At 29.0% G+C, this 72,089-nt stretch overlaps 2 protein-coding genes and 1 long non-coding RNA gene across 3 annotated transcripts; 1 reads left to right on the top strand and 2 right to left on the bottom strand.

Annotated features, from left to right (window-relative positions):
- Positions 1-33,452: 33,452 nt before the first annotated feature.
- LOC112637318 (uncharacterized protein K02A2.6-like) lies at positions 33,453-35,452 on the bottom strand. Its single transcript, XM_025406759.1, has 3 exons — positions 34,633-35,452; positions 33,917-34,450; positions 33,453-33,697 (listed from the first exon to the last, which is right to left on the bottom strand). Exons 1-3 carry the CDS (start codon positions 35,450-35,452, stop codon positions 33,453-33,455), a joined length of 1,599 nt encoding a protein of 532 aa, XP_025262544.1.
- Positions 35,449-37,043, bottom strand: LOC112637317 (uncharacterized protein K02A2.6-like). The gene is made up of 4 exons (XM_025406757.1): positions 36,968-37,043; positions 36,143-36,568; positions 35,718-36,092; positions 35,449-35,645 (listed from the first exon to the last, which is right to left on the bottom strand). Exons 1-4 carry the CDS (start codon positions 37,041-37,043, stop codon positions 35,449-35,451), a joined length of 1,074 nt encoding a protein of 357 aa, XP_025262542.1.
- Positions 37,044-57,230: 20,187 nt separating this feature from the next.
- LOC112637328 lies at positions 57,231-57,855 on the top strand. Its single transcript, XR_003122500.1, has 3 exons — positions 57,231-57,344; positions 57,442-57,562; positions 57,665-57,855. It is a non-coding gene; the product is annotated as an uncharacterized LOC112637328 (long non-coding RNA).
- The last annotated feature ends 14,234 nt before the right edge of the window (positions 57,856-72,089 follow it).

Below are 72,089 nucleotides of genomic sequence, written 5' to 3'. Positions count from 1 at the left end.
TGCCTACTTCAAATTCGTGTAATATAATTTTGGATATTTAAGATAGCGGATCCAAAATGGCGGACCAAAATTCAAAATTTAAATGATTTGAAGGAAAATCGATACCCGGGGGTTTTCGTGGTCGCTGATCACGAATCTGAAGTCAAAATTCTGAAATTCAAAATGGCTGACCCAATATGCCCGACTGAAATGCAAAATTTCACATAATTTCGATGAAAATCGGTATTCCGGGGTTTTCGAGGGCGCTGATTACGAATCTTAGATCAAAATTCTGGAAGTAATTAAAAATCGAAAATAAATTCGAAGTTACGAAATTTTTACTTGGGGTACTTGGGCGCGCATTATTGACGTAAAAGTAAATGTTCGTAATTGTGTATACCGCTGACGTTAGCATCATCCAACATGTATCCCGCGGAGGTCGCACAGTCGGATTTACATGTCTTCGGGGTGCTTTGATCAGATGGTTCCCCTTGCCGTCACCTCTGTGTGTGTGTGTGTGTGTGTGTGTGTGTGTGTGTATGCGCGTGCGTGTGTGCGTGCGTGTGTGGGTGGGGGGGGGATGCGCGCGAGCTCGCTTTGGTAAGTTATTAAATTCTCCTTGCATGATGTTTTTCATGTTTGATAATAAATACAAATGACCTTCAAATCGTGCAATTGTGTTTATTTCAAATTTTTTCATAACATGCGAGTATTTAAACACACTTTACGTACATTAATTTAGTATTTTTTTCTATATGCGGTAAAGTTAACTACTATTTATTAACTGAAGTACAAATAGTACAATCAACAATACTAATAGGGGATATATCTAACTGAAAAAAGTAGTTCTTTTTGTTATACTTTCCACTCAACTATCCAACGGTAGTTGAATTTGCCATGTAGGTTTTTTTCCGGTGTTGGTTCAAAAAATTATACAGACTTTAAAGTATAGGAATAAATTGTGATTTGATTGCTATTTTTTTCACGTATTTTTTACCAACATTGTAAGGAACATTTATCAATAAAAATAATTAAAACATCACATGGAGAACACAGTTAAAATGGGATTTGTTTATAAAAAATGTTTTAAAAAATGACTTGCATAAAAGTTTTTTTTTATTTTTATTAGATCACCTGAAAGAACAATCATTCTGTTAAAAATAAAGTATAATTTGCAAATCACCCATATAGAAAAAAATACTAAATTAATGTACGTATTTGCAAATAACTGTCATATTTTTACTTACATTTTATCCCGTTAAAAAAGTAAACCGAAGTTGTGTCTCTTTACATATTTCAGTTTATCTGTGTTCTTTTTTAAAAAATAAAGTATAAGGTACATGTTGGATGATGCTAACGTCAGCGGTATACACAATTACGAACATTTACTTTTACGTCAATAATGCGCGCCCAAGTACCCCAAGTAAAAATTTCGTAACTTCGAATTTATTTTCGATTTTTTAATTACTTCCAGAATTTTGATCTAAGATTCGTAATCAGCGCCCTCGAAAACCCCGGAATACCGATTTTCATCGAAATTATGTGAAATTTTGCATTTCAGTCGGGCATATTGGGTCAGCCATTTTGAATTTCAGAATTTTGACTTCAGATTCGTGATCAGCGACCACGAAAACCCCCGGGTATCGATTTTCCTTCAAATCATTTAAATTTTGAATTTTGGTCCGCCATTTTGGATCCGCTATCTTAAATATTCAAAATTATATTACACGAATTTGAAGTAGGCAAACGAAGAAACAATTTTGACGACAAAAATAATCTTTGAACATACGCTACAATACTTTTTTCGCACGCAATAGGAAGAAAATAAAATAGTTTTTCGGTATTTTGGAGTTTGGACGCGCCGCCATTTTGAATTTTCAAAAAGGCCACACGGCAAATAAAAGTAGACATGTTTAGGTAAATTTTCAACCCTGAAAAATATTTTTTGGAGCAACTCAATTCTGGAGAGCATGGGGTCTCGGGTTCACAAAGAATGCCCCATATATATATATATATATATATATAATATTAAATACATTTAAATTTTAATATTTATGCGTTTAGCGAAAGAAATTGTCAAAAGATGCAATATTTCACGTATTATATTATATATATGCGACAATAAATTATTGATTGAAAAATTTCTTTTCTCAACACTTTAACAATAATTTATTAACTTGATAATTTATTGCATGTAAATTATATATAAGAAAATATATAAAATTGAAATATAAATAAATTTTTTAATGCTTTTTTGTAAAAGTTTACAGTTATTTTAATTACATTAGATAAACTACATTATTAATTATAAGTTCTACCATACATAAAATTATCAAACTAATTGTAAATATTAATTATTTGCCCATCGTACTGCTTCTTTGTGATAGAAATTTAGAAATTGTTTGAAGAAGTTCGATATAGTCGATAATACATTGCTAAACATCGGAACAATGACAGATTATCACAAGCTGTACAAAAAAACAATATATCTCATCATAGGATGGCTGCTAAAAATTACAATAATAAGCTTTGGATCAGCATACTGGATGAAACATGAGTTTAACTATAGTATTTTAACATCTTTGTGTGCTCTCTTTGTGCGAAATTATTGCTCTTACATTAACGAAATCAATGATTTGATTATTGCAAGTATTTTTGGGTTTGTATATCTTTTGACGTTGGTATATCTTTATACAAAAATTTTTTTAATATAATCATTTCTAAATTTATAAAACTGTATTATAATGCATAAAAATGTAATTTTTCTTTAAAATTTTTTAATATATCTATATATTAATTAATATATAATTAATATATTACAATACATTTATTAATTTTATTTTTTATTTTTAGATATATAGGATTAAAATTTGAACAAGTTAACCAACATTTATTGAATTTAACAAGAGATAACAACCATGAAATAAAGCGAGCTTGGAAAAATTCCACTCAGCAACGGGTCCCACAAACGGGTTCCATTACTTTAAGTAATGAATGGTTGATATGGATCGTAAAGTAAGAAAGTAAATTCATTAATCGTAGTTATTGAGCTTTGAGCAGTAAAATTTAATATTATGTTTGTCTGTAGACATCTTCATTTGGAATTACGTAAAATATCTCATGAGATAGATTCAATATTTGGAGCACAGATGACTTTTAAAATGGGATGTAATTTCTTTTGGTTAGCGCTGGATTTACGTGAACTTTTCAGTGTGATACTGATCAACAATTATATCAAATCTAACAAAATATTATTTATTATTTTAATCCTAATCTTGGTTTGCAATAACATCTTGAAAATTTTCTTCATTAATTATGTATGTGAAGTAGTCTGCACTAAGGTATTAATTCTGTATTTAAATGTAATTATAATACATGAACTTTTTTTGACAATTATCTAATTATTAATAATATCAAATTTTATATATGATCTTTTTGAATTAAAAGCATCAAATTTTATTCCGATTTTAGGCAAATGCAACAGGAAATTTAATAAACAAAATATCTTATTCTACTTTTAATATTGAAATTCGGGAAAATGTAAGTTTTAATATTAACTTATTCAATATTATTAAAATAAACCATGATTTAATTTTAAAATAAAAATAAAAATTTGTAAATATATACATTATAAAGTTTATTAAAAGTTTTTTATATTAATATAGATATCACAGCTTCTATTGCAAATAACTCAAGCGCCAGTCAGATTCTATGGAATTGGACTTTTTCAGTATGGTTACAAATTTCTTTATGGGGTACGTTGTGAAATGTTTATTATGAGCACAATTATTTATTATAAATTATTAATTTTTTAAAAAAAGAAAATAAATATTAAAATTTATATTTTAAAATTAATATTAATAAAATTAATATTTTTCAGTTAACTTCATCGATTACGACCGTTGTAGTGTTATTAATACAGGCATGCATAAATAAGCTAACATTTAATAAAAATGATGACTAATAAATTGTAATAATACAATGTTGTATAAATGATTTCAAGAAACATTGACACAAATAATACTTAGAATGTAATGTATAAAATAATGCTTTTTCTTCTAAATATTTTCTAGAACTGGAAAAATTTATTTGAATGTTGTTAAAAGATATTATGTGATAAAGGATAAATTTCACATGTTCGTACACACACACACACACGCATAAACACACATATTTTTTTCTCTAGTGTTTTCTTCAAATTATTTTTATAAAAATGTTAAAATTTTTCATATATTTTATCAAGATACAACTTTTCTTGTACTGTGATGAAAAGTATCTATTTAATAATATTTTTAAGCACATGTAATATATAATGCAAATTCTTATACTAAATAAATATGAAAAATTTTAATAAATAATCAACATTATTAATAAACATTGTATTATTGTACATATACAATTACAAATAATTAAATCCATAAATATTAAAAAAATACTGTTTTTTACCGTTACAATTTATCGTCTGTCATGATTGTCATAGTTATATTAATACTCAGATTGATAAAAATATGTTAAATAAGTTGTAAATAATATAATACGTTAAAACCTAAATGGACATTGCCCCCCCCCCCCCTAAAATAAGTTATATGTAATACAAATTTTTTTAAATAAGTGACATTTATATATTCTATTAAATTGAAATATTTATCATTTTTTAAAGAAACATTGCAAATAAAAATCACAACTTTTTTCACTTTATATAGATATCAGATACATCTTTATCTTATTCGTTGTCGTAAGAATTATTCTTTGCATAAAATTAATTTTATGTATAAAGTCAATATGATAGAATATTTGATAGAATAATCAAAATGTAATATAAAGGAAAGCACCGATTTTCGATTATTTATAAATGTATATTTTAGAAAGTTTTTTAGAAAGTAAAGTAAAGTAAAGTTTTTAGAAAGTAAAGTAAAGTTAGTTTATAAATGTATATTTATATATGTATATTTTAGAAGCTATATATATATATATATATATATATTTTAGAAGCTATATATATATATATATATATATATATATATATATAGCTTCTAAAATATTATTATATGTTAAAAACAAATTAGTTATTGATTGAAACAGACATTTATTTACTCATTTTTTATTTGATAACCTTTATTTGATAACCTTTTCAACATATATCATAGTATTTTATAGAGAGATAAGAAATAAAGAGATAAAAAGAAAAAGTATATTAAGAACAATATTCATATGTCTGTTATGTATATGTAATGAATATAATTATATTTTTACATATTCTATCTAAAAAGAAAACACATCATTATCCGAATTGTTTAAATATATCGTATATAGAACAGATCGATTATATTTCAATAACTGTAAGTGCCCTAGTTGAAATTATAAAAATTATAATCATATGATGAAGCTAGCACTCAATCCGCAAATAAAATGCATTTCAAAATCGAAACAGTATACATAATAACTAAAAGCATTCAAACAATTTTAACATCGCTCTTGATAATCAGTTATGTATTCGGTCTAACAATAAGTATTATTGAATTTCTTGTAGGTTGCCCAAGAATATGGTTCAATCTCTTGTATATGCTGCTATTTTGGTCAATTTATTTTTTCTTATTTAAATCTATCTCTAATAATATCTTACTTTAGTAATAAATTATAATACCGAATACCATATATGCATTGGATTAGACATTTTGATAACATTACTGTCAATTGTATTCAGATTGTATCATGATAAAGTACGTATAATAAAACATTATTAATTAATTGCATATTAATAATGAACAATTTTATTAGGTGTGTGAATTAATTCGGTCCGTTTTTTTCTTCCAAAAAAAGACTTTAGTGCGAAAAAATATGAAAAAGTACACTAGTCAAAGTATTTGCCATTATCGTTTGCTATTATTTTATAAAAAGTACTTTATATATATTTTCTATAATATACTTTATAGTATATATATTTTTTATATTTTCTATTTATATTTTAATCTTATCATTAGTTTTTCAATTAATATTATTTAAGATCACCCTTATGTCGCTATTTAATAATATTTTTAAGTATATATAATGATAATATATAGTGCAAATTCTCGTATTAAGAAATAAAAATGAGAAATGTCAGTACATAATCAGCCTCATTAATATTTATATCATAAATGTAGAGGAAGGTGACATATTTATTTATTATAATTTCTATTTCGATATGTCACGGTAAAAACTAATAACAGTAGTATATTGTAGTAGTTGATATTCTAATATCTCCGAGTACCTCAATTGAAATTACAGAAATCCACTATCATTACTTATCAGTACGATGCAACTAGCACAAAAACACATCTGGTTGACAAAGGAAATGCAGTTCTAACGGTGTGCACAATGATCAACAACATTCGAATTGCATTAATAATCTGTTACACCGCTTTTAATAATCTGTTTTGTGTGCGGTTTAAGAATTATCGAGTTTCCTACAAATCATTCAAAACCGTAGTTCAGTTTTATGTATATGTTGCTATTATGGTCGGTTTACTTTCTTCTCTTCAATTATATCATGATATCTTACATTATTTATATATATATATATATATATATATATATATACCATGTATTCTATTTGCTTTTATCTGAATTTTTTTATAATATTCATGTCAATTGCTTTTGGCATATATCACGATAAGGTAAGAAAATCTTACAATAATACAAGCACTTAGTGATTTTGATTGTATTTAAAAATAGTATAGAGCTTTAGTCGAAAATAGTAATTATTTAAAATAATAATGATATTTTTAATAATTTTTAAATAATTTTTTAATCATTTTTTTATAAATTTAAAATTTTTTTATAATTTCTTACATTATATGTCTCATGTATGAAAAGTTATCATAAGAGTATAAAATATGCTGTACATTAATATGTTATAAATTATTAGGAAAATTTCTTTTTTATTATATATTTACATATTACATATTTAAAAAAAGAGAATAATATTTATACTTTATTAAAATTCTCGGATAAGCTTTAATTATTTTTTTTTCACTACGTATTGCTTCTTTTTACATCAGAAATTTAAAAATTGTCTGAAAAAACTTACTATTGTGGATGATACATTGAAGAAACTTGGAACAATCAATTATCACAAACTGCGTATGAGGACAGTTTGACTCGTTTTAGAATGGTTTGCGACAATCATATTACTAACTTTTCTAGAGACTATATGGTTGGAAAATGAATATAATTATAATAAAGCAAAAGCTATTTATATAAGTTCAATAATAAATTACTGCAACCATATTAATCTTATTAACAATTTAATAATTAAAATTATTAATTAATTAATAATTAAAATTTTATCATTATCCTTAGGTAGATATATCTTTTTTCTTCTTGTTTTATTAATATATTTAGAAAAAAATTAATCTATAATAGATTCAAAACAACTTTTAAATTTTAATGGAAATATACTTTGTATATAAGTACAAAGATATTTTTAAAACATCTCACTTTAATAATCTTTTAAACTTAATATAATATAATGTACATAATATAATAATATATATTTGCAAATAATAATTTAAATATCTAATATACAAACACATTAGTCTTTTCTATATTTAGGTATGTAGGATTAAAGTTTGATCAAGTTAATCAATATCTTCTAGACTTGACAATAGATAATAAACGCAGAATAAAACGAACTTGGGAAAATCATGTCGCTTTCACATAAACATAAATTTCTAAAAACTCGAAATAGCAAATGGATGATATGGATTATAATGTAAGAGAATATATGTATATCTATTAATATATTGCAGTTTAGTTTTAAGTTAAGTATACTTTTAAGTTAAGTATATTGCAGTTTAATATTAAGTTTAATATTACGTTTATATAGGCAGATTTATTTAGAGTTATGTAAAATATGTCATGAGATAGATATTCGGAATAATAACAATGTCAACGGGATGTTACTGTTGTTGGTTAGCGGAATGTCTTCGTGAAATTGTTTACATGATACTCGTCAACGATTATATGAATGACAGAATACAGTATCATATTTTAAATTTATCTTGGTTTTTCATTTTCTTCTTCAAACTTCTATTCATGAATTTCATAGGTGAGAGCGTTAGTGTCAAGGTATTAAATTATATTAATTACATGTGTGTTTGTGTTTAAAATGTACTTGTTGAGAAATTTTATTTTAATACATATTTAAATATTACATAATATTTTAAGTTTTACGCGGTTAAATTTATAAAATAAATTTTAATTTTACCTTTACATTAATTTTAGGCAAATGCAACGGGAGTTTTAATAAAAATGAAATTTTATGAAATTTCATATTTCACTTGTGACGTTCAAATCCATGAAAATGTAATTTTAAAATATATATTTACTGAACATTTTATTAAAACAGATGTTAATTTAAATTAAAAGTAAAAACAAAAAACCGAGAACGTATATATATATATATACATATATATATATATATATATATGTGTATACATATATATATATATATATATATGTATATATTAAATAATTTAGTATATTAATATAGATTTCGCAAGTGGCTCAAGCACCAGTTAAATTCTACGGGATTGGTCTTTTTCAATTTGGCTACAAATTCCTATACAAGGTAATAAAACCATATATAAATATTTATTATATAAACATTTATTTAAAATAAATGTATGAAATATAAAGACTGTTTTATTCTAGTTCTCCAAATATATTGCAACCGTTCTAATCATATTAGCATAAGATTATGCAAATAAGTAAGAGTTCTCAAAAAATCATGCCTAATATAATGATTGAAAGTCCTTCAAATAAATATAGACAAATTTTTCAAATCGTAACATGATTTGTTTAATTCTACATTAATGCCGCAAATTAATATTTATCAAGAGACACGATAGTGTCTCGCGCCAAGTTCATGCGAAGCATTGCGCGGCACTCCGTGTATCTATACGCGAGTCGGACAGTTGAGAGTAACTTAGATTATCGGATTTCAATAACGGCTAAACGGATCGAATTCTTACTAGCCTTAATCGATAGAGCGAGTTTGAATTGTATAAAGAAAGTATCTTTATTTTTGCACTGCGTGATCTATTAACGGAGATATCATAATGCAAAGTCGAAATATGAAAATTTTCAATTAAGAAACGTCTTTATCATCATGGTCGTCATCAACGCACGTGTACACAATACATAGAAAGAGAAAACGTCCTTTTCCTACTCTCGACAGAAGATTGCGCTAGCGACGCTTTTCGATATTAATGACATGTATCATATGTGTCATTAGTGACATGTATCATTAATCGCATTTTGAGTAGTGATAAAGTGCAAGTTATAAATAATAAATAATTAAATTATTAATTAAAAATTGGCAAGAACCAGTACGGTATGATAATTGGAGCAAGTTAATAAATATATATATATCTATTTTACAAGCTAAATATAAATATATATAATATATTAATTATATATATATATATATATATATATATATATATATATATAATGTATATTATACCCCAAAAACTTACCTTTTTAAAAAAAGGTAAAAAAAGGGCGCCAAGTTCATGCACTAATTGTATCCAATTGTCATATTGTCTACAAAAATAGTGATATAAAAAAATTGCGCCAACTAAGAATAAAAATTTGTACAAGATAAATACAAAAAAAATTTTAATTAAATAAACTTGGCGCTGGCAATAAAATTGGCATATATTTCAATTAAATATATGTTTAACAGCAAATATAATTGTTGGACATTTATTATTAATTTTTTTAAGATCTTCTGGATTTGAAAATTTAGACTTTTAAGCTGAACAATATATTAATAAAATTGGCAGCGCCAAGTTTTTTTAATTAAAATTTTTTTTACTATTTATCTTGTACAAATTTTTATTCTTAGTTGGCGCAATTTTTTTATATCACTATTCTTGTAGACAATATGACAGTTGGATACAATTAGTGCATGAACTTGGTGCCCTTTTTTTACCTTTTTTTAAAAAGGTAAGTTTTTGGGGATTATCATTTTCACAGGAATTGTTTTAAATTTAAAAAATATTAATTCTTGTACTCTCTACTCTTATGTCTCTATATTATTGTTTCTCCTGTATAACTTTTTGCTTTTCTGCGTAAAAATTAGTTTCTGCATGGCACAAATATAATTTTATATATTAAAATTTTAATGAAAAATATTATTTTACACACACACACACACACACACACATATGTATATATATATATACAGGATGTTCTAGACCACACCTCTTTTTTTCAAAAACTAAATATTTTCGAGAAAAACGTTTTCGACAAAAATTGTATGGTTTTGAGGAGAACATGGTGTCATTGGTTTGACCTTGGATGGCATCGTTAAGGTCAGGTCAAGAATACCTTTAATTCTTTAAATGGAACCACCTATTTTTATTGCATATTCTTATAGCTTATGTCGAGAGCTTTCCAAAACACTATAATAAAGTATTTTTTTATTGAGTATTTTTGGATTTATGAAGCTTAAAATAATATCTTAATTTTACATAAACTATAAAATATCTAGTAAATATTTATTTTTCGATTATCTCACCTTAATACTTTTATGTACAAAATAATGAGAGGAATCAATTGGTGTAAAAAAACACATAATTGTTCCGAAGAAAAAATATGTTGGTGTTAATCTTTAAATTTAGTTGTTTTGCAATCCGCGCTTTGTGACATGGCGCTACTATCACTTACTTTCAGTTAGAGTTAATGTGTTCGCATGAGTCTCTCCAAAAAGGCTTGCCTATAAGTTACACCACGTTCTGTTAACCGTTCTTAATAAATCTGCTTTTAAGAATCTATTCATATCTTATTTTATTGAAAAGTCCTAACAAAATATGTAATTTGCAATTAACAATTACATATTTTTTCTTAAAAACAACTTTGTGTTTTCTTCCATTTTCTTTCCTCTTGCAATCACATTTAATATTCAATCATATATATTCAATTACATTTATTATTCAATCAACATATAATATCAGAATTGATACGGATTAAAATTATAATAAAATATAATATCTCATTATCTCTGTTCTTAATTGTATAATAATATCAAGTAAAATCATATAAATAAAAATAAAAAAATTAAAATGTCCAAACAATATTTACGATCTAAATGTATGTATTTTGCTTGAAAATATGTGATATATCCAATCGTTTCTCTTTCTATTTTCTTGCAGCATGTAAAATTCAGTACATCGATTGTTTCATTATGGAAAAATATAATGAAAGATCCTATCATTACGTGCAATTTCAGTGCAATTGTTGGCAAAGAAAGTACAATTGTTGGCAAAGGAAGTACAATTCGAAGTCGCATGCTTACATTATGAGTATTCGAAAAATTTTATCACCATTGTTAATAATCAGTTATGTATGCGGTTCAAGACTGATAGAGTTTCCTGTTTCGAGTATCTCAAGACAATGGTTCAATGTTCTATACCTGTTCGTATTGTGGTCTTTATATAATTGTGCTTATATATATATAAGTAATACCTTTTACAATTCATTATTCCATCTTATATCATATTTGGTTTGGAACAAATATATTTATAGCGTATTTATCAATTATCATCGGAATATATCATGACAAGGTAAGAAACTTAACAAAGAAAAATATTAAAACAACCTAAATATTCATAATCATTGATTGTAAAATAAAATATTATTTATACTTTTTTTCTATAATATTTATGCTAAAAAATTGGTAATATTATTTCACATAAATATATAAAATTTAAAATATCATAAATTGATATATATCATAAATTATTAAGTATCAAATTTTCATTTTTACACGTATATACAATAACACATATTTGATATAATGTCAATTATATATACATACACTCCTCTTAATATCTTTTATTATGACATTTATTGATACACACACATATATAGATATATATATATCAGTAAATATCATAATATAAGATATTATGTACATATATATATATATATATATATATATATATATATATACAGGGTGTCCCTAAATTCGCGCCCACGGAGTACAAGGCGTGATACTTTAAGCTAAAAGAAATAACTTTTTCCTTTAGCAAAATTGCGTGCGATAAGTAGTTTTTGAAGGAGAGCAGGTTGAAGTAAACCAATAGGCGTTCTGGTGTAAGTGGCGCTCAGGGCCGGCGCGCGCGCTTCGCTCACTTGTATCAAATTCTTGACTAGTATTTACAAGTAATGTTAAAACATTAATGCTTTGTTATAATTAGTTTACTATGAATTTATTTTTATCTTAGTTATGATTTTATTTTAATTATACATATAATTAGTTAGATTATACTTAAGACTCAAATAATAAGAATCAACTTGAATACTGAACCGTGATCTTTTTCCATATTGTATTCTTTAAAAAGTGAATAATTAACAAAATAAATATTGCTTTTATTTCTTACGTAATAAAAGATAAAAGAATGTCTGATTTCGTAGATCTATCTGAAAATAGAGACAAATGTAAATAGTAATGTGCTTTGCGAGCTAAACGCGTTTCTATTCTTCTAAATTTTTTTCTTTTTTCATCATTTTCTTACATTTTGGAAAATTTTCTACATTTTGAGTCTTAAGTATAACTAATTATATGTATAATTAAAATAAAATCATAACTAAGATAAAAATAAATTCATAGTAAACTAATTATAACAAAGCATTAATGTTTTAACATTACTTGTAAATACTAGTCAAGAATTTGATACAAGTGAGCGAAGCGCGCGCGCCGGCCCTGAGCGCCACTTACACCAGAACGCCTATTGGTTTACTTCAACCTGCTCTCCTTCAAAAACTACTTATCGCACGCAATTTTGCTAAAGGAAAAAGTTATTTCTTTTAGCCTAAAGTATCACACCTTGTACTCCGTGGGCGCGAATTTAGGGACACCCTGTATATATGTATGTATATATATATATATATATATATATACATACGTGTGCATATATCAATTATATATATTTCTTAAAAGATAAGATACGAAAGAAATAAATATAAAATGTTACAAAAATAATATAATATATATATTCATGTATTACATCATACATTACATCTTTTATAAGATTAAATGATTAAATTACTAGACATAAAATTTGTCAATATGTTTCGATACAATTCGATATTATGAATATAAAGAACTAATTTACTACATATTATTTTCTTATGTATCAGGCATTTAGAAATTGTATAAAGAATCTCACCATTGTGGACGATACATTGGAAAAATTAGGAACAATAACAGATTACAATTTACATATGAGAACAATATGGTTTATTTTAGGATGGTTTATTATAGTTATATTAAAAATTGGTTTGGAATTTCTACGTTTAAGAAGCATAAATAACATTACGCAAATTGTATATGTTCAGTTTATACGTATATTTCTAACTAATATTAACGTTATCAACGATTTAACCATAATGAGTACGCTTTGGTTAGTATTGTTGTATAAATACAGAAAAATATTTGTTTATATCTATTAATTGTCTACTAATATTTTCAATTTTTAGGTACGTAGGAGTAAAATTTGATCAAATCAATAAATATTTCGAGAAATTAGCAAATATAAATAAATGTAGAATGAAGCCAGCTTGGGAACATCCCGTATTACTGTTCCATCAATTTAGATATACAAAAGCTCCAAAAAGTACACGTATAATATGGATTTTAATGTAAGAGGATTAGTATCGATTTGATTAATTATACCTGTGCTTCGCACGATAAATTAATATAACGTTTGCATAGACATCTTCATTTGGAGTTACGTAAAATATCTCGGAAAATTGATTTAATATTTGGAACACAAATGACTATCGAAATGGGATGTCATTTCGCTTTCATAGCATGTGGCTTTCAAACTGTTTTTGATGCGATATTCATGGTCGACTCTAATAATAATAATATACACTCTATCACTCTAATACTAGTATTGCTTTTCTTACATATCTACAGACTTTTTCTCATAAATTATGAATGTGAAAGAGTTATCATCAAGGTATGAACCTTAGAAAAGAAATTTTTACTTGAAATTTATTTTTAATAATTATTTGATTTATTAAATATAACAAATTTAATGTTAAAAAAGTAACTATTTTACTTAAAAAAGTAATTATTTTTATTTTATATATTCAAATTTTAGGCAAATGCAACAGGAAAGTTTATAAGTAATTTATCATATTCTAGTTTTGATATTGATATTCGTGAAAATGTAAGTTTTAACATTTAATTTATTAATTTTTGTTATTGAAATATAAACTTTTATTAAATTTTAAATTTATAAAAAGATTGTATACATTAAATGCTCCATTGTATTAATTTTACAGATTCTACAATTTTTATTTATGACTCAATTACCATTCAGATTCTGCGGACTCGGGCTCTTCCAGTTTGGCTTCAAATTTCTTCAAAAAGTACTTTATAAAGACATAATTATCCATTATAAAAATAACTAAATCTGTGATGAATATAAAAAAACTATCGTTCTTTCCTTTTTTTAGGTTATTATGTCTGTTGTTACCGTTTTAGTTATATTACTACAATCATACACAAATAAATAAATACATTTAGAAAATTAAGGAGATAAGATGCAAAAACAATATGTTTAACTCTATCGGCACATAATATTCAACACATGTAATATGTAATATCTTACATAAGATATACTAATATTTATATTTCATATAATATTCTGTGTGTGAAAACTTACATGATCATAAGATGTTACATAATCTGAATATATTTCTGACAATTATACGAAGCATAATTTTGCATAAGAAATCATTTTCTTTCGGCTATTATACGTTTTTCGATCATATTGTATATATGTAATCTCTCTCTCTCTCTCTCTCTCTCTCTCTCTCTCTCTCTCTCTCTCTCTCTCTCTCTCTCTCTCTCTCTCTCTCTCTCTCTCTCTCTCTCTCTCTCTCTCTCTCTCTCTCTCTCTCTCTCTCTCTCTCTCTCTCTCTCTCTCTCTCTCTCTCTCCCTCTCTCTCTCTCTCTCTCTCTCTCTCTGAGTCGCGAACGGAGTAGACGTGTGCGAATGTGCTCTTCATATTTTGCTAATTTTTATTGAAAAGTATCAGTTTTTTACTGCTGAAACTTGTGTCATATATGTAGTGCAGGGCGCAGTGCTCGGAGGAGTATTATCTTCTAGTAAAATCAATTGTTTGATAACTAATAATTGAAATCTCTTTATCGAAATTTTTGTCGGAAATTGGAAAGTAAGTGACTGTGCCGGGCTGACTCAGCTTTTTTGGGGTCGACACACCGTGACGACATTGTTGCTGTGGCAACGACGTTTGTGTGTTGATGTTGTTCTTTTAAATTTTTTAAAGTCGATAAAGAAGAATTTAAATTATCGCACGAGGATGAGCAAATATGGATGTAACACGGACTGACAAGCAAATGATATGTAAGCAATGTAGAAAGGAGATAAAAACGCAGTTTATAAAATGTATACCTTGTGAGAAAGTATTTCATCCAAGCTGTCATAAATTACATAAAGTATATAATTCGGCAAATGAACTGGTTACCTGTACTGGTAAATACGAGATACTCACTATAAAATTTAATAATACTGGAGAAGAGAGTTCGGTGAAGCAACGCAAATCATCGAATGTAGAAGAAGGACCTAACATGGAGTCAAAGATAGATTGGTTGGTGAGAAAAATTAGGGATGAAATGATTAGTAAAAATGATATAAAGAATATAATTACAAGTATAGTTAGAGATGAATTAGAAGGCTTCAAGAAAGAAATGGAGGAAATGAAGAAAATGTGGAATATTATGTCAACTGGAGATGCCTCGCGTAGTTATAGCGAAGCAGTTAAAGAGGAAAAAAAGGAAAATGTTATTATAATAAAACCAAAGGAGCAACAAGAGAGTGAGAAGACAAAAAAAGTGGTAAAGGAGAACATCGATATCAAGAATATGTCAATAGGTGTGTCTAAGCTGAGAAAAGGAGGTAGAGGAGCAGTTATTTTGGGATGTGAAAGCAAGCAGGAATTGAAACAATTAAAATCAAATGTTGTGAGTAAATTAGGTGATAAATATCAAATAATAGAGCCAAAAGGTGCACAGCCGAAGTTAAAAATTTTAAATTTGGAGGAAGAAGAAATAAACTGTAACGAGGATCAAATAGTAGATATGATAATAAAACAGAATCATTTGGATGAAGAAAGAAGAGGATTACATATTAAAATTTTGAAAAAGATAATTAGAGGAAGACAAAGTGGAAACAGTAATTCGGCCAGAGCCAAGAAGGAGTATGGTATGCTGATAGTTGAAGTGGATACGGCAACGCATGAGAAAATGTTAAAAAAGGAAAAAATAAATATTGGATGGAGGAAATGTCATGTTGTTAATTATATTAACGTGAAGAGATGCTACAATTGTTGGGGATTTTATCACATTGCAAAGAACTGTACACGGCCGATAACATGCTCGAAATGTGCAGGCGATCATAAGGATAGTGATTGTAAAACTAAGAAAGAAAGGTGTATAAATTGTATATATAAGAATAAAACTTATAACTTAAAAATAAATGAAGAACACAGGGCTCTGAGTAGAGAATGCCCGACATTCAAAAAAGTGCTAGAAGAAGAAAAAAAGAAAGTCGGATGGGAAAATGATGATTAGCAATTAAAGAATAGTAATGCAGAAATAATGTATACAAATGCGCAAAGTTTGGTGGAACATAAGGATGAGATCTTCCATCAAATAATGAAGAAAAGAAATCCGGCAGTAGTTGCGTTATCGGAGACGAGAGTGGATGCCAACATAGAAGATTTTGAGATAAATATTAGAGGCTACAATCAAGTGAGATGTGATGCTGAAAATAGGTATACCGGAGGAGTAGTTGTTTACATTAGAAATGACATTAAATTTGAAACTGTAATGGTAAAGAACGTCATAGGAAATTGTTGGTGTGTTGTGATAGGTCTGTTTGAAAAATGGTACAAAGGTACAATTGTAATATTATACCATTCACCTAGTGCACCTGATGGAATTTTTATAAAGTTTATTGAGGACTTAATTGAAGATTTGGTAATAAAAGAAAAGTGTATAGTAATAGGAGACTTTAACATAGATTTAAGGTTAGATACGTTTTATTCAAATAAGTTAAAAAATGTTATGTCATGTCTAGGTATGAAACAATGTGTTAATCAACCAACAAGGGTGACAATTAATAGTTGTACTCTTATAGATTTAGTTTTTGCGAACTTGAATTTGAGTGAGTGTGTAACTGTAGTAGAAAACCCGAAAATTACGGATCATTCATGGATAAGAATTGAATTTAAGACAAGGCAAGATGAAAATTGTTATAAAGAATTTAGGGGAAGAGCATACAAAAGAATGAATATAGAGAATTTTATTAGTGAATTGCAACGGAGCGTGGTTAATAATTGCGAACTAGACATAAATGAAAGGGCCAGTAGTTTTGTTAAAAATATAGTGGCGGCGTTAGATGTTGTTGCACCCGAAAGAACATTTCAAATGCCAAAGGCATGGGAAGGGAAAATATGGTTTACGGATGACATAGAAAGGGCATCAATTGCTAGAGATAGGGCATACGGGAAAGCAGTTTATACGGGTTTAAAACAGGATTGGCAGCAATATAAGATTGAAAGAAATGTAGTTGTTAAACTTATAAAGTATAAGAAGAAACAATATTATGAAAATATGATTGATGCCAATAAGACAGATTCGAAAAGAATGTGGAAGACATTGAAAGAAGTATTGAAAGGAGAAGTGTTGGATGTAAAAGTTATTGATAGGTTAGATTTCGAGGGTGTTATTACAAATGAGGGAATAAATATAGAGGACAATTTTAATGAGTATTATATTAATAGTATCGTTAATATTATAAATAGTATTAAAAAAGTAGATGATCAAAGAAGTACTAGGAGAACAATGCATACTTGTGAGAATATAGAAGTATTAGAATATTTTAATCCTATTAATGCGAATGAATTGGAAACGGTCGTGATGAATCTTCCGGTTAAAAAAGGGACAGAGGAAGGAATAAGTGTGGATGTGTTGAAAATTGCTTTTTGTGCAATCAAAGATGAATTTACAGAAGTAATAAATAAGTCGCTAATGATAGGTGAATGTCCGAACAGCTGGAAGACATCCACGATAGTTCCAATTCCAAAAATTAAAAAACCTATAAAAGCTAGTGATTATAGACCAATTAACGTTTTGCCAATATATGAGAAGGTATTAGAATTAGTGGTCAAAGATCAAATAGGAAGATATTTAGAGGCAAATGAAGTGTTGACGGAACATCAATCTGGATTTAGAAAATCACATTCATGTGAAACGGCAATACAGGGAATAATAGATGAATGGAAAGTAGAAATTGATGAAGGAAAAATAGTAGGGGTCATATCTATGGATTTAAAAAGAGCATTTGAGACTGTTGATAGAAACAAATTATTAGAAAAATTGTACCAAATAGGGATAAGGGGTAAGGTGTGGCATTGGTTAGAGTCATATCTAAAGAATAGAACACAGAAAGTTAGATTTAATAGTAACTATTCCAAAGTGATGGCAATAGACCATGGTGTTCCGCAGGGATCGGTATTAGGGCCGTTACTTTTTGTGTTGTATATTAATGATATAACTGAAGTATGTCCAATAGGAAGTAATGTAAAATTGTTTGCGGATGATACGATGATTTATGTAACAGGAGAATGTAGTGAGGAAATTAATAAAAAGATGAATGATGTATTTCATAAAATAGAAAACTGGATGAGCCTAAATAAACTAAAATTAAATGTAGAGAAAACAAAGTATATGATAGTTAGAAGTAATAGAAAGGAAGTTAAAGGGCAAATAAAAATAGTATGCATGAATGGTGAAGTGTTAAAACGAGTGGAAGTAATAAAATACTTAGGCATAATGATTGATAGTAGGCTCACTTTTGTTGAACATTGCGATTATATGTTGAAAAAGATAGGTAAGAAAACTAGCTTTTTGAACAGAATGGGTCAATATTTAACACCGTATAGTAGACAAATAGTATATAAGACAATTATCGCACCGCATTTTGAGTATTGTGCAACAGTGATTGTGGGCATGGGCGAGACGCAAATTAATAAATTGCAAGTGGCACAGAATAGAGCTATGCGAGTGATTTTGCAATGTAAAAGAAATACCAGGGTGGAACATATGCTGCAAGCCTTGCAATATATGTCAATAAGACAGAGGATATATTATAATACATGCATATTTATATTTAAGATATTAAAAGGTTATCTACCACGTATGTTAAGAAATAGGCTAGATTTAGTAGGAGAGAATTATCAGAGGGAAACTAGACAAAAGGGTAACATAGTTGTACAATTGCGTAAAACTTGTCAAGCGCAGAGGAGTGCTTTTTATAAAGGCACTAAAATGTACAATGACTTACCTGCAGAGGTAAAGCAATGTGAAAGACTAAATAGTTTCAAGAGAATGTTAAAAGATTATGTTACACAAATGGTTCCAAAATTGTAATGTTATTTGTATAGTTATTTGTATAATAGTAGCCGAGAAGGCTAAATAAAGTGTAATCAATCAATCAATCTCTCTCTCTCTCTCTCTCTCTCTCTCTCTCTCTCTCTCTCTCTCTCTCTCTCTCTACAAAAATTAATTATCGGCTATATTGTGTTTTTTATTTTTATTCTATGTATGTTCTACGAAAATTAATGTCATCTTGATTCACTATTATTACGTCTTAGCTTACTTTTCTGGAACTTTGTATTCTCCATCATAAAAATTATTTATTGAATACAAATACTTTTATGTATCAAATTTTATTGAAAATTATTATTTTGATTATTGTGTTAAAAAAAAAAAAAAAAAAAATATATATATATATATATATATATATATATATATATATATATATAATTCACAATTTAGTATATTAAAGAAGCAATTTGATTCTTATGGGCTGAAATTTAAAAAAAATTAATTTAGAAAGTTAGTGAGATGAAAGTTTCTCAGCTAGATGAATTAGTGACAACGCCTGAGCTTTCAGGAATCATTCTGACATCAAACAAGAAGGTTTGCCAACGGCTTCAAATCAAGCAGATTTAATGATTCAGTAAATTGGTTTTTCCTTTTATGAACATCATCTTATGTATAACGGAACAAACTCTCTGGATAAAGCATTGCTGGAAAGTGAGTTTCCTAACGTGGTGTAAATATATGAATCACATAATACTCTACTACACAAATATATACTACACATATATCAATCTATCTTTTATATAACAATACTTTTTTATAAATAATGAGAGCACAAATTTTCGGAAAAGCACATTTTAACACTAGCTTTAAAAAACCAAAGATGATAACAATTATTTGCATTTATATTGTAAAAAATTAGCAAATATTGATTTAAATCTAATGATCTAAATCTCGAGATGTCAATAATAAATCACTGAAAGAATTTCTTTAATATTTTAATATTTTAATTTCTTTAATATTTTGATTGCTAATTATCATCGACTAAAATAAAAACTTTTAAAAATTTCTCTAGAAATTAAATACAATTAAAAAAGAAAAAATACTTTTCGCACTTAAAAAGGAACAAATCGGATGTTTGTAAAACAAAAAAGAAGGAAGATTCGCATTTCGAATTCATACGTGTGCTTCGTAGATCGTACTTTCTGACACGCGCATTGATCCTATATAATGAGAGAACATTCATGAGATAGATCGCGAAGATAAAAATGCTATAAAAATAAAAAAACTCAAGTAAATAATATAAGAAGGAAAATGAGAGCAAAAAGCAGTTTTGCAAATAATTTTTGTTAATAATTGCCGAAGATAAATTCAAAAAAGAATTAACAAAGATGTTTTTACGAAAATATTTTCTCTCTCTGTCTTCTGCGCTTGGATCTCAATCACCCATTTTCCTTCTTGTTTGTAATATGATAAATTATTCGTATAAAATTGGTATGTTTGCTAAACATAACACGTGCATTCAATTTATAATTAGTATATGATAATGACATTCATAAAATGATTGTGCACTTTTAAGACATCGATGATTAGGCGTACAAACAAATGCAGTATCATCTCCAGTATCATCTGTTAATATAATATAATATTAACGTAATAATATAATACGTATAATATTAACGTATAATATTAACGTATTTAATTTGTTTACTTGTAACAATTGTAATAATATATTTAATTAGTAATGTCTTATCGATAAAATAATAATATTTGAAGGCATACCCGTAAATTCATAAATTATAAACATTAACATGTGATTCAAATTAAATACAATACATATTTAAAAACTATTAAAAAACATATCTAAAAACTATTCGTTAGAAATTTTGTAACTTTTTTGTACAAACTTACAGTTATTTCCTTTTCACTTGACTTCTTTTTACTGTCACATAAATTTGAATGTTTTATATGTCATTTGTAGAGTCACTTTATGTGTCACTTACGAGAAATTATTTAAAAAATTATTAATTATTAAATTATTACCAAGAAATTCCTAACATAAGCTATTTTATTATATTTTATTATATGTCAAACTGAAAAAATTACTGAAAAAAAGAGTTAGTTTAATCGAAAACGAAATCAACGATAATGATGATGAATATATCAAGATTTTTATAATAAAATGCTATAAGAGAATAAAATGTCCATACTTTCTTTCTCTTTCGTTTTTATTTAGTTTATATCTGTTTCTTTTTTACTTTTCCTTCATCATGTCAAAAGTTTAATTTCTGAGCACATAAGTATCATTAAAATGTCTGAAACTATCTGTTATATTATACTATATGTTTGTATATCTATCCAATAGATTTACCCAATTGTCTTTTCATTTTTATTACGTGATCATTTGATCGTATTTGCATTATCGTTGGTCATGGCACACTTTAAAACCTAAATTCATGCACATTTCTATAATAGAAAAGATAAATATTCATATTGCAATAAACTTGCACTATGAATATGTTAACTATGCATTATGTTAATTATAAGTGTTGTGTATTTGTTGTGTTTCGGAGTGCAAATTGTTGTGTTAGTTCGTAGTTTACGAATAATGTTTAACGTTGTGTCTTGATATTATGTCTTGATTCCATGAACAGTCTGAAGTAGTAGAAGATTCGAGCACGACGTTGAGCTCCGTACACGTCGGCCACACCTATGCTTCTCCGACGATCCGTCTCTCGGTCGGCCTTTTAAAGCTTTTTCTTCCTGTGGTGCCGTATGCAAGGTCGTGTCATGTGCATCATCGTGTCACGTCGTGATTCTATTGTTCCGAGCATTCCGATCCGGGTGATGCAGTCGATGCAGTCATGTATGATTCACGCTCACCGGAATGAAGTAGCGCAATATACCCAACATTCCTCCCTTGCTTAAGAATGCTGTCCTCGGTAGGGGCGAGTTCCTCCCACTGCCTTGTAATTTGGTCGAATTTGATGCGAAAGATGTTCAGAACGACGAGCCGCTGCTACTGGAGGTTGTGTGGCCCTGGAAGGATTTTCAGAACGACGAGCAGATGCTACTGGAAGTCGTATGGTCCCGTTGTTTGAGAGGTTCTGCCTCCTCTCTTTCTCCTAGCGAAGTGTGAAGTACTGGATCTGATTGAATCCGTGCTGATTCTGTCCCAGAGGGTAGTAGATCTTCGCTAATCGTATTGGATTTCTTTTCCTGTCTCTTTGGACGATTCCATATTTGATTGAAATATCTAGTAATGAATCCTCCTTCAAAGCTGACGCGAGCGAGTGGATTTCCCTATCAGCCTAACAATTTTACCAGGAATGCGCTGTCCATTGGAGAGTTGAAGTTTGTTCAAGTACGTTGAGTTTAGTACCGATTAACCTATAAATGAACGTGGCCTTGGCGCCGTGATGAGCGTCGAATTGCTGTTTCATTTGTTTCTGCTGAGAAGTAAGATTTAGATTAGATTTTTCGGTTGCAGTAAAAATATCTAATGGAGTTCTAAGCTTACGTCCAAAGAATTCTGCCGGAGATTTATAATCTAGTGCCGCGTCACTGGATGTGTAGTTGTATGCGTAAACAAACTTGTTTAATTCCGTTTTCTAACTGTGAACTTTGACTTGTGTCGATAGAACTTTTCAATGTTCTGATCATTCTCTCGGCTTGACCATTTAATTGTGGATGCCCAGGAGGGGTACGCAGGTGAAGAATTCGAAATTCGACGCAGAGTTGCGCGAATTCTACTGAAGTGAATTGAGTACCGTTATCTGAAACTAGTACTTCAGGTGATCCATATTGACTAAAGAGTCTTCGCAGATATCGACATGTTGCTGCCGTTATTGTTGAGAACCATCCTGCTTCTACGAATTTGGAGTAGCTGTCGACAATGACGAGTACCCATTGTCCATGTATCGGGCCTGCGAAATCAATGTGAAGGCGTAAACCATAATTTCTCTGGATTTGGCCATGGATGTAATGGTTCTTTTACTGAGTTGCTGTGCGATTGCAATGATTACATTCTTTTACGTATTTCTCGATATCATCATGCATCGCTGGCCAATAAAAATAACGTCGAGCAAGCTGTATCATCCGGCGGATACCTGGATATGCAATGTGTAGTTGCTTCAGTACAGTAGATTGTAGACGTTTAGGAATTATTAGTTTCTCATCTAAAACTAATGTATTATCAACTATGGCTAAGTAATCGCGACGACGATAATATGACATTAACTCCTTGTCAGTTACGTCCGATTTGAGCCATCCGTTTGTAGACGATCTATAACCTCAGCGAGAATTCCATCGCTGAATGTTGCACTTTGGCGCCCTTGTCGAGCCGTTGAAGGTAAGAACTGTACTGATTTGTTGACAATCTGTTGTAGCTCTGTATCTGTTTCCTGTAGCGCAGCTACAACTTCTTCGAGGTCGGCGTCTATTACATCTTGTTTTACATCCTGTATTAACTTTGAAAGAGCGTCCGCTTGACCAAATTTTTCGGAGTTGACATATTCTATGTCAAAGTCGTACCCAATTAGTCGAAGAGCCCATCGTTTCAAATGATTTGCTGTGCGTGTATCTAGACCTTTTGTATTCGACGTTTTAAACAGGACTAGAAGTGGACGATGGTCCGTTTGTAGCACGAAGTGACGACCATATACGAATTTTCGAAAACGTTCAACAGCAGTGACTAATGCTAAAGCTTTTTTTTCGATTTGACTGTAATTCTGTTGAGTCTTTGTCAATGCTTTTGACATGTGAAAGACTGCTTTTACCCTGGCCGTCTGGGGCGCGCTGTAACAAAACGCCACCAATTCCGATCGAACTAGCGTCTACTGCAACGATCAGAGTTTGTCTGGGATCGTAATGCGCTAGTAGAAGTGGTCCAGTAAGAATATTTTTAATATCCTCAAACGTTTTCTTCATTTTTTGCTGTCCACACAAAGGGTACATCTTTCTTGATCAAAGCTTTGAATGGTGCTTTGAGTCGATGCAAATTTGGTACAAATTTCCCGTAGTAATTAATCAGACCTAAAAAACGAACGTATCTCTTTTGTATTCGTCGAAGCTCGCATTGTTTGAATAGGTCGAAGACGTGCTGGGTCAGGCCTCAATACCTTTAGCTGAAACAATAAATCCAAGGTATTTAACTATTGAAGTATGAAATTTACATTTTTCCTTTTAGAGTCAAAAACCCCATTCTTGCAAGCGGTTTAGCAACGGCGTGTAAACGCGTATCGTGCTCTGTGCGTTCCTGACCATAAATCAGAATATCATCAAGATAGACGAGTACGCCTGGAATACCTGTAAGTGCCTGTTCCAGCGTACGTTGGAAAATTGCAGGAGCTGGTTTTAATCCAAAAACCAACCGATTGTAAGCAAATAAACCTCGATGAATATTTATTGTAGTTAGCTTCTTACTTTCCTCATCCAGTCTTAGATGGAAATAAGCATCAGATAAATCTAGTTGTGAGAAGATAGAACTTCCTCGAAGTTTTGCTATAAGTTCCTCTATCTCTGGGATTGGATAATCCTCCGCGTCAAGTGCGTCATTTAATCCTGTAGAGTAGTCTGCACAAATACGTATTATATACAAATAAATATTTTCCCATTTGATTTGCGTGCAACTACTATGAGCGCCGCCCATTCCGAAAAGTCGACTGGCGTTAAAATTCCATTTTTAACGAGTCTATCCAGTTCCTCATTGACTGGTTCTTCTAATGCAAGTGCGATCGGACGTCGTGGAATATGTTTCGGTTTCGCATCTGGTTTAAGCCGTAGATGAACTGTCATCTTGGTGCATTCTCCTGTGGAACTACTAAAAAGTTCTGTGAATTGTTTTATGAAATGAATTTACCGTAATCGTATTCATCGTTTGCAGATTTCCGACGACTCCTGTATCGTAGGTAATTAAGCCAAGCTCATCTATTGCTTGAGAGCTGAGTAGTGCAGTTTCTGGACGATCAAGTACGATGACTTGTGCTTTTATCATACAGTCTTTGTAGCCAAGTGAGGCGTTAAAAAATCCTATGGTATGCATTGGATGTCCTGAAACATTCACACATGAAGTAGTAAGAGGTTGGAGTTTTGTACGACCGATTCGTGTCCAAGTTTCTCTCCCGATCGTAGTTACGTCCGCTCCTGTATCCAGCTGCATTTTCAATGGCTTGTTATTGATAGTAATATGTGCGAATTTGCGATATCGATGTCCTGTGCCTAGAACACCTTGTAATGTGACAGTATTTATTTTATTTCGTTACTTTGATAAGCAAACTCTAGCAATGTGTCTCGTTTTCTTGCAGATTCTACATGCTGTATTCTTAAACGGACATGCATCCCGTTTGTGTTTCGTGGAACCGCAGCTATAGCATGGCGATAATGTAGTAGAATTTCTTTTTTTCTCGTAATGCAGTGTAGTGGGATTTGTTTTCTTTTCGTAATATTTTACCTTTCTTTTTAGGTGAATTCTTCGTAGATTGGCTGACCGCGTTGATTTCGGAGAAGCGCTGTCCTTCAACACGCATGATGTCAGCCATGCGATTCGCATGTGCGTAGCAGATTTCTCTAAATGTCTTGAAATGTGCAGTTTTCTTTTTGTGATGCAACCTTGAAGAGGACTGTTCGCTCCGGTGTAGTAGGTGTAGTCGCTTAGGGCGAGAGCTGTTAGTAGAAGTTTGAGCTGGTCGATATTGAAATTATCGAGCTCAAAGGCATCTCCCAGAACATTTACTTTGTCAAGTACTTCTATAGCTTGCTGACGGGGAAGCACGAAAATTGAGAGCTTCAAAACGACGTTGAAATAACGTTTTATTATCATGGAACTGTTTTCGAAGATGTCGCTCGAGATCGCCAAGAGACATTTCCTGCGGTTTCNGCTTTTTTTGGGTCGACACACCGTGACGACATGTTGCTGTGGCAACGACGTTTGTGTGTTGATGTTGTTCTTTTAATTTTTTAAAGTCGATAAAGAAGAATTTAAATTATCGCACGAGATGAGCAAATATTGGATGTAACACGGACTGACAAGCAAATGATATGTAAGCAATGGTAGAAAGGAGATAAAAACGCAGTTTATAAAATATACCTTGTGAGAAAGTATTTCATCCAAGCTGTCATAAATTACATAAAGTATATAATTCGGCAAATGAACGGTTACCTGTACTGGTAAATACGAGATACTCACTATAAAATTTAATAATACTGGAGAAGAGAGTTCGGTGAAGCAACGCAAATCATCGAATGTAGAAGAAGGACCTAACATGGAGTCAAAGATAGATTGGTTGGTGAGAAAAATTAGGGATGAAATGATTAGTAAAAATGATATAAAGAATATAATTACAAGTATAGTTAGAGATGAATTAGAAGGCTTCAAGAAAGAAATGGAGGAAATGAAGAAATGTGGAATATTATGTCAACTGGAGATGCCTCGCGTAGTTATAGCGAAGCAGTTAAAGAGGAAAAAAAGGAAAATGTTATTATAATAAAACCAAAGGAGCAACAAGAGAGTGAGAAGACAAAAAAAGTGGTAAAGGAGAACATCGATATCAAGAATATGTCAATAGGTGTGTCTAAGCTGAGAAAAGGAGGTAGAGGAGCAGTTATTTTGGGATGTGAAAGCAAGCAGGAATTGAAACAATTAAAATCAAATGTTGTGAGTAAATTAGGTGATAAATATCAAATAATAGAGCCAAAAGGTGCACAGCCGAAGTTAAAAATTTTAAATTTGGAGGAAGAAGAAATAAACTGTAACGAGGATCAAATAGTAGATATGATAATAAAACAGAATCATTTGGATGAAGAAAGAAGAGGATTACATATTAAAATTTTGAAAAAGATAATTAGAGGAAGACAAAGTGGAAACAGTAATTCGGCCAGAGCCAAGAAGGAGTATGGTATGCTGATAGTTGAAGTGGATACGGCAACGCATGAGAAAATGTTAAAAAAGGAAAAAATAAATATTGGATGGAGGAAATGTCATGTTGTTAATTATATTAACGTGAAGAGATGCTACAATTGTTGGGGATTTTATCACATTGCAAAGAACTGTACACGGCCGATAACATGCTCGAAATGTGCAGGCGATCATAAGGATAGTGATTGTAAAACTAAGAAAGAAAGGTGTATAAATTGTATATATAAGAATAAAACTTATAACTTAAAAATAAATGAAGAACACAGGGCTCTGAGTTAGAGAATGCCCGACATTCAAAAAAGTGCTAGAAGAAGAAAAAAAGAAAGTCGGATGGGAAAATGATGATTAGCAATTAAAGAATAGTAATGCAGAAATAATGTATACAAATGCGCAAGTTTGGTGGAACATAAGGATGAGATCTTCCATCAAATAATGAAGAAAGAAATCCGGCAGTAGTTGCGTTATCGGAGACGAGAGTGGATGCCAACATAGAAGATTTTGAGATAAATATTAGAGGCTACAATCAAGTGAGATGTGATGCTGAAAAATAGGTATACCGGAGGAGTAGTTGTTTACATTAGAAAATGACATTAAATTTGAAACTGTAATGGTAAAGAACGTCATAGAAATTGTTGGTGTGTTGTGATAGGTCTGTTTGAAAAATGGTACAAAGGTACAATTGTAATATTATACCATTCACCTAGTGCAACCTGATGGAAATTTTTATAAAGTTTATTGAGGACTTAATTGAAGATTTGGTAATAAAAGAAAAGTGTATAGTAAATAGGAGACTTTAACATAGATTTAAGGTTAGATACGTTTTATTCAAATAAGTTAAAAAATGTTATGTCATGTCTAGGTATGAAACAATGTGTTAATCAACCAACAAGGGTGACATTAATAGTTGTACTCTTATAGATTAGTTTTTTGCGAACTTGAATTTGAGTGAGTGTGTAACTGTAGTAGAAAACCCGAAAATTACGGATCATTCATGGATAAGAATTGAATTTAAGACAAGGCAAGATGAAAATTGTTATAAAGAATTTAGGGGAAGAGCATACAAAAGAATGAATATAGAGAATTTTATTAGTGAATTGCAACGGAGCGTGGTTAATAATTGCGAACTAGACATAAATGAAAGGGCCAGTAGTTTTGTTAAAAATATAGTGGCGGCGTTAGATGTTGTTGCACCCGAAAGAACATTTCAAATGCCAAAGGCATGGGAAGGGAAAATATGGTTTACGGATGACATAGAAAGGGCATCAATTGCTAGAGATAGGGCATACGGGAAAGCAGTTTATACGGGTTTAAAACAGGATTGGCAGCAATATAAGATTGAAAGAAATGTAGTTGTTAAACTTATAAAGTATAAGAAGAAACAATATTATGAAAATATGATTGATGCCAATAAGACAGATTCGAAAAGAATGTGGAAGACATTGAAAGAAGTATTGAAAGGAGAAGTGTTGGATGTAAAAGTTATTGATAGGTTAGATTTCGAGGGTGTTATTACAAATGAGGGAATAAATATAGAGGACAATTTTAATGAGTATTATATTAATAGTATCGTTAATATTATAAATAGTATTAAAAAAGTAGATGATCAAAGAAGTACTAGGAGAACAATGCATACTTGTGAGAATATAGAAGTATTAGAATATTTTAATCCTATTAATGCGAATGAATTGGAAACGGTCGTGATGAATCTTCCGGTTAAAAAAGGGACAGAGGAAGAATAAGTGTGGATGTGTTGAAAATTGCTTTTTTGTGCAATCAAAGATGAATTTACAGAAGTAATAAATAAGTCGCTAATGATAGGTGAATGTCCGAACAGCTGGAAGACATCCACGATAGTTCCAATTCCAAAAATTAAAAAACCTATAAAAGCTAGTGATTATAGACCAATTAACGTTTTGCCAATATATGAGAAGGTATTAGAATTAGTGGTCAAAGATCAAATAGGAAGATATTTAGAGGCAAATGAAGTGTTGACGGAACATCAATCTGGATTTAGAAAATCACATTCATGTGAACGGCAATACAGGGAATAATAGATGAATGGAAAGTAGAAATTGATGAAGGAAAAATAGTAGGGGTCATATCTATGGATTTAAAAAGAGCATTTGAGACTGTTGATAGAAACAGATTATTAGAGAAATTGTACCAAATAGGGATAAGGGGTAAGGTGTGGCATTGGTTAGAGTCATATCTAAAGAATAGAACACAGAAAGTTAGATTTAATAGTAACTATTCCAAAGTGATGGCAATAGACCATGGTGTTCCGCAGGGATCGGTATTAGGGCCGTTACTTTTTGTGTTGTATATTAATGATATAACTGAAGTATGTCCAATAGGAAGTAATGTAAAATTGTTTGCGGATGATACGATGATTTATGTAACAGGAGAATGTAGTGAGGAAATTAATAAAAAGATGAATGATGTATTTCATAAAATAGAAACTGGATGAGCCTAAATAAACTAAAATTAAATGTAGAGAAAACAAAGTATATGATAGTTAGAAGTAATAGAAAGGAAGTTAAAGGGCAAATAAAAATAGTATGCATGAATGGTGAAGTGTTAAAACGAGTGGAAGTAATAAAATACTTAGGCATAATGATTGATAGTAGGCTCACTTTTGTTGAACATTGCGATATATGTTGAAAAAGATAGGTAAGAAAACTAGCTTTTTGAACAGAATGGGTCAATATTTAACACCGTATAGTAGACAAATAGTATATAAGACAATTATCGCACCGCATTTTGAGTATTGTGCAACAGTGATTGTGGGCATGGGCGAGACGCAAATTAATAAATTGCAAGTGGCACAGAATAGAGCTATGCGAGTGATTTTGCAATGTAAAAGAAAATACCAGGGTGGAACATATGCTGCAAGCCTTGCAATATATGTCAATAAGACAGAGGATATATTATAATACATGCATATTTATATTTAAGATATTAAAAGGTTAATCTACCACGTATGTTAAGAAATAGGCTAGATTTAGTAGGAGAGAATTATCAGAGGGAAACTAGACAAAAGGGTAACATAGTTGTACAATTGCGTAAAACTTGTCAAGCGCAGAGGAGTGCTTTTTATAAAGGCACTAAAATGTACAATGACTTACCTGCAGAGGTAAAGCAATGTGAAAGACTAAATAGTTTCAAGAGAATGTTAAAAGATTATGTTACACAAATGGTTCCAAAATTGTAATGTTATTTGTATAGTTATTTGTATAATAGTAGCCGAGAAGGCTAAATAAAGTGTAATCAATCAATCAATCTCTCTCTCTCTCTCTCTCTCTCTCTCTCTCTCTCTCTCTCTCTCTCTCTCTCTCTACAAAAATTAATTATCGGCTATATTGTGTTTTTTATTTTTATTCTATGTATGTTCTACGAAAATTAATGTCATCTTGATTCACTATTATTACGTCTTAGCTTACTTTTCTGGAACTTTGTATTCTCCATCATAAAAATTATTTATTGAATACAAATACTTTTATGTATCAAATTTTATTGAAAATTATTATTTTGATTATTGTGTTAAAAAAAAAAAAAAAAAAAAAATATATATATATATATATATATAATATATATATATATATATATATAATTCACAATTTAGTATATTAAAGAAGCAATTTGATTCTTATGGGCTGAAATTTAAAAAAAATTAATTTAGAAAGTTAGTGAGATGAAAGTTTCTCAGCTAGATGAATTAGTGACAACGCCTGAGCTTTCAGGAATCATTCTGACATCAAACAAGAAGGTTTGCCAACGGCTTCAAATCAAGCAGATTTAATGATTCAGTAAATTGGTTTTTCCTTTTATGAACATCATCTTATGTATAACGGAACAAACTCTCTGGATAAAGCATTGCTGGAAAGTGAGTTTCCTAACGTGGTGTAAATATATGAATCACATAATACTCTACTACACAAATATATACTACACATATATCAATCTATCTTTTATATAACAATACTTTTTTATAAATAATGAGAGCACAAATTTTCGGAAAAAGCACATTTTAACACTAGCTTTAAAAAACCAAAGATGATAACAATTATTTGCATTTATATTGTAAAAAATTAGCAAATATTGATTTAAATCTAATGATCTAAATCTCGAGATGTCAATAATAAATCACTGAAAGAATTTCTTTAATATTTTAATATTTTAATTTCTTTAATATTTTGATTGCTAATTATCATCGACTAAAATAAAAACTTTTAAAAATTTCTCTAGAAATTAACAATTAAAAAAGAAAAAATACTTTTCGCACTTAAAAAGGAACAAATCGGATGTTTGTAAAACAAAAAAGAAGGAAGATTCGCATTTCGAATTCATACGTGTGCTTCGTAGATCGTACTTTCTGACACGCGCATTGATCCTATATAATGAGAGAACATTCATGAGATAGATCGCGAAGATAAAAATGCTATAAAAATAAAAAAACTCAAGTAAATAATATAAGAAGGAAAATGAGAGCAAAAAGCAGTTTTGCAAATAATTTTTGTTAATAATTGCCGAAGATAAATTCAAAAAAGAATTAACAAAGATGTTTTTACGAAAATATTTTCTCTCTCTGTCTTCTGCGCTTGGATCTCAATCACCCATTTTCCTTCTTGTTTGTAATATGATAAATTATTCGTATAAAATTGGTATGTTTGCTAAACATAACACGTGCATTCAATTTATAATTAGTATATGATAATGACATTCATAAAATGATTGTGCACTTTAAGACATCGATGATTAGGCGTACAAACAAATGCAGTATCATCTCCAGTATCATCTGTTAATATAATATAATATTAACGTAATAATATAATACGTATAATATTAACGTATAATATTAACGTATTTAATTTGTTTACTTGTAACAATTGTAATAATATATTTAATTAGTAATGTCTTATCGATAAAATAATAATATTTGAAGGCATACCCGTAAATTCATAAATTATAAACATTAACATGTGATTCAAATTAAATACATATTTAAAAACTATTAAAAAACATATCTAAAAACTATTCGTTAGAAATTTTGTAACTTTTTTGTACAAACTTACAGTTATTTCCTTTTCACTTGACTTCTTTTTACTGTCACATAAATTTGAATGTTTTATATGTCATTTGTAGGGTCACTTTATGTGTCACTTACGAGAAATTATTTAAAAAATTATTAATTATTAAATTATTACCAAGAAATTCCTAACATAAGCTATTTTATTATATTTTATTATATGTCAAACTGAAAAAATTACTGAAAAAAAGAGTTAGTTTAATCGAAAACGAAATCAACGATAATGATGATGAATATATCAAGATTTTTATAATAAAATGCTATAAGAGAATAAAATGTCCATACTTTCTTTCTCTTTCGTTTTTATTTAGTTTATATCTGTTTCTTTTTTACTTTTCCTTCATCATGTCAAAAGTTTAATTTCTGAGCACATAAGTATCATTAAAATGTCTGAAACTATCTGTTATATTATACTATATGTTTGTATATCTATCCAATAGATTTACCCAATTGTCTTTTCATTTTTATTACGTGATCATTTGATCGTATTTGCATTATCGTTGGTCATGGCACACTTTAAAACCTAAATTCATGCACATTTCTATAATAGAAAAGATAAATATTCATATTGCAATAAACTTGCACTATGAATATGTTAACTATGCATTATGTTAATTATAAGTGTTGTGTATTTGTTGTGTTTCGGAGTGCAAATTGTTGTGTTAGTTCGTAGTTTACGAATAATGTTTAACGTTGTGTCTTGATATTATGTCTTGATTCCATGAACAGTCTGAAGTAGTAGAAGATTCGAGCACGACGTTGAGCTCCGTACACGTCGGCCACACCTATGCTTCTCCGACGATCCGTCTCTCGGTCGGCCTTTTAAAGCTTTTTCTTCCTGTGGTGCCGTATGCAAGGTCGTGTCATGTGCATCATCGTGTCACGTCGTGATTCTATTGTTCCGAGCATTCCGATCCGGGTGATGCAGTCGATGCAGTCATGTATGATTCACGCTCACCGGATGAAGTAGCGCAATATACCCAACATTCCTCCCTTGCTTAAGAATGCTGTCCTCGGTAGGGGCGAGTTCCTCCCACTGCCTTGTAATTTGGTCGAATTTGATGCGAAAGATGTTCAGAACGACGAGCCGCTGCTACTGGAGGTTGTGTGGCCCTGGAAGGATTTTCAGAACGACGAGCAGATGCTACTGGAAGTCGTATGGTCCCGTTGTTGAGAGGTTCTGCCTCCTCTCTTTCTCCTAGCGAAGTGTGAAGTACTGGATCTGATTGAATCCGTGCTGATTCTGTCCCAGAGGGTAGTAGATCTTCGCTAATCGTATTGGATTTCTTTTCCTGTCTCTTTGGACGATTCCATATTTGATTGAAATATCTAGTAATGAATCCTCCTTCAAAGCTGACGCGAGCGAGTGATTTCCCTATCAGCCTAACAATTTTACCAGGAATGCGCTGTCCATTGGAGAGTTGAAGTTTGTTCAAGTACGTTGAGTTTAGTACCGATTAACCTATAAATGAACGTGGCCTTGCGCCGTGATGAGCGTCGAATTGCTGTTTCATTTGTTTCTGCTGAGAAGTAAGATTTAGATTAGATTTTTCGGTTGCAGTAAAAATATCTAATGGAGTTCTAAGCTTACGTCCAAAGAATTCTGCCGGAGATTTATAATCTAGTGCCGCGTCACTGGATGTGTAGTTGTATGCGTAAACAAACTTGTTTAATTCCGTTTCTAACTGTGAACTTTGACTTGTGTCGATAGAACTTTTCAATGTTCTGATCATTCTCTCGGCTTGACCATTTAATTGTGGATGCCCAGGAGGGGTACGCAGGTGAAGAATTCGAAATTCGACGCAGAGTTGCGCGAATTCTACTGAAGTGAATTGAGTACCGTTATCTGAAACTAGTACTTCAGGTGATCCATATTGACTAAAGAGTCTTCGCAGATATCGACATGTTGCTGCCGTTATTGTTGAGAACCATCCTGCTTCTACGAATTTGGAGTAGCTGTCGACAATGACGAGTACCCATTGTCCATGTATCGGGCCTGCGAAATCAATGTGAAGGCGTAACCATAATTTCTCTGGATTTGGCCATGGATGTAATGGTTCTTTTACTGAGTTGCTGTGCGATTGCAATGATTACATTCTTTTACGTATTTCTCGATATCATCATGCATCGCTGGCCAATAGAAATAACGTCGAGCAAGCTGTATCATCCGGCGGATACCTGGATGTGCAACGTGTAGTTGCTTCAGTACAGTAGATTGTAGACGTTTAGGAATTATTAGTTTCTCATCTAAAACTAATGTATTATCAACTATGGCTAAGTAATCGCGACGACGATAATATGACATTAACTCCTTGTCAGTTACGTCCGATTTGAGCCATCCGTTTTGTAGACGATCTATAACCTCAGCGAGAATTCCATCGCTGAATGTTGCACTTTGGAGCTCTTGTCGAGCCGTTGAAGGTAAGAACTGTACTGATTTGTTGACAATCTGTTGTAGCTCTGTATCTGTTTCCTGTAGCGCAGCTACAACTTCTTCGAGGTCGGCGTCTATTACATCTTGTTTTACATCCTGTATTAACCTTGAAAGAGCGTCCGCTTGACCAAATTTTTCGGAGTTGACATATTCTATGTCAAAGTCGTACCCAATTAGTCGAAGAGCCCATCGTTTCAAACGATTTGCTGTGCATGTATCTAGACCTTTTGTATTCGACGTTTTAAACAGGACTAGAAGTGGACGATGGTCCGTTTGTAGCACGAAGTGACGACCATATACGAATTTTCGAAAACGTTCAACAGCAGTGACTAATGCTAAAGCTTTTTTTTCGATTTGACTGTAATTCTGTTGAGTCTTTGTCAATGCTTTTGACATGTGAAAGACTGCTTTTACCTGGCCGTCTGGGGCGCGCTGTAACAAAACGCCACCAATTCCGATCGAACTAGCGTCTACTGCAACGATCAGAGTTTGTCTGGGATCGTAATGCGCTAGTAGAAGTGGTCCAGTAAGAATATTTTTAATATCCTCAAACGTTTTCTTCATTTTTGCTGTCCACACAAAGGTACATCTTTCTTGATCAAAGCTTTGAATGGTGCTTTGAGTCGATGCAAATTTGGTACAAATTTCCCGTAGTAATTAATCAGACCTAAAAACGAACGTATCTCTTTTGTATTCGTCGAAGCTCGCATTGTTTGAATAGGTCGAAGACGTGCTGGGTCAGGCTCAATACCTTTAGCTGAAACAATAAATCCAAGGTATTTAACTATTGAAGTATGAAATTTACATTTTTCCTTTTAGAGTCAAAAACCCCATTCTTGCAAGCGGTTTAGCACGGCGTGTAAACGCGTATCGTGCTCTGTGCGTTCCTGACCATAAATCAGAATATCATCAAGATAGACGAGTACGCCTGGAATACCTGTAAGTGCCTGTTCCAGCGTACGTTGGAAAATTGCAGGAGCTGGTTTTAATCCAAAAACCAACCGATTGTAAGCAAATAAACCTCGATGAATATTTATTGTAGTTAGCTTCTTACTTTCCTCATCCAGTCTTAGATGGAAATAAGCATCAGATAAATCTAGTTGTGAGAAGATAGAACTTCCTCGAAGTTTTGCTATAAGTTCCTCTATCTCTGGGATTGGATAATCCTCCGCGTCAAGTGCGTCATTTAATCCTGTAGAGTAGTCTGCACAAATACGTATTATATACAAATAAATATTTTCCCATTTGATTTGCGTGCAACTACTATGAGCGCCGCCCATTCCGAAAAGTCGACTGGCGTTAAAATTCCATTTTTAACGAGTCTATCCAGTTCCTCATTGACTGGTTCTTCTAATGCAAGTGCGATCGGACGTCGTGGAATATGTTTCGGTTTCGCATCTGGTTTAAGCCGTAGATGAACTGTCATCTTGGTGCATTCTCCTGTGGAACTACTAAAAAGTTCTGTGAATTGTTTATGAAATGAATTTACCGTAATCGTATTCATCGTTTGCAGATTTCCGACGACTCCTGTATCGTAGGTAATTAAGCCAAGCTCATCTATTGCTTGAGAGCTGAGTAGTGCAGTTTCTGGACGATCAAGTACGATGACTTGTGCTTTTATCATACAGTCTTTGTAGCCAAGTGAGGCGTTAAAAAATCCTATGGTATGCATTGGATGTCCTGAAACATTCACACATGAAGTAGTAAGAGGTTGGAGTTTTGTACGACCGATTCGTGTCCAAGTTTCTCTCCCGATCGTAGTTACGTCCGCTCCTGTATCCAGCTGCATTTTCAATGGCTTGTTATTGATAGTAATATGTGCGAATTTGCGATATCGATGTCCTGTGCCTAGAACACCTTGTAATGTGACAGTATTTATTTTATTTCGTTACTTTGATAAGCAAACTCTAGCAATGTGTCTCGTTTTCTTGCAGATTCTACATGCTGTATTCTTAAACGGACATGCATCCCGTTTGTGTTTCGTGGAACCGCAGCTATAGCATGGCGATAATGTAGTAGAATTTCTTTTTTTCTCGTAATGCAGTGTAGTGGGATTTGTTTTCTTTTCGTAATATTTACCTTTCTTTTTAGGTGAATTCTTCGTAGATTGGCTGACCGCGTTGATTTCGGAGAAGCGCTGTCCTTCAACACGCATGATGTCAGCCATGCGATTCGCATGTGCGTAGCAGATTTCTCTAAATGTCTTGAAATGTGCAGTTTTCTTTTTGTGATGCAACCTTGAAGAGGACTGTTCGCTCCGTGTAGTAGGTGTAGTCGCTTAGGGCGAGAGCTGTTAGTAGAATTTTGAGCTGGTCGATATTGAAATTATCGAGCTCAAAGGCATCTCCCAGAACATTTACTTTGTCAAGTACTTCTATAGCTTGCTGACGGGGAAGCACGAAAATTGAGAGCTTCAAAACGACGTTGAAATAACGTTTTATTATCATGGAACTGTTTTCGAAGATGTCGCTCGAGATCGCCAAGAGACATTTCCTGCGGTTTCTTTGGCGATAAACGACTAAGTAATTGTTGATACTCGTCGTCTCCGAGAGCATTAAGAAGTAGCTCTTTGCACTCCGTATCGGTTAAACCTTCCGCGAAAGTGCTTCTATGTCGTTCAAACCATAACATGAAGGTTTTACCCTTTGTAGGATCATGAACGAATTTACCAAGCCGTGTAGCCAGATTTGTGAATTGCGACGACTTTGCAGTATCGTCCGTTCCCGATATTCGATGTGATAGTATCTCTGCCATTTGCTTTTGTGATTCACCGATTTGCTTTTGTGACTCACCGATCTGACGTAATGTGTGCTCCTGGCTTAGCGCAGCTTCTGCTAGCGCTTGAAATAGTCGGTCCATTTTCTTGCAGGTTCAATAAGCCGCAGCGCCAATTGTTGTGTTTCCGGAGTGTAAATTGTTGTGTTTGTTCGTAGTTCACGAATAATGTTTAATGTCGTTGTGTCTTGATATTATGTCTTGATTCCATGAACAGTCCGAAGTAGAAGATTCGAGCACGACATTGTGCTCCGTACACGTCGGCCACACCTATGCTTCTCCGACGATCCGTCTCTCGGTCGGCCTTTTAAAGCTTCTTCTTACTGTGGTGCTGTATGCAAGGTCATGTCATGTGCATCATCGTGCCACGTCGTGATTCTATTGTTCCGAGCATTCCGATCCGGATGATGCAGTCGATGCAGTCATGTATGATTCACGCTCATCGGATGAAGTAGCGCAATATAGCCCAACAGCTACAAATTTCTTTATGGAGTATGTTGTAAAATGTTTATTATGAGCGTAATTATTTATCATGAATAATTAAATATATAATTAAATAATTATACAATAATTATATAAAAAGAGAAATTAATATTTTTTAGTTCACCTCATCAATTACAACCATAGTAGAGTTATTAATACAGGCATGCATAAGTAAACAAACATTTTAAGAAAAAACAAACATTTTAAGAAAATAATGACCAATAGATTGTAATAATACAATGTATGTGACTTCAAGAAGCGTTGACAAAAATAATAATTAGAATGTAATATATAAAACAATTTTTTCTAAATATTTTTAAGAAATCTGAATATTATGTGGAACTGGAAAAAATTGTGTTAAAGTTACAAAAAGATATTGTGTGACAAAAGATAAATTACACATGTACACACACACACACACACATATCTTTTTCTAGTTTTTTTTTAAATTATTTTTCTAAAAAATCTTAAAATTTTTCATATTTTATCAAGATGTAGAACTTTTCTCATACTATGAAAAAAAGTATCTTATACACATATTCTATATTCATTAACCTATTAATTTTTCAATTAATATTATTAAGATGTCTCTATTTAATAATATTGTTAAGTACACGTAATAGTTACATATAATGCAAATTCTTGTATTAAGAAATAAAAATGAGAAATTTCAATAAATGTCAATATATAGTCAACACTATTAATAATCATTATATAATATTATTATGTAATATATATGTTACTTCGGATGGACTCCACGATTCTTTTCTTTCTTCGAAACGATATTGTGAAAGAAAAATCAAGAATTGGCTTGCATTTGAAACACAAAGCGATCCTTCTTCAGAATAATGATAACGCCTAGAAAAATGTAACCTAACCCGCGTATATAATCACTTAAATCTAACAAATCTAATACTGAGAATGGCCAGTCGAGATAGCGTTAACGAAACGTTAAATAAATTCCTGAATTGTGAGACGTGAAATTATTATAAGAAGTTCCATCTCCGTATTTATTGATATAACTTACTCTCGAAATCGCTCTATCTCAGGCATTTTTAAAACAAAATTTGATTCAAATCGGAGCATGATCATTTTCCGAAGAATAGCCTTATTTTCTTTTGTATTATCTACTTTTGGGAAAAACCGTTGAAATAGATGAATAATTTTTGAACTTAGACTTGACGAATCTCTTATCTTAATTTTATTATTGTATTTTAATTTAGACCTGTGTTTCAGTGAATTTAGAAAATTTTTATTCTAACACATACTATATCTGCAAGCGACGAATTCTATACTTCCTTTAATGAATAAACGTTATTCATATTTTTATTACACATTCACTTTTTATGTATTTTGTTTTATTTCTTATATTACATTAATTATATGTATATTGTATTAACCAGTCAGAATTCTTACTATAACGTAAATTCTTTCCTGTATATTCTGACTGATGACTTCCGAACGTGTAACACCCGCAAGAATATATACATACACACACAGATACTCACGCATAGTTACAAGACGCTAAGATGTATTTTTCTTTTTTTATTTTTTTTATAATATATGTATTTTTAATTTAATGTATAATTTAATTATTTAACACGTTCTCTTCCCTAAATCCTGAGATCGCACTAAGTCCCATCCCGCGTAATAAAGATTAAATTCCTTTACCGAAAAGGGACCACCAAACAAATAGGCTTAAAAACGCTGAGTTAAAGAGACCCTTCGAGAAGAGAACCTTCGGTCTATGTCAGGCCCTTCACATTCGTTCGATCCGATCCATACACACGCCCGAATAAAGTGTGTCACGGGATAAGTAAGTTATATTTTTCCATACGGCCCATCCTTTCAGGGTCTGGACGTAACATATAATTACAAATAGTTAAATTCATAATTATAAAAAAATACTATTTTCTTTCCTATACAGTTTATCACGTCTGTTACGATTGTCGTAGTTATATTAACACAGATTGATAAAAATGTTAAATATGTTAAATAAAATGTAAGTAATATAATACATAAAAACCTAACTGGACATTGATAATAATTGATATGCAATATAAATTTGTTTAAATAGATGATATTTATTATATATTGTACTTAATTGAAATATTTGCCATTTCTTTAAGAAATATTGCAAATAAAAATCACAACTTTTTACTTTATATTTATATCAGATATATCTCTACCTTATTCGTTGTCATAAGAATTATTCTTTGCATAAAATTAATTTTAATTTATTTTTTATTTTTTAAATTTATTAATTTAATTTTTAATTTATTAATTTTAATTTATTTTTTATTTTTTTTAATGTATAAAGTCCATATTTAGAACAATCATATAATATCAACAAAAAGAAAAGCACCGATTTATGATTATATGTATATGTGTTTAAAACATTATTACACGTTAAAAACAAATTGGTTATTGATTAAAATACATATTGATTAAAATAGACACCATCATTTATATTTGGTAATATTTTTTAATATATATCATAGTATTGTATAAAAAGAAAAAAGTATATTAAGAACAATATTTTTTGTTATGAATATCTAATGAATATAATTATGTTTTTACATATTCTATCTAAAAAGAAGACACATTATTATCTGTATTGTTAAATATATCGCACATAAAACAGATCGATTATATTTCAATAACTATAAGTGCTCTAATTGAAATTATAATCATAAGATAAAGCTAGCACAACCAATCCGCAAATGAAATGCAGTTCGAAATCGAACAGTGCACATGATGACTAAAAGCATTCGAACAGTTCTAACACCGCTCTTTATAATCAATTATGTCTCCGGTTTAAGTATTATCGAATTTCCTGTAGGTTGTCCAAGAATATTTAGTTTCGTCTATATGCTGCTATTATGGTTAATTTATTTTTTTTCATTAAAGTCCATAATAATATCTTATTTTAATCATGAATATTTCAATGCTGACTATAATATATATTATATATTGGATTGGATTAGCGTTGGATTAGATATATTATTAACATTATTATCAATAGTGTCCGGAATATATTATGATAAGGTATGTATGATTTTGAAGTATTGTTAATTTGTTAATTAATTAAATTTATATTAATAATGTGTAATTTTGATTTTTTATACTATTTTTGATATCTAAAGTAGATACAGAAGTAGTATTTATCAGTTTAGCAAAACAAATTATGATGAAGAGACATGCAATATTTTACACGTAATATACTTAATATAACAAATTATTAATGTAAAAATTTTTTATGTGATATATTTAGTAATAATTTATTAATTTAATAATTAATTGTATGAAATATTGCATAAAATATAAGAAAATATATAAAACAAATATATACATTTTTTAATTCTTTTTTAAAAGTTATAGTTGTTTCAGCTACATTAAATAAGCTATAATATTAATTATAATTTAATTATAATATTATAAATTATAAATTATATTATTAATTATATATATTTTATTATATATTATTATATATTATTATATATTATTATATATTATTATATATTATTACATAATATATATTATTATATATTATTATATATTATTTATTATATATTACATATTATTAATTATAAATTATAAATTAATTATAATATTAATTATATAAGATCCGCTATGCATAAAATTATCAATAATTATAAACATTAGTTATTTGTCCTCCACATTGTCTCTTTATAACAGAAATTTAGAAATTGTTTGAGGAAAATCGATATTGTCGATAATACATTGCTGAATATCGGAACAACGACAGATTATCACAAGCTGTACAAAAAAACAATATGTCTCATCACAGGATGGTTTCTGTTGATTATAACATTCATTTATGGAGGGGCATATTGGATGAGAACCGAGTACAACTGTGATATTTTAACATCTATATATATCCTCTTTTTGCGAAATTATTCTTTTTTTATTAACATGATCAATGACTTCATTATTATAAGTATATTTGGGTTGGTACACCTTTTTATGTGTATGAAAATTATTCTGACATAATTTCTCTCAATTTATAAAACTATATTATACTGCATAAAAATATAAGCTTCCTTTGAAATCTTAATACATACATATATTAACATTCAAAATACGATAATAAATTTACATGTATTTGTTCCTTTAATTATTAGTTTCCTTTTACATTTCTAGATACATAGGATTAAAATTTGATCAAGTTAACCAACATATTTGGAATTTAACTAGACATAACAAACATGAAATAAAGCGAGCTTGGAGAAATTCCTCCCACCAACGAGTTCCACAAATTTTAAGTAATGAATGGTTGATATGGATCGTAATGTACGAAAGTAAATTCCATTAACGTAGTTATTGAGTTTTGAGCAGTAAAATTTAATATTATGTTTGTCTGTAGACATCTTCATTTGGAATTACGTAAAATATCTCATGAGATAGATTCAATATTTGGAGCACAGATGACTTTTAAAATGGGATGTAATTTCTTTTGGTTAGCGCAGGATTTACGTGAACTTTTCAGTGTGATACTCATCAACAATTATAAAAAATCTAACAAAATATTTACTATTTTAATGCTATTCTTGGTTTGCAATAACATTTTGAAAATTTTCTTCATTAATTATGCATGTGAAGTAGTCTGCACTAAGGTATTAATTCTGTATTTAAATGTAATTATAATATATAAACATTTTTTCGACAATTATCTAATTATTAATAATATCAAATTTTACATATAACTCTTTGAATTAAAAGAATTATTCAAATTTTATTCCGATTTCAGGCAAATGCAACAGGAAATTTAATAAACAAAATATCTTATTCTACTTTTAATATTGAAATTCGGGAAAATGTAAGTTTTAATATTAACTTATTCAATATTATTAAAATAAACCATGATTTAATTTTAAAATAAAAATAAAAATTTGTAAATATATACATTAAAAAGTTTATTAAAAGTTTTTTATGTCAATATAGATATCACAGCTTCTATTGCAAATAACTCAAGCCCCAGTCAGATTCTATGGAATTGGACTTTTTCAGTATGGTTACAAATTTCTCTATGGGGTATGTTGTGAAATGTTTATTATGAGCACTATTATTTATCATAAATAATTAATTATTAAAAAAGAGAAATTAATATTTTTCAGTTAACCTCATCGATTACGACCGTTGTAGTGTTATTAATACAGGCATGCATAAATAAGGTAACATTTAATAAAAATGATGACTAATAAATTGTAATAATACAATGTTATATAAATGATTTCTAGAAACATTGAAACAAATAATACTTAGAATGTACTGTATAAAATAATGCTTTTTCTTCTAAATATTTTCTAGAACTGGAATCAACATTATTAATAAACATTATATTATTGTGTAATATATAATTACAAATAATTAAATCCATAAATATTTAAAAAAACACTGTTTTTTTACCATTACAATTTATCACGTCTGTCATGATTGTCATAGTTATGTTAATACTGAGATTAATAAAAATATGTTAAATAAGTTGTAAATAATATAATACGTTAAAACCTAAATAGACATTGACCCTTCCCCCCCCCCCTAAAATAAGTATTTAATATGTAATACACATTTTTTTTAAATAAGTAACATTTATTATATATTCTATTAAATTGATATATTTGTCAATTTTTAAAGGAACATTGCAAATAAAAATCGCAACTTTTTACTTTATATAGATATCAGATATATCTTTAGCTTATTCGTTGTCATAAGAATTATTCTTTACATAAAATGAATTTTATCTATAAAGTCAATATGATAGAATATTTGATAGAATAATCACGTAATATAGAAAAGCACTGATTTATGTTTATTTATAAATGCACGTATATATATACAGCTTCTAAAACATTATTATACGTTAAAAACAAGTTGGTTATTGATTGAAATAGACACTATTTACTCATTTTTTATTTGGTAAGATTTTACAATATATAGTATTTTATAAAGAAATAAGAAATAAAGAGACGAAAGAAAAAGTATATTAAGAACAATATTCATAAGTCAATTGTGAATATGTAATAAATATAATTATGTTTTTACATATTCTATCTAAAAAGAAGACACATCATTATCTATATTGTTAAATATATCGCATATAAAACAGATCGATTATATTTCAATAACTGTAAGTGCACTAATTGAAATTATAATCATAAGATAAAGCTAGCACAACCAATCCGCAAATGACATGCAGTTTGAAATCAAAACAGTATACATGATGATTAAAAGCATTCGAACAGTTTTAACACCGCTTTTGATAATCAGTTATGTGTCCGGTTTAAATATTATTGAATTTCCTGCAAGTTATCCGAGAATATGGTTTAGTTTCTCGTATATGCTGCTTTTTTGGCCAATTTTTCTTTTCTTATTTAAATTTATAATAATATCTTATTTTAATAATGAATATTATAATATCAAATATCATATATGCCTTGGGTTAGACATTGTGATAACATTATTGTCAATTGTGTTCGGAGTGTCATAATAAGGTATGTATGATAAAGTATTGCTAATTAATTGCATACTAATAATAAGCAATTTTGATTATGTACGTGACTATTTGAGATGTTTAGTGTAACTACACAAGTTTTAAGTAATATTTACCAATTTAGCAAAAACAAATTGTCATAAAGATGTGTAATGTTTGAAATATTATTTAAAAAAATAATTCATTATAAATTGTTAATAAAACCTTTTTTTGATAGTTGAAAATAATTTATTAATATAATAATAATTATATTAATAAATTATTTTCATAAATAAATAAATATATGTGTGTGTGCGTGCGTGCGTGCGTGCGTGTGTGTGTGTAAAGTAAAGTATAAGAAAATATATAAAGTTAATTAACATCCTTCAATTCTTTTTTAAAAAATAGCTATTAACTACATTAACTAGATAAGTTACGTTATTAATTACATAAGATCCATACATAAAATTATTATGTTAATTGTAAACATTAATTGTCCACCACATTGTCTGTTTGTGACAGAAATTTAGAAATTGTTTGAAAAAGCTCGATATTGTCGATAGTACGTTACGGAATGTTGGAACAATAACGGATTATCACAAGCTATACAAAAAAACGATGTGTCACATCACAGGATGGTTCCTATTGGTTACAACATTGACTAATGTAGTAGCATATTGGCTAAGAACCGAGTACAACTTTGATATTTTAACATCTATATATGCCTCCTTTGTGCGAAATTATTGTTTTTATATTAATATGATAAATGACTTGATCATTGCAAGTATTTTTGGGTTGGTATATCTTTTTAAGTATACGATAATTATTTTAATCATAAACATATTATTATGTCTATGATTCTGATATAATCATGTGTAAATTCGTAAAACTAAATTGTATTGTATACAAATATAATAAGTTTTCCTTGAAATTTTTTAATATATTAATATTTAAAAATGATAATAAATTTGTATTTGTTACCTTACTTATTAGATTTTCTTTACATTTCTAGATACATAGGATTAATGTTTGATCAAGTTAATCATCTTTTGAATTTAACAAAAGATAAAACACATGAAATAAAGCGAGCTTGGGAAAATTCTATTCTCCAACATAGAGTTCCACAAATTTTAAGTAACGATTTTTTGATATGGATCGTAATGTAAGAAAGTTAATATAATTCTATCTTTCGTATTAAGCAGTAAAATTTAATATTGTGTTTGTAGACATCTTCATTCTGTGTTCGCGAGCGATTCCGGCGGTGAAATTTGGGAAGTGAAGGGCCGTCAGTGAAAAGAACGGTTGACTCCGAGAAACAAAAGACGGACTTTATTAAAGTCAAAATTAAAAGTTACAAGTGACAACACAGAGTGAAGATACGAGCGGTGCAAAGAAGCGAAACAGTTATCGTGCGCGAATTCGCGAGAATACGTGCGGAAAATCAAAGTCCGAAAGAGATAGCGGTCGTCGTGTGCGGTTTAATCTGCGAATTTGCCGAGAAGATAGCGAGTGTCCAAAAGAAAGCGGTTGTTTTCGAGTAAAGCGGTGTAACAAAGCGGTCGATTAGAGTACTGAGCGTAAAGTGCGAGACTTCGCCGGGTTCACGCGCGGTGCCCATTATATTGCGAGCGAGATTTTGGGCCCGCTGCGACGTGGACCAATTAGTTTCGATTTTTGGCGGTGACCTCAGGGCGCCGCGCATTATTGGCCACCGATGAGGTCAAAAGTTAAAAAGTTCGCACTTGTCATGCGCACGGCCCCTTTTGACCAGCTGATTGGCGATCAGCTGATCGTGACGCATGGGCGCGCATGCCCTTTGGTGGCTTAGCTGTTGTCGGCGGTTGACAATGTTATTGTCAATTGTTTGTACCGAGCGTTTCTTTAACACCGAAAAAACGAGAGATAACTCGAACGGTCGGGTTTTTTGCCGAAAAATAGAATTTTCGAGAAGTTTCTCGATTCCCGTTGAATTCGAATTTTCGGATTTTATAATGGAAAAATGCGGATGTTATTTCTTCGAATTTTTAGACCGCGACAATAATTACGGATTTCGAACATTCTGAATTACGTAAAATATCTCGAGAAGTAGATTCGATATTTAGAGTACAGATGACTTTCAAAATGGGATGTAATTTTCTTTGGCTAGCTCGATTTGCATCTACTTTTTAATGCAATACTTATTGACAATTATGTCACATCTAAAAAAATATTGATTGTTACAGTATTACTTTTGCTTTGTCTTAACATTTTGAAACTCTACTTCATTAATTATGTATGCGAAATGGTTAATACTAAGGTACTTTGCATTTAAACTCAAAACATATTTAATTTTTTTACAACAATTATCTAACTATTAGATAATATAAAATTTTACTTTTTTTGAATTTAAAGTATTTTTCAAATTTTATTTTGCATATTCCGATTGTAGGCGAATGGGACAGGAAATTTAATAAACAAAGTACCGTATTCTACTTATGATATTGATGTTCGAGAAAATGTAAGTTTTAATATATACAAGATTATTAAAATTAAAATACTAACTATGATTTATTTATATATATCATTTGTGTCATAATAAAAAGTAATAAATATTTTATATATAGTTTGAGTAAAAATGAAAAATAGTATATGTATACATTAAAACTTTATTTTAATATATTAATATAGATATCACAACTTTTATTGCAAATAACTCAAGCTCCAGTCAGATTCTATGGAATTGGACCTTTCCAGTATGGCTACAAATTTCTTTATGGGGTACGTTGTTCATAGGGTTTATAAAATGTTTATTACAAGCGTAATTATTTACAAACGATTAAATATATAATAATTATTGAAGAAGGGAAATTAACATCTTTCAGATCTTTCAGTTCATCTCATCGATTACGACCATTGTAGTTTTAATAACACAAGGGTACATAAATAAGCAAACATTAAAAAGAAATAACGATTAACGATTAACATTGTAAGAATGCAATATTATGTAATTAACTTTAAAAAGCGTAGACAAATAATATACATAAAATGTAATATATGTATATAATACACATGCAAGAAAGAATTTGTTGTAAATATTTTAAATAAAACTCTATATTTTAGAGCTAAAAACATATTTTAATAATGTTGCATAAAGATGTAGTTTAGTCTTAAAAATTAAACTCTTCATACATACACACAAACAAACAAACCTACACACATACATATGAGCGTGTGTATATATATATACATATATATATATATAGGGTGAGGCATCTAAAACAGGCCACCTGAATAACTCCGTTGGTAAGCCGAATATAAAAAAATTGTTCAGACAAAAGTTGTATGGTTTCAAGGGGGACATATGATGGTGTCATTAGTTTAATCTTGAAGAGCCACCCGAAGGTCACGTAAAGGTCAGCTCCAACTTTTTAAATGGGACACCTTATATGCTTTTGCATATTCTTGTAGCTCATCTCAAGAGCTTTCCAAAACACTACAATTATATTAGTTTTCATTAAATACTTTCCAAGTTATGAGGCTTGAAATCATTTTTTAATTTTACATAAACCGTAAAATATCTTGTAAAATATTCATTTTTCGATTATTTTACCTTAATACTTTTATGTACAAAATAATGAGAAGAATCAATTGGTGTAAAGAAAACACATAATTGCTTCGAACAAAAAAATGTAATTTGCAATTAACAATTACATTTTTTTGTTCGAAGCAATTATGTGTTTTCTTTACACCAATTAATTCTTCTCATTATTTTGTACATAAAAGTATTAAGGTAAAATAATCGAAAAATGAATATTTTACAAGATATTTTACGGTTTATGTAAAATTAAAAAATGATTTCAAGCCTCATAACTTGGAAAGTATTTAATGAAAACTAATATAATTGTAGTGTTTTGGAAAGCTCTTGAGATGAGCTACAAGAATATGCAAAAGCATATAAGGTGTCCCATTTAAAAAGTTGGAGCTGACCTTCACGTGACCTTCGGGTGGCTCTTCAAGATTAAACTAATGACACCATCATATGTCCCCCTTGAAACCATACAACTTTTGTCTGAACAATTTTTTTATATTCGGCTTACCAACGGAGTTATTCAGGTGGCCTGTTTTAGATGCCTCACCCTGTATATATATATATATATATATATATATATATATATATATATATATAATATTTATATATACATATATACATAAATACAGATCTTTTTCTAATTTCTCCTTAACAAAAGAGTTATTTTTATATAAAGTCTCAAAATTCCATATACTTTATCAAGGGATATAATATTTTTTATCATACTGTCATGAAAAATATCTTATAGGTATTTCTTACATTCATGTTTTTTTATTATTACATTTTTAATTAATATTATTTGTAATTGGCGCTATGTTGTTTAATAATATTTTTAAATACATATAATAGTAATATCTAATATAAAATCTCATGGACATATAATAATTCATATGTACGAGTAATATAAATTTATTTAAATATTTACCATATACTATGCTAAATTAGAATATTTGCTATTTCTTTATGAGAGATTATATTACAAGATACATAAAAATCTTTCATAAAAACCTATTATCTACCTTATTAAGAATAATTATAAATATCATTCTTTGCATAAAATCAATTTTATGTATAAAGTCAGTATTAATGGAAAAATGAACAAGATAATAATAAACCATTCAACGAAAAACAATGATTTATAATTACTTCTTATATATATATATATATTTATATGTATACTGTTTTTATTATTATATTTAACATACATTATTATATAAATGAAAATAGACATTGATTAAAATAGATACTGTTTATTATTTAGTAATATTTTTCAATATATCAAGAGACACGGTAGTGTCTTGAAGTCGAGTCATCACTCAGGCGCAAGACACACCGTGTATCTTTACGCGAATGGCTAAGTTGCGAGTAATACATATTATTGGTTCTTAATAACCTTTGAATCAATCAAATTCTTATTAGGTTCAATCAATTGCTTGGGTTCGATTTATATAAGGAAAGTGTCTTTATTTTTGCTCTATATGCTCTATAAGCAGAAATATGACGATGCAAAGTCTCAATGTGAAACTTTTTGATTAAGAAACGTCACCGTCGTGGCTACATTTTTCACATATTTTTCTTGTACGATTCGCACATTTGACGAAAGAGGCGCTGTGTTCTCGTGACGATGAGAGATGTATAATTTTTTTATCATGCGAGAAATTACCGACTATAATTGGAATGAATTGATCGGTACATAGTATACTTTCCGATTCACGCATGATGCGCATGAAGTGACAGAAAATGTATAGTTCATGTCACGCATATTATACATTTTCTGTCACTTTATGCGCATCATGTATGAATCGGAAAATACCCATAGATGTCAATTATTTGAATCGACCATGCATATCGAATGTAATACTTATCCAAATAATTGCTACTTATGTATTGATTAATTTATTGCAATTGCAATCACCCAGGTAGCAAGCACACATCATTTTGACGTTTCAAATTGATCATTCACTGACTATTCTTGACGTCACGAATTGACGTTTTTATGACGTAAAAGTGACGGTCTAATGTCACAAATTCTTGACATCATGACATGTACCGCATTTTGACGTTTTTCTCTTAGTATAATAATATATTTAATAATGTTGTCGAATAAAGCACTCTCTAAAAGTGAATCAGTGTATTATCACTGCAAAACAGTAAATAATCATTGATTACAGTAATTATAAGTACAGCGCTGTAAATCAGTGATATTTTATTGAAAGAGAATCAGTTAATAATTTTGACTATTTCAGTAATATCTCAATATTATTTCTTTCGTTATTGCCAGTAATATTAAACTACAATTCATCTCTCTATTTCATAAATATAATATAAATATCATATAATAAATATAAATATAATAAATATAAAAATAAATAAATATATATATAAATATATAAATATATATATATATATATATATATATATAAAAAGTCTGATCGCGAAATAAGTCATACCTTATTAAGAATAATTATAAATATCATTCTTTGCATAAAATCAATTTTATGTATAAAGTCAGTATTAATGGAAAAATGAACAAGATAATAATAAACCATTCAACGAAAAACAATGATTTATAATTACTTATATATATATATATATATATATATATATATATATATGTATGTATACTGTTTTTATTATTATATTTAACATACATTATTATATGAGTGAAAATAGACATTGATTAAAATAGACACTGTTTTTTATTTAGTAATATTTTTCAATATATATCATAGCACTATATAAAGAAATAAAAAATAAATAAAAACATTAATAACAGTATTCATATTTCTGTTATAAATTTATAATGAATATAATTTGTTTTAACATGTTCTATCTAAAAAAAAAACATCATTCATTATCTGTTTTTTTTTATATATCGCATATAAACAGATTAAATATAATTATATATAAGTAGGTCGATGAGATCAATAACTATAAGTGCCTGAATTGAAATTATGAAGATCATAATCATATGATGGAGCGCAACCAACAGTCTACAAAAAACGCAGTTTCAAATCGAAACGGTATACATAATGACTAAAAGCATTCGAACAGTTTTAACACCGCTCTTGATAATTAGTTACGTATCTGGTTTAATTATTATCGAATTTCCTGTCGGTTGTCCAAGAGCATGGTTTAGTTTCTTATATGTGCTACTATTTTGGTCAATTTATTTTTTCTTATTAAAGTCGGTAATAATGTCTTATTTAAATAATGAATATTTTAATGCTGACTATCATATATATCATATATTGGATTGGATTAGCATTGGATTTGATATTTTACTAACATTATTGTCAATAGTGTTCGGAATGTATTATGATAAGGTATGTATGCTTTTGAAGAATTGCTAATTAATTGCATATTAATAATGAGTAACTTTGAAGTTTTATACGTGACTATTTTTGTACGTGTACTATTTTTGATATTTGAAGATATATAGTATATACAAAAGTTTTAAGTATTTATCAGTTTAGCAAAACAAATTATCATGAAGAGACATGTAATATTTACACATAATATACCTACAAAATTCAAGTTATTAATGAAAATTTTTCTTTATGTGATATATTTACTAATAATTCATTAATTTAAGAATTTATTGTGTAAAATATTGCATAAAATATAAGAAAATATATAAATGAATATATGCATTTTTTAATTCTTTTCGAAAAAGTTACAGTTATTTCAACTACCTTAAATAAGCTACATTATTAATTTTAAAGGATCCGCCATGCATAAAATTATGAAACTAATTATTAACAATAATTATTTGATCCACCGCATTGTCTTTTTATGACAGAAATTTAGAAATTGTTTGAGGAAAATCGATATTGTCGATAATACATTGCTGAATATCGGAATAACGACAGATTATCACAAGATATACAAAAAAACAATGTGTCTCATCATAGGATGGCTCTTAATGATTACAATAATGACCTATGGAACGGCATATTGTATGAGAAATGAATTTAACTATGATATTTTAACATCTATGTATATCTTCTTTGTGCAAAATTATTGTTTTTTTATTAACATAATCAACGACTTCATTATTATAAGTATTTTTGGGTTGGTATATCTATATATACATACATATATACATATGTATAAATTATTCTAACATAATCTTAATTTGTCTAAATTTATAAAACTACATTATAATGCATAAAAATATAAGTGTTCTTTGGAATCTTTTAATATATCGATATATACATATACTAAAAGAAATGCGATGATTTTGCATGTATATATTCCTTTGATTATTAGCTTTTTTACATTTTTAGATACATAGGATTAAAGTTTGATCAAGTTAATCAACATCTTTTGAATTTAACAAAAGATAACAAACATAAAATAAAGCGAGCATGGGAAAATTCCATATTCGAACATAAATTTCCACAAGCTTTAAACAACGAATGTCTGATATGGATTATAATGTAAGAAAGTAAATTCTATCAATTATTGAGTTTTGTGCAGTAAAATTTAATATTGTGTTTTTGTCTGTAGACATCTTCATTCGGAATTACGTAAAATATCTCGTGAGCTAAATTCGATATTTGAAGTTCAAATGACTTTTAAAATAGGATGTATTTTTTGTTGGTTAGCGCTCGATTTGCGTGAATTTTTCAGTGTGATACTCATCAACAATTATATCAAATCTAATAAAACATTATTCACTGCTATATCACTATTTTGGATTTGTTATAACATTTTGAAACTCTTTTTCATTAATTATGTATGTGAAAAAATTAACACCAAGGTATGCTGCATTTCAAGCTCAAAACATATTTATTTGAAATTTTTTTTCGACAATTATCTAATTATTAAGTAATATCAAATTTTACATATCGCTTTTCTGAAATTAAAGTATTATTCAAATTTTATTTTGCATATTCCGACTTAAGGCGAATACGACAGGAAGTTTAATAAACAAAATGTCAGATTCTACTTATGATACTAATGTTCGAGAACATGTAAGTGCTAGTATGTATGTATAAGATTATTAAAATAAATCATGATTTACTTATATACAGTTTATGGAAAAATAAATAATAAAGGTTTTATATATAGTTTTATATTTGAGCAATAATAGTAAATATACATTACAAAAGGACTTCATTATTTATTAATATAGATATCACAGCTTATATTGCAAATAACTCAAGCGCCAATCAGATTCTATGGAATTGGTCTTTTCCAATATGGTTACAAATTTCTCTATGGGGTACGTTTTAAAATGTTTAATATGAACGTAATTATTTATCACAAATAATTAAATGTACAATATTTATTTGAAAAGAGGAATTCATATTTTTCAGTTAATCTCGTCGATTACGACTATTGTAGTTTTATTAATACAGGCATGCATAAATAAACAAACACTTCAAAGAAATAACGATTAATACATTGTAATGATATAATTTTATATAAATAATTTCAAGAATATTATTGACAAATAATATTTGGAATGTGATATATAAAATAATTTGTTTTAAATATTTTAAACAAAACATTTTATATATTCTTAAAGTTAAAAATGTATTTTAATAATTTTGCAGAAAGATACTGTGTGGTAAAAGATGAACTACGCGTACATACATACACACACATACACACACACACACACACACGCGCATATATAAATATATATCTTTTTTCTGGTTTCTTCTTAATAAAATTATTTTTATAAATATTATAAATTCTCAAAATTCTTTATATTTTATCAAAAGATACAATACTTTTTGTCACATTGTGATAAAAAGTATTTTATAAATATGTTTTATATTTATATTATCATTATATTTTTAATTTATAATTAATATTATTTATAATCAACACTGTGTCACTGTTTAATAATATTTTAAAGTACATGTAATAATAATATTTAGTACAAATTATCATGCACATTGACCTCTAATAATTGATATGTAATATAAATTCATTTAAATACGTTATATTTATTATATACTGTACTCTCTCTAAATTAAAATATTTGTTATCTCTTTATAAGATCATTACACGATATATAAAAATTCAAATATGTTTATTTCACTTTTATATTAAATTTTTTTTATATTTTATTCGTTATTTCAATAATCCATATTTCATAAAACTTATTTTATTTCAGAAAAATCATTTTTTGCATAAAATCAATTTTATACATAATGTCAGTATTTAATGGAATAATAAACATTATTAACATATAGAAAAACCAACAATTTACGATTATTTCTGAAATATATATACTATTTTTAAAATATTATTATATTTGAAACATTATTATAATAAAAAAACAAAAATTGATCATAATAGACATCAATTTTTATTATTTAACAATATTTTTTAATACATATAATGGCATTGTACAAATTCTTGAAACAAAAAATAAAGAAAAATGTATTAGGACAATGTTTATATATCTGTTATGAATATACAGGGTGTTCTAGACCACCAATACATCTCTTTTCTTTCAAAAACTAAGCATTTTAGAGAAAAACGTTTTCGACAAAAATTGTATGGTTTTGAGGGGAACATAAGATGTTGTCATTGGTTTGACCTTGGATGGCATCGTTAAGGTCAGGTCAAGGATACCTTTAATTTTGTAAATGGAACCACCTATTTTTATTGCATATTCTTATAGCTTATGTCGAGATCTTTCCAAACACTATAATAAAGTATTTTTTCATTGAGTACTTTTCGAGTTATGAGGCTTGAAATAATTTTTCAATTTTACATAAACCATAAAATATCTAGTAAAATATTCATTTTTTTATTATCTTACCTTAATACTTTTATGTACAAAATAATGAGAGGAATCAATTGATGTAAAGAAAACACACAGTTGTTTTTAAGAAAAAATATGTAATTGTTAATTGCAAATTACATATTTTTTCTTCGAAACAATTATGTGTTTTTTTTACACCAATTGATTCCTCTCATTATTTTGTACATAAAAGCAATAAGGTAAGAATCGAAAAATAAATATTTTACTAGATATTTTATAGTTTATGTAAAATTAAGATATTATTTTAAGCCTCATAAATCGAAAAGTACTCAATGAAAAAATACTTTATTATAGTGTTTTGGAAAGCTCTCGACATAAGCTATAAGAATATGCAATAAAAATAGATAGTTCCATTTAAAAAATTAAAGGTATCTTGGACCTGACCTTAATGATGCCATCCAAGGTCAAACCAATGACACCATCTTATGTTCCCCTCAAAACCATACAATTTTTGTTGAAAACGTTTTTCTCTAAAATGCTTAGTTTTTGAAAGAAAAGGGGTGTACGGGTAGTCTAGGACACCCTGTATATGTATGCGTGTATGTGTGTATGATTATGTATATAATTATGTTTTTAAATGTATTAAATGTAAAAGATAAATGTCATTTATTATATTCAAATTATGTTATGTTTAAAATTTATTGTAATAATAGATCGATTATTTCAATAATTATAAGTGCGTTAGTTGAAATTATAAAGATTATAATCATTTGAAGAAGTTAATGCAACCAACAGCCCGTAAATGAAATGTATTGTAGTTTGGAATCGAATGTATACAATGACTAAAAGTATTCATAGAGTTTTAACACCGCTCTTGATAATCAGTTATATGTCTTAAGTATTATCGAATTTCCTGTAGCTCATTCAAGAATATGGTTTAGTGTATATTGGTTTCCTGTATATGCTGCTATTTTGGTCAATTTATTTTTTCTTATTAAAATCTACATTGATATCTTACTTTGAAATAAAATTTTTTAATATCAAATATGCACTAATCTAGACATTTTGATAACATTATTGTCAATTGTGTTCGGAGTGTATCATGATAAGGTACGTATGACAAATTATTTGCATATTAATAATGAGCAATTATTTGCATATTAATAATGAGCAATTTTGAATGTGTATTTCAATATTTTTGATGTTTAAAGTAGTTATAAATATATTAATATTATAAAATATATTATAATATTATTATATAATATTATAATATTATTATAATATTATTATATATTATTATTATATTTAATTAATTATATATATATATATATATATATATAATATTAATTATATTTAAATTTTAATATTTACGCGTTTAGCAAAACAAATTGTCAAAATATACAATATATCACGTATTATACTATATGTACATATGCGATAATAAATTATTGGTAAAAATTTCTTTTCTCAACACTTTAATAATAATTTATTAATTTGAAAATTTATTGCATGTATAGTATATGAGAAAATATGTAATATTAAAATATAAATAAATATTTCAATGCTTTTTCGAAAAAGTTTAACTATTTCAATTACATTAGATAAACTACATTATTAATTATATAAGATCCACCATACATAAAATTATCAAATTAATTGTAAATATTAATTATTTGCCCATCGCACTTCTTTGTGACAGAAATTTAGACATTGTTTGAGGAAGATCGATATTATCGATAATACATTGTTGAATATCGGAACAATGACAGATTATCACAAGCTGTATAAAAGACAATATATCTCATCATAGGATAGCTCCTAATAATTACAATAATAATTACAATAATAATTACAATAATGAGCTATGGATACTGGATGAAACATGAATTTAACTATAGTATTTTAACATCTATGTGTGCTCTCTTTGTGCGAAATTATTATGCTTTTACATTAATGAAATCAATGATTTGATCATTGCAAGTATTTTTGGGTTTGTATATCTTTTCACGTTGGTATATCTTTATACAAAAATTCTTTTAATATTGTTACGCGCGCGCCCGAGTCGTCACGGCCCTGCCGTTGTCCGGATCCCGTCGGTAGGAAGATTGTTTACAAACAACGACTGTCAGCTGAGTTTGGAGCCAGCTGTCTGGCTGTGCGGACGCGTTTCTGTATTGAGCCGAGCCGAATTGCTAATATTGTGTATTACATTCTGTGTTACCGTTTGTGTTGTTCTGTGTTGTGCATTAAAGTTCCAAGTTCCTCTTAAAAGTGTCTATTTATTTCGCGCGACTCGCGAGCGGTCGACCTTTCGTGCGCGGCTTCGATATTTATCGAAGTCCTCGCCGCGGGCGTAACAATATAATCATTTCTAAATTCATAAAACTGTATTATAATGCATAAAAATGTAAGTTTTCTTTAAAATTTTTTAATATATCTATATATTAATTAATACATAATTAATTTATTACATTACATTTATTAATTTCCTTTTTTATTTTTAGATATATAAAATTAAAATTTGATTAAGTTAAACAACATCTTTTGAATTTAACAAGAGATAACAAACATGAAATAAAGCGAGCTTGGAAAAATTCCACTTAGCAACGGGTTCCATTACTTTAAGTAATGAATGGTTGATATGGATCGTAATATAAGAAAATAAATTCCATCAATCGTAGTTATTGAGTTTTGAGCAGTAAAATTTAATATTATATTTGTCTGTAGACATCATCATTTGGAATTACGTAAAATATCTCATGAGATAGATTCAATATTTGGAGCACAGATGACTTTTAAAATGGGATGTAATTTCTTTTGGTTAGCACAAGATTTACGTGAACTTTTCAGTGTGATACTCATCAACAATTATATCAAATCTGATAAAACATTATTCACTGTTATAATGCTATTCCGGCTTTGTCATAACATTTTGAAAATCTTCTTCATTAATTATGTATGCAATGTAGTTTGCACTAAGGTATTAATTCTGCATTCCAATGTATTTATATAAACTTTCTTTCGACAATTATCTAATTAATAATATCAAATTTTATATATGACATTTTTGAATAAAAAGAATTATTCAAATTTTATTCTGATTTCAGGCAAATGCAACAGGAAATTTAATAAACAAAATATCTTATTCTACTTTTAATATTGAAATTCGGGAAAATGTAAGTTTTAATATTAACTTATTCAATATTATTAAAATAAACCATGATTTAATTTTAAAATAAAAATAAAAATTTGTAAATATATACATTATACAGTTTATTAAAAGTTTTTTATGTCAATATAGATATCACAGCTTTTATTACAAATAACTCAAGCCCCAGTTAGATTCTATGAAATTGGACTTTTTCAGTATTCTTATAAATTATCTTATAAAAAAAATTTCTCTATGAGGTACGTTGTGAAATGTTTATTACAAACACAATTATTTATCATAAGTAATTAATTATTTAAAAAAAGAAATTAATATTTTTCAGTTAATTTCATCGACAACGACCGTAGTGTTATTAATACAGGCATGCATAAATAAGGTAACATTTAATAAAAATGATGACTATTAAATTATAATAATACAATGTTGTACAAATGATTTCAAGAAGCATTGACACAAATAATACTTAGAATGTAATGTATAAAATAATGCTTTTTCTTCTAAATATTTTCTAGAACTGGAATCAACATTATTAACAAACATTATATTATTGTGTAATATATAATTTCAAATAATTAAATCAATAAATATTTTAAAAAATTTTGTTTTTTTGCTGTTACAATTTATCACGTCTGTCATGATCATCGTAGTTATATTAATACTCAGATTGATAAAAATATGTTAAATAAGTTATAAAAAGTATAATACCTAAATAGTTAAAACCTAAATGGACATTGACCTCCCCCCTTTAAAATAAGTAATATGTAATACAAATTTTTTTAAATAAGTGACATTTATTATATATTCTATTAAATTGATATATTTGTCATTTTTTTACGAAACATTGCAAATAAAAATCACAACTTTTTACTTTATATAGATATCAGATATATCTTTAGCTTATTCGTTGTCATAAGAATTATTCTTTGCATAAAATTAATTTCATCTATAAAGTCAATATGATAGAATATTTGATAGAATAATCACGTAAAGGAAAGCACCGATTTACGATTATTTATAAATGTATATATATATATATATAGCTTCTAAAACGTTATTATACGTTAAAAGCAAATTAGTTATTGGTTGCAATAGACATTATTTACTCATTTTTTATTTGGTAACATTTTCAACATATATTATAGTTTTTTATAAAGAGATAAAAAATAAAGTAATGAAAAGAAATCATATATTAAGAACAATATTCATATGTCTGTTATGTATATGTAATGAATATAATTATGTTTTTACATATTCTATCTGAAAAGAAGACACATCATTATCTAAATTGTTTAAATATATCGCATATAAGCAGATCGATTATATTTCAATAACTTAATGTTCTAATTGAAATTATAAAGATCATAATCATATGATGAAGCTAGAACAACCAATCCGCAAATGAAATGCAGTTCGAAATCGGAACAGTATACATAATGACTAAAAGTATTCGTACAGTTTTATCACCGCTCTTGATAATCAGTTATGTGTCTGGTTTAAGTATTATCGAATTTCCTGTAGCTCACTCAAGAATATAGTTTAGTTTCCTATATATGCTGCTATTTTGGTCAATTTATTTATTCTTATTAAAGTCTGCAATAATATCTTACTTTAATAATGAATATTTTAATACCGAATATCATATATGCATTGTCCTAGATATTTTAATAACATTATTGTCAATTGTGTTCGGAGTGTATCATGATAAGGTATGTATGGGAAATTCTTAATTATTTGCATATTAATAACGAACACTTTTGAATGTGTATTTAAATATTGTTGATGTATATAGTAGTTATAAAAATGTTAATATTATAAAATATATTATAATATATATAAATATTAATTCTATTTAATATTTAATATTTATGCGTTTAGCAAACAAATTATCAAAATATGAAATATATATGATAACAAATTATTAATAAAAATTTCTTTTCTGGACATTTTAATAATAATTTATTAATTTGATAATTTATTACATGCAAAGTATATAAGAAAATATATAAAATTCAAACATAAATACCTCTTTAATCTTTCTTTGAAAAAGTTTATAGATATGTATTACATTAGATGATTCAATTACATTAGACTACATTATTAAATATACGTATAAGATCTACTACACATAAAATTGTCCAACTAATTGTAAATATTAATTATTTGCCTATCGCACTGCCTCTTTGTGAAGAAATTTAGAAATTGTTTGAGGAAGATCGATATAGTCGATAATACATTGTTGAATATCGGAACAATGACAGATTATCACAAGATATACAAAAAAACAATGTGTCTCATCTTGGGATGGCTCTTAATAATTATAATAATGAGCTATGGATTGGCATACTGGATGAAACATGAGTTTAACTATAGTATTTTAACATCTATGTTTGCTCTCTTTGTGCGAAATTATTGCTCTTACATTAACGTAATCAATGATTTGGTGATTACAAGTATTTTTGGGTTGGTATATCTTTTCACGTTGGTATATGTTTATACAAAAATTCTTTTGATATAATTATTTTTAAAGTTATAAAGAGTATTGTAATGCATAAAAATATAAACTTTCTTTAAAATTCTTTAATATATCGATATATTAATATTTAAATTGTCACAATTTTATATATATATTTATTACATTACATCTATTAATTTTCTTTTACATTTTTAGATATATAGGATTAAAATTTGATCAAGTTAACCAATTTTTGAATTTAACAAGAGATAACAACAATAAAATAAAGCGAACTTGGAAAAATTCCATGTTCCAACATAGATGTCCACAAACTTTAAGTAACGAATGGTTAATATGGATCGTAATGTAAGAAACTTAACGTAAATTCTATCAATCATAGTTATTTTGAGCAGGAAAATTTAATATTGTGTTTGTCTGTAGACATCTTCATTCGGAATTACGTAAAATATCTCAGGAGGTAGATTCGATATTTGGAGCACAGATGACTTTCAAAATGAGATGTAATTTCTTTTGGTTAGCACTCGATTTACGTGAACTTTTCAGTGTGATACTCATCAACAATTATATTAAAGCTAACAAAATATTATTTACTATTTTAATGCTATTCTGGATGTGCCAAAACATTTTGAAATTGTTCTTCATTAATTATGTATGCGAAATAGTCTGCACTAAGGTACTAATTCTGCATTGAAAATGTATTTATATCAATTTTTTTTCAATAATTATTAAATAATATCAAATATTACTAGTATGACTTTGTTAAATTAAAAGGATCATTCAAATTTTATTGTACATATTTTGATTTCAGGCATATGCAACAGGAAATTTAATAAACAAAGTATCTTACTCTACTTTTAATATTGAAATTCGGGAAAATGTAAGTTTTAATATTAATTTATTCAATATTATTAAAATAAATCATGATTTAAATTTAAGCAAAAATAAAAATTTGTAAATATACATATACATTAAATGTTTATTAAAAGTTTTTTATATCAATATAGATATCACAGCTTTTATTGCAAATAACTCAAGCGCCAGTCAGATTCTATGGAATTGGACTTTTTCAGTATGGCTACAAATTTCTTTATGGGGTACGTTGTAAAATGTTTATTATGAGTACAATTATTTATTATAAATAATTATATACGTAATAATTATTTAAGAAGACAAATTGACATTTTTGAGTTTATCTCATCAATTACGACCGTTGTAGTGTTATTAACAGGCATGCATAAGTAAGCAAACATTTAACAAAAATGACTAATAAATTGTAATAATACAATGTTATATAAATGCTTTCAAGAAGTGTTGACACAAGTAATACTTAGAATGTAATATATAAAATAATTCTTTTTCTTGTAAATATTTTTAAGAAATTTGAATATTTTCTGGAACTGCAAAAATTTGTTTTAATGCAAAAATATATTGTGTTATAAAAGATAAATAACATATGTATGTACATATACTATACACACATACACACATATACATCTTATTCTAGTTCTTCTTAAAATTAGCTCTAGTTCTAGTTCTTTTTTTTAAATTATTTAAATAAAATTTTTTAATTTTTTCATACATTTTATCAAGAGATATTTATCAAGAGATATTTTATATACATTTCCTATATTCATATTTTATTTTATCATTAATTTTTCAATTAATATTATTTAAGATCGCTATGCCACTTTATATCATATTTGGTTTGGAACAAATATGTTTATAGCGTTTTTGTCAATTATCGTTGGAATATACCATGACAAGGTAAGAAACGTAACACAGAAAAATATTACTGCAGCATAAATATTCAAATAAGAAAACATTACAGGGCGGCACTATAAGGAAGAGCATTTGAAAAATTGTATTGCCTTTGTTAATAATCATTTATGTATTTGATTGAAGATTATGAATTTCTATAAGTCATTTACCGTGGTTCAATATATCGTTTACATATACCATTTCGTTGGCCAGTTTAATTTCTTTTTAAAATTTATAACAATATTTTGTACAATTAATATATTTTATTTTATCCAATATCTCATTTGTGTTTCACATTTGTCATCACATTTAATATTCAATATATTTATATATATTCATATATATTTAATTACATTTATCATTCAATCAACATATATTATCAAAATTGATAAAATCTGATTAAAATTATAATAAAATATAATATCTCATTATTTCGTATTCTTAATTGTATAATAATATTAAATAGGATCATATAAGTAAAAATAAAAAATTAAAGTCTCCAAAGTCAACAATGTTTGTATTTTAAATGTATATTTTGCTTGAAAACATGTGATCCAATGTGTATCCAATCGTTCCTCTTTTTATAGCTTGCAACATGTAAAATTCAGTACATCGATTGTTTCATTATGGAAAAATATAATGAAAGATCCTATCATTACGTGCAATTTCAATGCAATTGTTGGCAAAGGAAGTACAATTCGAAGTCTCATGCTTACATTATGAGTATTCGAAAAATTTTATCACCATTGTTAATAATCAGTTATGTATGCGGTTCAAGACTGATACATTTTCCTGTTTCGAGTATCTCAAAACAATGGTTCAATGTTCTATACATGTTCGTATTGTGGTCCTTATATAATTGTGCTTATATATATATAGTAATACCTTTTACATTTCATTATACCACTTTATATCATATTTGGTTTGGAACAAATATGTTTATAGCGTTTTTGTCAATTATCGTTGGAATATACCATAACAAGGTAAGAAACTTAACATAGAAAAATATTACTGCAGCTTAAATATTCAAAATTATTGATTGTAAAATATTATTTATACCTTTTTTCTATAATATTTATGCTAAAAAATTGGTAATATTATTTCACATAAATATATAAGATTTAAAATATCATAAATTGATATATCATAAATTATTAAGTATCAAATTTTCATTTTTTTATATGTATGTACAATAACATGTATATAATATCAATTTTACATACACTTCTCTATTACATCTATCTATAATAACTTTTATTATGACATTTATTGATACACACACACATATATATATATATATATATATATACGTATATATATATATATATATATATATATATATATATATATATACAGAGTATCTTAGACAATCCGTACACCCCTTTTCTTTCAAAAACTAAGCATTTTAGAGAAAAACGTTTTCAACAAAAATTGTATGGTTTTGAGGGGAACATAAGATGGTGTGATTGGTTTGATCTTGGATGGTATCGTTAAGATCAGGTCAAGGACACCTTTAATTTCTTTTAATTTCTTAAATGGAACCACCTATTTTTTATTGCATATTCTTATAGCTTATCGAGAGCTTTCTAAAACATTATAATAAAGTATTTTTTCATTGAGTACTTTTCGAGTTATGAGGCTTGAAATAATTTTTCAATTTTACATAAACCATAAAATATCTAGTAAAATATTCATTTTTTTATTATCTTACCTTAATGTACAAAATGCTTTTATGTACAAAATAATGAGAGGAATCAATTGGTGTAAAGAAAATACACAGTCGTTTTTAAGAAAAAATATGTAATTGTTAATTGCAAATTACATATTTTTTCTTCGGAACAATTATGTGTTTTTTTACACCAATTGATTTCTCTCATTATTTTGTACATAAAAGTATTAAGGTATGATAATCGAAAAATAAATATTTTAGTAGATATTTTATAGTTTATGTAAATTAAGATATTATTTTAAGCCTCATAAATCGAAAAGTACTCAATGAAAAAATACTTTATTATAAGGTTTTGGAAAGCTCTCGACATAAGCTATAAGAATATGCAATAAAAAATAGGTGGTTCCATTTAAGAAATTAAAGGTGTCCTTGACCTGATCTTAACGATGCCATCCAAGGTCAAACCAATGACACCATCTTATGTCCCCCTCAAAACCATATAATTTTTGTCGAAATCGTTTTTCTCTAAAATGCTTAGTTTTTGAAGGAAAAGGGGTGTACGGGTGATCTAGAATACCCTGTATATACACGGTGGGCCATTTTAATCGATGCACCTGAATATCTCCGTTGGTAAGCCGAATACAAAAAAATTGTTCAGACAAAAGTTGTATGGCTTGAAGGGGGACATAAGATGGTATCATTGGTTTTATCTTGAAAAGTTGTTTGAAGATCACATGAAGGCTACCTTCAATTTTTTTAATGGAACCCCCTATTTTTTAATACTTATTCTTATAGTTTATCTCGAGAGCTTTTCGAAACACTATAATAAAGTATTTCTTCATTGAGTACTTTTCGAGTTATGAGGCATGAAATCATTTCTTAATTTTACATAAATCATAAAATATCTAGTAAAATATTCATTTTTCGATTATCCTACCTTAATACTTTTATGTACAAAATAATGAGAGGAATCAATTGGTGTAAAGAAAACACATAGTTGTTTCTAAGAAAAAATATGTAATTTGCAATTAACAATTCCATATTTTTTTTCAAAAACAACTGTATGTTTTCTTTATAGCAATTGATTCCTCTCATTATTTTGTACATAAAAGTATTAAGGTAGGATAATCGAAAAATGAATATTTTACTAGATATTTTATGGTTTATGTAAAATTAAGAAATGATTTCAAGCCTCATAACTCGAAAAGTACTCAATGAAGAAATACTTTATTATAGTGTTTCGAAAAGCTCTCGAGATAAGCTATAAGAATAAGTAATAAAAAATAGGGGGTTCCATTAAAAAAATTGGAGGTAGCCTTCATGTGACCTTCAAACAACTTTTCAAGATAAAACCAATGATACCATCTTATGTCCCCCTTCAAGCCATACAACTGTTGTCTGAACAATTTTTTTGTATTCGGCTTACCAACGGAGATATTCAGGTGCATCGATTAAAATGGCCCACCGTGTATATACAGGGTGACCCATTTTAACTTAGGCAGCCAAATAACTCGAAAAATAAGCACACTACGAAAAAATGGTTAGAATCAAAATTTCGTCATTTCGAGGGGGACGTACAATGACGTTAAAATCAGCCCCCCCACCCCTCCCCCTGGGCGGTGAGGGGGGGCAAGTTTGAAATCTTAAATGGGAACCCCTATTTTTTATTGCATATTCCTGTAGCTTATCTCGAGAGCTTTCCAAAACACTATAATTAAGTACCTTTTTATTAAGTACTTTTTGAGTTATAAGGCTTGAAATAATTTCTTAATTTTACATAAACCATAAAATATCTAGTAAACCATTCATTTTTCGATTATCTTACCTTCATACTTTTATGTACAAAATAATGAGAGGAATCAATTGGTGTAAAGAAAACATACAGTTGTTTTTAAGAAAAAATATGGAATTGTTAATTGCAAATTACATATTTTTTCTTAGAAACAACTATGTGTTTTCTTTACACCAATTGATTCCTCTCATTATTTTGTACATAAAAGTATGAAGGTAAGATAATCGAAAAATGAATGGTTTACTAGATATTTTATGGTTTATGTAAAATTAAGAAATTATTTCAAGCCTTATAACTCAAAAAGTACTTAATAAAAAGGTACTTAATTATAGTGTTTTGGAAAGCTCTCGAGATAAGCTACAGGAATATGCAATAAAAAATAGGGGTTCCCATTTAAGATTTCAAACTTGCCCCCCTCACCGCCCAGGGGGAGGGGTGGGGGGGCTGATTTTAACGTCATTGTACGTCCCCCTCGAAATGACGAAATTTTGATTCTAACCATTTTTTCGTAGTGTGCTTATTTTTCGAGTTATTTGGCTGCCTAAGTTAAAATGGGTCAGCCTGTATATATATATATATATATATATATATATATATATATATATACATATATATATACATATGTGTGCACATATCAATTATATATATTTCTTAAAAGATAAGATACGAAAGAAATAAATATAAAATGTTGCAAAAATAATAATATATATATATTCATGTATTACATCATAACATACATTACATCTTTTATAAGATTAAATGATTAAATTACTAGACATAAAATTTGTCAATATGTTTCGATACAATTCGATATTAGGAATATAAAGAACTAATTACTACATATTTATAATTTACTACATATTACTTTCTTATGTATCAGGCATTTAGAAATTGTATAAAGAATCTCACCGTTGTGGACGATACATTGGAAAAATTAGGAGCAATAATAGATTACAATTTACATATGAGAACAATATGGTTTATTTTAGGATGGTTTATTATACTTATATTAAAAATTGGTTTGGAAATTCTACATTTAAGAAGCAGAAATGATAACATTACGCAAATTATATATGTTGAGTTAATACTTATGTTTATAATTAATATTAATGTTATCAGCGATTTAACCATAACGAGTATGCTTTGGTTAGTATTGTTGTATAAATATAGAAAAATATTTGTTTATATCTATTAATTGTCTATTAATATATAATTAATATATGTTTATATCTATTAATTGTCTACTAATATTTTCAATTTTTAGGTACGTAGGAGTAAAATTTGATCAAATCAATAAATATCTCGAGAAATTAACAAATATAAATAAATGTAGAATGAAGCCAGCTTGGGAACATCCCGTATTACTGTTCCATCAATTTAGATATACAAAAGCTCAAAAAAGCGCACGTATAATATGGATTTTAATGTAAGAGAATTAGTATCGATTTAATTAATTATACCTGTGCTTCACACGACAAATTAATATTTTATTACGTTTACGTAGACATCTTCATTTGGAGTTACGTAAAATATCTCGGAAAATTGATTTAATATTTGGAACACAAATGACTATCGAAATGGGATGTCATTTCGCTTTCATAGCATGTGGCTTTCAAAATGTTTTTGATGTGATATTCATGGTCGACCCTAATAATAATAATATACAATTTATCACTCTAATACTAGTATTGCTTTTCTTACATATCTTCAGACTTTTTCTCATAAATTATGAATGTGAAAGAGTTATCATCAAGGTATGAACTTTAGAAAAGAAATTTTTACTTGAAATTTACTTTTAATAATTATTTGATTTATTAAATGATAATATACAGGGTGTCCGTCAATTTTCGACCTTAACGAAATAAAGAAGTAGATTGGCTCAAATTAAGAAGGAATGACCTGTATTGTTTTGGGATTGTCACAATAATTAACGAAATATTAAATAAAGAAGATCGGCCAATCTGCGTGAGTAGAAGCGCGCAGCGATAAGAGTCGTCCCACTGTAATCCGATACTACGAGCGCGGCGAAGCGGTGGGCGGGTCGCTCTCCGAGACATGATGGTGGTTTGCGATATATCGCAATATCGCGCCGAAAAATGACCCGTCCTTTTAGTGGCGAGAAAATGATGCGCTATCATTTCTACACCACCTTGCGGTAGATAGTATAGTGCGCTTTTTTATAGTGGTTTCCCCCATAGGCCTATTCCACTCTCAATTTGAAAATTATTCAAAATGCCATTACTATACGCTGAATATATCGTAAATGTAAAAAATTAATGGTGACAGTACCTTTACAAAAATTGATCCGTGGTTGAAAATCCCTCGATAAAATGTATTGCACACGTTGATAATGAGACGATGATAAAATGCTTCAAGAAGCACCTTTCTCGTACACGAAGGCGCATTGCTGGACCGCTTATCACGATATTATGCACGACACCCAGTTCCACATAATTTATTGCACAACATGTAAAATTGTACGGCCACTTGGTTTTCGTGCACGCCCGAGAAATGATTTCATGTAAATTGCCGCCGCACGATAAGTATTTTCTCCCTAGTCCGTATACCACAATCATATTCATATATTCCTGCAGAGTACACTTCATTTTCTCTGTTAATTTACTACGCAAACACAAGATATTTTTTAAAACGTCTTAGCTCTCGACGCTGTTACTAGACTGCGCACACCAGCAGCACGCAACAGCTGAGCGGACATGAGAGTGTAATGATAGTGCGAAGGCGTCGAACTCACACGTACGCTTACACTCACATGTCCGCTCAGCTGTCAGCTGTAGTTACTAAAAGGACGGGTTATTTTTCGGTGCGGTATTGCGATATATCGCAAACCACCATCATGTTTCGGAGAGCGACCCGCCCACCGCTTCGCCGCGCTCGTAGTATCGGATTACAGTGGGACGACTCTCGTCGCTGCGCGCTTCTACTCACGCAGATTGGCCGATCTTCTTTATTTAATATTTCGTTAATTATTGCGACAATCCCAAAACAATACAGGTCATTCCTTCTTAATTTGAGCCAATCTACTTCTTTATTTCGTTAAAGTCGAAAATTGACGGACACCCTGTATATAACAAATTTAATGTTAAAAAAGTAACACTATTTTTATTTTATATATTCAAATTTTAGGCGAATGCAACAGGAAAGTTTATAAGTAATTTATCATATTCTAGTTTTGATATTGAAATTCGTGAAAATGTAAGTTTTAACATTTAATGTATTAATTTTTGTTATTGAAATATAAACTTTTATTAAAGTTTAACTTTTATTTAACTTTTATTTAAATTCATAGAAAGATTATATACATTAAATGCTCCATTCTATTAATTTTACAGATTCTACAATTTTTATTTATGACTCAATTACCATTCAGATTCTGCGGACTCGGACTCTTCCCGTTTGGCTTCAAATTTCTTCAAAAAGTACTTATAATGACATAATTATCCATTATAAAAATAACTAAATCTGTGATGAATATAAAAAAACTATCGTTCTTTCCTTTTTTTAGGTTACTATGTCTGTTGTTACTGTTTTAGTTATATTACTACAATCATATACAAATAAATAAATACATTTAGAAAATTATAACGAAGATGAGATGCAAAAACAATATGTTTAATTCTATCGGCACATAATATTCAACACGTGTAATGTGTAATATCTTCCATAAGATATATTATTAATATTTCATATAATATTCTGTGTGTGAAAACTTACACGATCATAAGATGTTATGTAATCCGAATATATTTCTGACAAAGCATAATTTTGTATAAAAAATCATTTTCCTTCCGTTATTACATTTTTTGATCATATTGTATATATGTGCTCTCTCTCTCTCTCTCTCTCTCTCTCTCTCTCTCTCTCTCTCTCTCTCTCTCTCTCTCTCTCTCTCTCTCTCTCTCTCTCTCTCTCTCTCTCTCTCTCTCTCTCTCTTTCTCTTCCCCCCCCCTCTCTCTCTCTACGAAAATTAATTTTCGGCTATATTGTATTTTTCGTTCTTATTATGTATGTTCTACGAAAATTAATGTTATATATATATATATATATATATATATATATGTATATATATAATTCTATTTAATATTTAATATTTATCCGTTTAGCAAACAAATTGTCAAAATATGCAATATATATGATAACACATTATTAATAAAAATTTCTTCTCTGGACATTTTAATAATAATTTATTAATTTGTAACGGTCCGATTTTTCGGAGTAAATTGCGTCTAGCTCGTTGGATTTCGGGTAATTAATCGTGAATGAGTTAAAGGTAAAATAATAATTTATTCAGATAAAATGCGTGTACAAATTATAACTGAGAGTGTATAATTGCGTGTATATTGATGCGAGTGTATAAACATGAGCGTATGAAAACGAGTGTATCACGCGCGTGTATAAATGCGATGGTATAAATGCGTGTGTATAAATGCGATTGTATAATTGCGCGTGTATAAATGCGGTTGTATAATTGCGCGTGTATAAATGTAATTGTATGAATGCGCGTGTATAAAAGCAATTGTATAAATGCGCTGGTATAATTGCGTGTGTATGAACGCGTATGTACGCGACGACTGTTATGACGTGCGCGTCTATGCGTTCGGAATCGGTCGAAGACCTCGCGTTTGTTGTGGCGATGTTTTTGCCGCGTTTCTTACGCGGGGAATCCCGTCGTTCCGGAAATCCCGTAATCGGCGAAAAAGCTGTCGGATTTCGCGTATAGATATTCTGGTTCCTCGAAGGGAAATATTGCTCGATATTGCAGGATCGCGTTTTGATACGGCTAACCTCGAGAACTCTCGAGCGGGGCGGCTCTGAACTCCACCTTCCGTGGATTTTTCCAGCCGGGATGCGGAGGAGTGGATGGAGGCAGTACCCCACGCGATAGCGAGAACTCTCGGCTCAGGCTGAGTACTCTCGACCTGATTGATCGGGGCGGTAGTGCCGGTTTTAGGTTTTTTCGGAGAATTCTCTTGAGCATACGGCCAAGAGCGGATCAGGAGAATGTCCTAATCAGCCGAAATACGGTTTTTTTATACCGGCTAATTATCCGCGTCGGCACGCGGCGGTGTTACCTTTTCCGAACGGGTTAATGCGGAACGGTACGGTCGGGCCCGTTCGGAGGGGTTCGGGTGTGCGCCGAGCGCGGGCTTTCGCCGGTCGGTCGTTCGGGCCGCCTCGGCTTCGCTCGGCAATTTTCGGCCATTTTACAACTCCGAGATCTAACGGCCCCGGTCTTTGTTTAAAAGAATAAAATGTGGACGCACCGCGCCCCTGCTCTTGCCCGGTGTTCTGCCGGGCGGCAGCTTCCGGCTGATGATATTGCCGGGAATTCGGAACGGTGCATCGGAGTGCACCATTACAAATTTGATAATTTATTCATGCAAAGTATATAAGAAAATATTGGGTTGGGGAAAAAGTTTCTTCGTATTTTATTGCAAAAATGAAACAAATTTTATTCATATTTGAAATGAAGCTTATGAAATTAAATATGTGCCGTTTTGTTCGACCACCTTTTGCCATCTTTGAGGTAAAACCATAATCCCGTCATTGTAGAACTTGTGTGATTTCTGGGCGAAAAACTGTGACAAGTGATTTTCACAGGCCTCTCTTGAAGCCAACTTCGTACCATTAAGAGAGTTCTGTAGAGATCGAAATAAATGGTAGTCTGATGGTGCAAGGTCAGGACTATAAGGTGGGTGCATCAAAACTTCCCAGCCAAGTTCTCTTAATTTTTGACGAGTCGCTATAGATACATGAGGTCTCGCGTTGTCGTGATGAAAGACGACGCCTTTCCTATTGATCAATTCTGGTCGCGTTTTCTCAATTGCCTGGCGTAATCTTTCCAGTTGTTGACAGTAAAGGTTAGAATCAATTGTTTGACCGGACGGCAGCAGCTCGTAGTGAACGATTCCTTTGTAATTCCACCACACACTCAGCATCACTTTTCTTGGCGTCAATTTTGGCTTTGCCACAGTTTGCGGAACTTCATTTCGCTTTGTCCACGATCTTTTTCGTACATTATTGTCATACGTGATCCATTTTTCATCGCCTATTATGAGCCGTTTCAAAAATGGTTCGATGTCGTTTCGTTTTAACAATGATTCGCAGATAGAAAATCGATCCATTAAATTTTTGACTGTTAAATCATGTGGCACCCAAACATCGAGCTTTTTTTTGTATCCAGCTTTCTGCAAATGGTTTAAAACTGTTTTGTAGTCGATGTTCAGTTGCTTACCGATTTCGTGACTGCTAATATGCCGGTCTTGTTCAATT

This window comes from Camponotus floridanus, unplaced genomic scaffold (genome assembly GCF_003227725.1).
Source record: "Camponotus floridanus strain SB8 unplaced genomic scaffold, Cflo_v7.5 scaffold152, whole genome shotgun sequence".
In the NCBI taxonomy this organism is placed as follows: domain Eukaryota; kingdom Metazoa; phylum Arthropoda; class Insecta; order Hymenoptera; family Formicidae; genus Camponotus; species Camponotus floridanus.
This window is presented reverse-complemented; position numbering and strand designations above follow the sequence as displayed.

What these genes read in the sequence shown, in the direction of transcription:
- LOC112637318 (XM_025406759.1), bottom strand. Translation starts at nt 35,452, where the DNA reads ATGAAGAAAACGTTTGAGGATATTAAAAATATTCTTACTGGACCACTT. An exon ending in ACTACACGTTGCACATCCAG is followed by an intron (nt 34,451 to 34,632) that starts GTATCCGCCGGA and finishes TTGATTTCGCAG; the next exon opens with GCCCGATACATGGACAATGG. An exon ending in AAGGCCACGTTCATTTATAG is followed by an intron (nt 33,698 to 33,916) that starts GTTAATCGGTAC and finishes CCTCTGGGACAG; the next exon opens with AATCAGCACGGATTCAATCA.
- LOC112637317 (XM_025406757.1), bottom strand. Translation starts at nt 37,043, where the DNA reads ATGCGTGTTGAAGGACAGCGCTTCTCCGAAATCAACGCGGTCAGCCAA. An exon ending in GAATTCACCTAAAAAGAAAG is followed by an intron (nt 36,569 to 36,967) that starts GTAAATATTACG and finishes TGAATGTTTCAG; the next exon opens with GACATCCAATGCATACCATA. An exon ending in AAACCGCTTGCAAGAATGGG is followed by an intron (nt 35,646 to 35,717) that starts GTTTTTGACTCT and finishes TTATTGTTTCAG; the next exon opens with CTAAAGGTATTGAGCCTGAC.